We start from the raw sequence: 70,394 nt of genomic DNA, 5'->3' as shown, positions 1-70,394 counted from the left end.
TTTAATTTAAACCTAGGAAGCCCAAATAAGACTCAAAGTAGTTGAATTTGTGGAGGTTTTAATTTGGATTCCGGTTATATCATTATTACGATTTAGACTAAACAAATTTTAAATGAGTTAAATTCTAAAATCGTGTTGAGGTTGTCATTGTGTACCAAAATCGTCTCTAAGATTTTAATTGCACCAATTACGTTTTTGAAATTGACAAAAATACACCACATTAGTCCCTGACCCATTTTCTATTAACGACATGATGACATGACTTGATGATATGGGTTGTTAGTGACACATGTCACTCCATGGTTTGGCCATGTGTAATGGTATGATGATGTGTTGACCAGTACACATGGCAAGCTAATGTGGATGATTGTGTCACATGTTGCAATGCTATTTGGCCACGTGTCCGTTTGTGCCACGTGTCGCAACAGTATTCGTCCACGTATCATGTATTATGTCATCATTGTAGATGTACTAAATTAGTCCCTCACTTTGCATTAAGTGACTCATTTTAGTTCCTGAAATTGAATGTCGTGCATCAAATTAGTTCCTTTACTAATTTTTTCTCATTTTTTAAAAATTGTAAAATTTTTAATATTTTGGATACACTAATTTTAATTCTATTTTTTTATATATTGTTTAAATATAAATCCTTTTATAAAAATATTTAAGATTTTAGTTTTAATTATATATTTTTTTCTATGATAATTTAATATTGGTAAATTTTGTAATATATAAGTATGTTATTATAAAACAAGAATTATATGATTGATTAGACAGATTATTTTTTATCAAAAAACATGTGTTTTTAACAATAAATCAAGAATTAAAATACACTTTTTTTTCGGTTCTTATGAAATACACGTTTTTGTTGTGTGTAAACGGGCTAGACTGAAGGCACTTCAAGCACCTTCACTACCATCTCCGACCTCTTCAGTCCAGGCGAAAGAGGTCGGAGATGGTTGATAAACCCCAATTTTGTGGTTTATCTTGTGCTTAATTTAGTAGATTTTATCAACTTATCCCCCATTTATTCATATAATTTGCATATTTTTAAGATTCCTTCCTAATTTTGTGCTATGATTGAAAATATGCTTTCTAGGCCTTAAAAATGCTAATTTTATTCCTCTCTTGTTGCCATTCGATGTCGTGATATGTTTGTTAAGTGATTTCAGAGTTTATAAGGCAGGAATGGCTTAGAAGATGGAAAGGAAGCATGCAAAAGTAGAGGAAACACAAGGATTTGTAGATTTGAGAAGCCGATGCCGACGCGCAGACATGGATGACGTGTGCACGTGATCGCGCCATACTCCAATCCACACGTACGCGTGACTGACGCGTACGCGTGACGAGCGGCATGTACCTCACTAAAGTGAAATCGCTGGGGGAGATTTTTGAACTGATCTTTGGCCCAATTTCGAGCCCAGTATGCAGATAAGACTGGGAGTGAAGGAGGATGGGGGAGGGAGCCATTCATTCATACACACACTTTAGTTTAGATGTAGAATTCTAGAGAGAGATGCTCTCTCCTCTCTAGATTTAGGGTTCTTAGTTTTATTTTCTTTCTAGATCTAGATCTCATTCCTCTTTCATTTTAGCTTTCCTTTACTTTTATTTGTTCTAACACTTTATTTCTCTTGTCAATTCCTTTATTTTGTCAATTTAGTTTATGAATTCTTTTGTTATTTTCAATTCTCTTTTTAATGCAATTTTATATTTTCATGTCTCTTAATGTTTGATTTAGTTTCCATTGTTGATTTCTTGCTTTGGTTAGTTATAGCTTTCTTCAATTCTCGCAAATTGTGATGTTTACTTTTATTGCGCTCTAGGTGTTTGTTAAAATGTTTTCACTAGTTATAGAGTAGTTTTTCATACTCTTGGCCTAGGCTAAGGAAATTGGGTGAACTTGCGTCATTGGGTCTAATTAATTGGTGATTTGAGAACCCTTAGTGGTCAATTTGATACCTATTAACGCTAGCCTACTACTAAGTCAATTAGTAGTTAGGTTGGGACTTATAGGTTGATGTTGATCAAGCCTATTTGACTTACTTCAAGTATAGAAGTAGACTTGATAGGTTTGGTCCCTCATAATTCTCAATATATGGTTTTTAGACAAGGATGGTGATCTCAATTTCTATGCCGTAGCCAAGAGTTCTTTTCCTTTCCTTTATTAGTTAATTGTCATTTACTTTCTTATTATTTACTTTTCTTGTCAATCACCAAATCAAACCCCCTTCTTCCTTCATAGCCAATAATTGAGCACTTCATTGCAATTCCTTGTGAGACGACTCGAGGTTTAAATACTTCGGTTTATTTTTATTGGGGTTTGTACTTGTGACAATCATATTAAAAATTTGATTGAGGATTGTTTGTCGGTTGGGAGCTATACTTGCAACGAGATTATTTCTCTTATTGAGAAGAAATTTCTAAGCTAACGATTATACTCAGATCAATGGTAGTGGGGATACTTGTCTTCACGTCAACTCCAAGACGGCGGTTAGGGGTACCCGCAAGAGAAAAAATATTTTATAAAAATACTTGTATTTAAATAACATATGAAAAAATAGAATTGAAATTAATGCATTTAAAGATATTGAGAATTTTGAATTTATAGAAAAAAATTAAAAAAAAAAACTAATGAAGGGACAAGTTTAATACATGACATTCAATTTCAGGGACTAAAATGAGTCACTTAATGTAAAGTGAGGGACTAATTTGGTGCATTTACAACGATGACATAGAAGATGACACGTGGACGAATACTGTTGTGATACGTGGCACAACCATCCACATCAGCATGCCACATGTTATCCGTCAACACATCAACATACCATTACACGTGGCTAAACCATGGAGTGACACGTGTCACTAACAGTCTACGTCATCAAGCTATGTCATCACGTCTCTAATGAAAAATAGGTCAGGGACTAACGTGGTGTACTTTTGTCAATCTTAGTAACGTAATTGGTGTAATTAAAATCTCAAGGATAATTTGAGTGCACGACACTAATATCAAGAACTATTTTGAAATTTAATTCAACTTTAAATTAATGTTGTAAGTGTGAGGAGTTATGAAATTAGTTTCATAGTAAGAAAGAATAATAAATTTATAAAATGAAAAATTTATTAATTTAATATTTTTAAATTTTGACTTAGATGTAGACATGTGGCTAATTTTTTTGGATATGAAAAATATATGTGTGTTGTGCATAGTTGTGGAAACTGTGAGTAATAGACATGGATGTGGGACAATTTTTTCTGAAACAAGGAATGAAGAAATCGGACCATCCGATTTCTTTGTAAAAAATTTTTAAGTTTACTAATCGGACAGTCCGACTAGTGTGAAAAAGAAAATTTAAACTTTGGTGAAGGTAATCGGACCCTCCGACTTGTATTTAAAAAATAAAAAAAATTGGAGTACACAAATCGGACCATCCGATTTGTGTACTCCAAAATTTTTAAATTTTTTAAATAGAAATCGGACCCTCCGATTTGTGTACTCAAAAATCGGACGGTCCGATTTTTACTCCTAACACCACAGTCGCGTAAAGCACCTATACACTCCATAATTACGTACTACACCATTTCTCCTTCCACACTTAAATTAAAAAGTGGGTGTAGGACTACCGTGGAGAGAAAATATAAAATAAAAACACACTACATGTCTACACTTTTTAATTTAAGTGTGGAAGGAGAAATAGTGTAGTACGTAATTATGGAGTGTATAGGTGCTTTACGCGACTGTGGTGTTAGGAGTAAAAATCGGACCGTTCGATTTTTTCATTCCTTATTTCAAAAAAAATTGTCCCACATCCATGTCTAATACTCACAATTTCCACAACTATGCACAACACATATATTTTTCATATCCAAAAAAATTAGCCTCCTACACCTTCTCGAACCATCTATTCATTCACCTACAATTTAGTGGAAGGTTTTAACTTCAGATACCTTCCAAATTTGGAAGCAAACTATATCTTAAAATTTTATACATTCAGAATATTACAATTTTTTTTTTACACTGTTCTTTCGGCTTAGGATCTAAAATTCTAAATACATAAATTCTGCGTGAAAAAAATAATCTCATTATTTATTTATTACTTTAAAAAAAATACATTATATACGCTAACTACATGGAAATTTTGACATGAGAAAAATATTACCATTAAGATAAACTTAAACACGTGAATGCAAAAAGGAGTCTCCACTTGGCCATGAAATGATGTACCTTATGACTATTATGAACAGAAACATTATGATATGATGTAGTTATGATTTCTAACCCAATTGGATCATAGTGAGATGGCTAATTATAGTATACAGATTTTCATATATAGATATTCTCTTAGAAGGATATCATGATGACACGTGGAATAATATTGGTAGGTGGAGGAACAGTTTAGAAATATGGTTCAGAGAACTTGAGAGCTTATGGGAGGATTTAGAAGTAAGCCATGCTGTTGGCTTGACTTAGATGTAGTGAAAATAGATCTTTAAATGTTTGGCCCCATAATGGAGTATTGGATTGTGATATTGGATCTCAAAGTAGATCTTTTATTGTTTGACTTTATTATTAGTTTGTTGTTTGGTTTTTTGAGATATTATTTTAATTTGGGTAAAGTATACTTTTTGCCCCTAAAGTTTGATCAAAATTTCAAAAATACCCCTAAGTTTTATTTTGTTTCAATTTTGTCCCAAAAGTTTTCGATTTGCATCAAATATATCCTTACCGGCTAAATTTTCAAAAAAATTAAGACCAATCTAACGATAATGCATGAAAATTATGCTTGATTTGCTTATGTTGAGGGTTGTTCTTATAAAATTGTTGTTGAATTGGTCTTAAATTTTTTGAAAAATTAGCTGTTAGGGGTATATTTGATACAAATCGAAAACTTTTGGGACAAAATTGAAACAAAATAAAACTTAGGGATATTTTTAAAACTTTTGTCAAACTTCAGGGACAAAAAATATATTTTACCCTTTTAATTTTATACTCAAAAAATTATTTAAATTATAAATATTTTCTTATTCATAATTATTAATACATATGTTTTTAAATATATATAAATAAAAAATTTCAATTTTTTTATTTTTAAAATATTTTTTAAAAATATATATTTTACGTTGAGTACTTTTTATTTATTTTAAAATATTTTGACAGCAGAACTTTTTTAAGAGTGTGTTCCAAAATTCAGGGTGATTTAAAAATTTTATCCATATTTATTTGATATTATTTATAATAAGTTTGCCAACTTTGAAATTAATCAAATTAAACAAAACTACTTTTATTAAAACAATTCTATTAACCATAAAAGTTTTATTATTAAAAATAATAATGACAAATGTTAAAAAATAAATTTTTGGTATTTTTACTTAAATAAATTAAATTTCATATTTATATTTGCATGTATCTTTTTAAAATATTTATAATTTTTTTACATTAAATCCAAGAAAAAAATATTCATAACTAACTTTGGGCCATGCAAATTATAAAAATTTTGGAAAAGAATACAAAGTTAATTGAAAAACGGTGAAATAATAGATCTTTATATACTATTTAGTTTATGTTTTGGGTTTATATTTGAGTAAAGTATTTTTTTGTCTCTTCAACGTTTGGAGTAAGTTTTAAAGTTGTCCCTAACGTTTCAATCGTCCTATTTAAGTCTTTAACCTTTTAAAATTGACTCAATGTTGTCCTGCCGTTAGGGATCCGTTAACAGAATTGACGGCGGGACAAAATTGAGACGATTTTGAAACGTTAGGGACTTAAATAGGACGAAAACGTTGGGGACAAAAACGATATATAGAAATAAATTTTAATTTTATCCTTCAATAATATTAATTTTTTACTCTACATAATATTCAATTATTTTTTAATCACATCTAAGTAAATTACATTTAACGAGGAAAAATAGTTTTTGATGTACTCTTACCGTAGTGTGACTAGGCTCTTGGTATTAGGCCTTTCTTCTTGCATGGATGCGGGAACACACCTTTTGTTCTACAACCCACCGTAGCTTCTGCACTTTCCGTTTCCTTCTTTCTTCGTTGTTGAATGACGTGACCGAAGAAAAAGAGAGCCGAGAGAAAAGAGACAATGTGGCTTTTGGTGGAAGGCAAGAAAGGTTAAATGAATCGACATAGTTGTAAGAATCGGTCTGGATCGACCTGTTCGACTACAAAAGCCGGTGGACCGGACTCGCAACTGGTCTAGTGCAATCTTGAAACAGCTTAAGGAACAGAACCGGTCAAAGTTGGTTAGAATCGGTCAAAGCTAGTCAAAGCAGGTGAAAACTTCTTAGAATCGATAAAAATCGGTTCAACCGAATCGTTCGGAAGAACTCCAAAATTGATGAAAATGTCGTTTGAATCTAAGTCTTCTTTATTCTGCATGCTCTCGTTGGTACTAAGCTATGTTGTTCCTTCTTATTTTAAATACTAATTATTAATTACGTAGTAAAAACGTGCATTAATTTTTTTAGATATTATTTTAATTTTATAATCAATTATATTTTAAGTAATCTTATTTTTTGTTATTCATAATTATCAATATAAATATAAGTAAATATGTATTAATAAAAAATATCAAATATTTGTATCAATTATAGTATAATTTTTTTATAATTTTATGATATTTATTAATATTATTTGTCAATAAATATATATAATATATAACGACATTATAAATATAAACTAATTATATAGTTTTTAACATAAAAAATATTGACGTCAATATTAATGAAAAATTAAAAAAAATTTATTATGAAAAAAGATTAGAATTTTATATACTTACTTGATAAGTAGATTGTAAGTTGTTGAATTTTTGCAATGCTAAAATACTATGTCTATTATGAACAGTCAAGAAAAAAAATTCTCTTGTAAAATGAGAGGAGATTTTACACAATAATAAATAAAATATTTAATTAGAATATTTTTTGTACAACACAGTTTATATATGAATCTTATAAATTCTGTTAATTAATGAACACATTTATTAGAATTTCTAACATTTGAGAATATATATTTTGAATTCTGTTGATTAATGAACTGTCTCATCGAAGTCTTGACCCTCAATGTCAAACTCCATCGGCCAACGCTGTGCAACGTTCTACCCTAAATCCATACAAATCAAAGTGGGACTTGGCACAATGGGTCAGCACCTTCACCGCCTCGGACCACTTCGACCACGGGCTGATCCCGCACGCCACCGACAGGAGCAGCAGCAATAACACCACCGACGGCGGTCCTCCTCACTGCACCTAGGGATTCCTTCGATGTTATGACATTGTTGAAGCGAAGACCCAAGTGCATGCTTGTCATCCTTTTTCTTTTTTTTGCCCCAAACAAGGCCCATGTCGCCAACCTCCCTCCAACGGAATGCGGGATGTTCAAAACCCCATTCAACTACACCCCACCATGCCGGCTCTATCGCACCTTCCATATGCTCATGCCACCTCCTCTGCACCAGCTGCATACTGCAACAAGGGGCCAACACGTGTTGACATGTGAAACAAAGTGAAAATAAATCTGTATATCTGTATGAACTTTGATCTGTACACTAGCGCGATCATATTTTTAAAGGTTAAGTACTAAAATCGTCTCTAAGGTCTAGGGTGAAAATCAAAATCGTCCCCGACCTTTTTTTGTTATTAAAACCATCCCCAACGTTACAAAACGTTATAAAATCGTCCTTTTTTACTTTAATTTTATTTTCTTGACCAAATTACCCTTAAAATTAATAAAAATAAAATTAAAAAAAACCCAACACCCCCCCCCCAACAAAAACCCCATCCTGTGTCTCCGTGTCTCTCCCTCTCTTTCCTTTCATCTCCTTCTTCGGGAACCCTCCCTCCCAACCACAACCCCAATTCTTCCTCTCTCTCTTTCTGCCACCGTATCATCTCCGCCCCCACCTTCTTCTCCACCTTCTTCTCCCTTTCCATCACCAACCTCAACCCTTCCTCCATTAACGTTGGCCTCACCTTCCTCATCTCCTTCTCCACCTTCTTCTCCCTTTCCATCACCGACCTCAATCCTTACCCCTCGACGACAACCATGTCCTCTGACCCTTCTTCGGCGCCGACTCCTTCTCCGTCGCGCTCTTTCTCTGGCAGCGCCGGCATGCGTTCTTCCTTTCACAGCGCCACGCCTCCGTTCTGCCTCCTGCAATGTTGCGCCTCCGTTCTGCCTTCTTGTCGTATCGCTCCTCCTTCCAGATTCAGATATATTCTTCTTCCTGTTCTGCTTCTCTGATTCTCTGTTTTGCTTCCTGGAACTCACCACTTTCCATGGGGATCGATGCGGGTAGGAGGAGTGAGGTCAGTTGTGAGAGGTTGGGAAGGTGGAGAGCAGAGGGTGGTGGGATCGATAGAAGCGACTTTGAGTTTGTCGTCTTCAGCCTCGAATCCCTCTTCTTTTTGTTCTTCCTTTTTTTATTTTTTTCTGAAGAACATAAATTGATAAATATCATTTTTTTAAATTTTTTAATTTCTGTTGCTGTTGAATTTGGATCTGAAGTTGCAGTTGATGATTGCTGAATTGTTGTTAAATTTAAATTTTTTGTTGATTTATTTTGTGGATATTGTTGTTGATGTTTTGTTCATTTTGTTGTTGCTGTTGCTAAATGTGTGTTAATGTTGCTGAATTTATTGCTTAATTTGTTGTTGCTGTTGCTTAATTTAGTTTGTGGGTGGGTGATAGTGATTTAGAGAGAAGGAAAGTGTGATAGTCATGAAGGCAGTGGTGATGGCCATGAGAAAAAGAAGAGGGAGAGGAAGAGAGTTGCCTAAGGATGATGAAGATGATGCAAAACATGATGCATAGGTGTGATAGTGAGGGAGTTACGGGAGGAGAGGGGAGGGGAGGGGAGGGGAAAGGAGGGGGAGTTTGTTTTAATTTTTTAATATTATTTTTATTACTTTTTTTTTTTTTTTTGATGAGCAAAGGGGGGAAGGACCCCAACAGCAAAAGAAAACAGAAAAGAAAAAAGCAAAAATAAAAGAGCAGATCAGGACCCTCTTAAACGGAGGGCCCCGTAACAATCACAAAAAAGTGCATAAGTAATATCAGATGGTGCTCTATCAAACAGGTGTAAACCAAGAGGCATGTCTTGCCCTTTTTTGGCTAGAAGGTCTGCTACAGAGTTAGCTTCACGAAGGGAGTGTAACCAAATAATGTGCTGCAAGCGAGCTGCCATGATACGAATGTCCTGAATGAGGGGGGCACAGGGATGAGTTGGGGAGCAGCCATGATTGATGAACTTGATAGCCGCAGCTGAATCAGATTCTACGACAATGGACTGGTATCCGTTAACTACCGCAATTTGTAGGCCATGGACGATTGCCCATAATTCAGCATGCATAATAGAGCATCCACCTAAATTACATGAGAAACCTTTCAAAAATCTACCATCTGCATCTCTAAACACTCCACCACATGCCGCATTGTTTCTATAGGCATAAAGGGAGCCGTCAACATTAAGTTTAACAAAATCTGTAGGGGGTCGAGACCAAGCAATGTAACAATTCCCGGCAGCCTGGAGGTTCCTGGGTAGAATGTTGCTTTTCGTGACTTTTAGAAACTCCTCCGACCGCGCTTTAATTCGACTCACCGCTGTGACCATAGGAACAGACTGGCCATTAAAAATGAGCTTGTTCCTGAAGTGCCATATAGAGGAGGCAGCTACACCAAAGAGACATGGCCAGTCATTCTTGCTAGTGAGGTTCTGCATCAACCAGTCCTTCAGATCCGTATTGAAAAAAGAGTTCACAAAATTGGGAGGGAGAAGATATTTCCAAATGCATTGTGCGTAGGAACAGTCTCGTAGCACATGAATAACTGTTTCATCATGATGATGGCACCGTGGGCAGGAATCATCGTTCGTCAGGTGTCTTCGCCTTCTCTCTGAATTAGTAAGGATGGCATTATGAGCCACCAACCAGAGGAACGTTCTGATTCGCTCCGGACCTTGCCAATTCCAGACTTGCCTAAAAACTGTATTCGGAGTATGTTGCTCTTCAGACAAGCTCTGGTACGCTGACTTGGTGTTGAACAACCCATCAGGGGTGAGACCCCAAGCTAAATGGTCAGTACCCTTCCATGGAGAGGGAGAAGAAATCGCCACTATCTTTTTCACCACATCCTCCGGTAATAGTTCTTGTAGCTTCCCAGTATCCCAATGCCCTGAAACGTCAAGAAACTCCATCAGTGAATTTGAGTAATTAAAATTACTACTTACCTGGTTTGCAACTCTATCGAGACGACCTAATCCCGGAACCCAGTTGTGGTCCCAGAAACGAATTTGGGCCCCATCCCCTATCCTCCAAATGCAGTTACTTTGGACTTCCGGCTACAACTGACAAATTCCTTTCCAGAGATTCGAGTTGCTCCTCTTCCTTTCTACTCTAGGAATGACATTGTTACCACTGCCATATTTTGATCTAAGAATTCTGACCCAAAGTGCGTCTTTCTTCTCAACCAAACCCCATCCCGCCTTCATCATGAACGCCTTGTTCATTTGGCTTGCATGTCTAATACCCAATCCACCAGAATTTTTCGGTTCACAAACTTTCTTCCAATTTAGCAGGTGTATCTTCTTAGACTGCTCTGTATCTCCCCAAAGAAAATTCCTGCATTTACGATCAATCATATCACAAGTAGAAGAAGGCAAATAGGCAGATTGCATAGTATAAGAAGGCATAGAGGATAAGACAGATTTCACCAGGGTAACTCTTCCCGCAAGAGAAAGAGATGAGGCTTTCCAGGAATTGAGCCTGGTATTGAGTTTGTTGATGATATCTTCAAAGGTATTTCTTGAGACTTTAGAGTGAAGAATAGGAACACCTAGGTATTTCCCTAAGTCATCAGTCCTGGCAAATTGCAACGTGTTGCTTATCTCTGTTCGGACATTATGCCCCACATTCTTGGAAAAGAAAATACGAGTCTTTTCTTTACTGACTTTCTGCCCGGAGCTTTCACAAAATGCCTCAAGGCACTTGTTAATAACATTGGCTTGATCTAGACTGGCTTCAGCAAACAGGATAAGGTCATCTGCAAAGCAGAGATGAGAGATAGGTGGGCCGTCCTTTTTCAGCCTGATAGGCTTCCAGAATTTATGATCCACCGCTGCACCAATAAGCTGGGACAGCCTCTCAATACAGAGAACAAAGATGTAGGGAGATATAGGATCTCCCTGTCTGATGCCTCTTAAGGGGGAGAACTCTTCCAACTCTTCACCATTCCACAGGACTCTCATCTTAGTAGTTGAGATGCAGTTAAGAATTAACTTTATAAACATTTGGGGAAGACCAATATCCATAAGGGTGTCACTGATGAAACTCCATTTTAACCGGTCATAAGCTTTCTCCAAGTCAATCTTGATGGCCATCCATCCTTTCTTCCCTTTTTTTTGTCGCATAGAGTGGATGACTTCTTGGGTGATGATGATGTTATCGGAACTGTGTCTCCCCGGAACAAAGCTACATTGAGTAGGCATCACCAATTTATCCATAATTTTTCTCAGGCGATTTGCCAAGATTTTTGTAACCACCTTATAGGATACATTACATAGGCTGATGGGCCGCAATTGTTTAAGGTGAGTAACAGGATCTACTTTAGGGATAAGAGTAATAAGAGTTTCATTAACCTCTCCAATCTTGTCAGGTTGGTTGAAGATATTCTTTATCAGGTTGCAGACATCATCCCCAATTCTATTCCACTGACTCTGATAGAAAATGGCTTGTAGACCGTCTCTTCCTGGGGCTTTCCAGCTTCCAATACTAAAGATAGCATCTTTAATATCAGCATTAGATACCTCTTGGTTCAAGCTTTGCAAATCAGTACTATTAAGATTGGGAAACATATTATTTACAATGTAAGGAACATTTATAGAGTTGTCAGAATAGAGATCCATGAAGAAGGAAGTAGCCATAACCTCGAGAGTTGCCTTGTCTGTGACCCAATTTCCATTATCATCCTGGAGAGACACAATCTTGTTTCTACGTCTTCGGATCATAGTTGAGCCATGAAAAAATTTCGTATTGCGATCCCCAAACTCAATCCACTTGCACCTAGACTTCTGGAACCAAAGAATTTCTTCTTGGATAAGGATATCTTCATACTCTCGCCATAGGTCCTGTTGTAGCTTATCAAGAAAAGGATTTGAATTGTATATCAAACTGCTGGTTATGCCTTGTAATCTTCTAAGGATTTTCTGCTTTCGTTTGAAAATATTCCCAAACACCGACCTGTTCCAATCCCTGATATGGTCTTTAAATGTCGATAAACCCTCAGTCCAGGAGGTCTGAATATTCCAAGAATTATTAACCACATTTCCAAAATCAGGGTGAGTAAGCCAAGAAGCAAGAAAGCGGAAGGGGCGTCGACCTCTATTATGATCCATAGGAGAAAGAAGTTGAAGGCATATAGGTGAATGATCTGACTTGAGCATGGGCAGATGCTTTATTCTTGCTTCAGGAAAAGCAATTTGCCAGTCCAGATTACTCAACCCCCTATCCAACCTCTCCGCAAGGTTCCCTCTCTTCCAGGTGAAGGGCCAGCCAGAGAAACCCAAATCGACTAAACCGCAAGTGGAGACACAGTCTTGAAAGTCCTTACAGGCACTTTGACCGTTATTAATTGCCCCTCCCTGCTTCTCATGGTTGTGTAGCATCGCGTTGAAATCGCCCATCAGACACCAAGGAAGGATAACATTATTGGCATACTCTTTTAGAGAATTCCATAGAGACCTCCTATACACCTTATGAGGATTGCCATAAATAGCTGTAAGGAGCCAAGGGTTATGATTATTACCAGATATTTTGAGGTGCACAAATTGCCTATCGTGTTCCAGCACTTCAACTATCCATTTAGAAGAATCCCACAAGCACCAGATACCACCAGCGCGACCCACTGCTTCCACAACATAAGACTTATCAAAGCCCATCTTATCCCTAATCTGCTTCCCTCGATCACCGCTGATCTGAGTTTCAAGAAGGATGATGAAGTTCACCCCATATTCATGTCGAAGATCTCTGATGAGGGAGGGGAAGGCTTTACTGCCAACACCGCGGCAATTCCAACTAATGATGTTCATCATTAAAACTAAAACGTAGAGGAGGGGTCACATAGGACCAATGTCATTTACGGCCAGAGGCCCTCTGATCTGGACCAGCTTGGTCCCGGGAGGTAGACTCCTCTTTCTTGCCATCCATCATAACATCACCCATAGTGGTGTCCGCATGTTTTGCTAGGCTGCTAGTAGTTCCAGCGACCACAGTTGGCGCCTCCGTTCTCATTTGGTTGTGCCCAGAGTTGAACAGAAGATTGTCTCTTATGGTATGGTTTCCCAAATTAGCACTAGCCTTCTTCAACACTTCGGAGGCTTCCCATTGATCTTTCTCCATACGTTTCATATATTCCCTGACGACAAGCTCCATGTCTTCGATTTCAACCTTTTTGCCTTTCCCTTTCACGGAACTTGGTGAGGCTTCCAATCCTTTAGGGTTCACATTAGAGTCTTCAGGAATTTTAATTTTGTTTCTATTTCCTTTTCCATTTGGGTCGGTTCCAAGTTTTGGATGGGAGATTGATTTCCTTTGATTTTGTGGATTTTTCCCGGCGCCTGGTCTTAGGATCTTTTTTTGCACGGATTGGGTTTTACCATTCACAAGTTGGGCTTGTGGCTTTTGAGGCCCACATTGATTTGGCTCTTCTTGGGCCTTTTCCTCATGATTTACAATTTCATGCATGTTCTCTTGCCTTTCCTCATGTAATATAATAAATCGAGACCCTGATTCCATATCTTTCTTTCTTGGAGAATTATCCTCTTCGGAATTATATATAGTGGCATGATCTTGAACGGCGGAGGATCTTCCTTGCCTTAATGGGACTTTCTTTTTTTTACTATATCTTTTAACTAGCATCCAAGGTCCGAAGTCAGTGGAGATATTTTCGGTACTAGGATCACGCTGATTGGATGAAAATTCATTCTTTCCATTTTGGTTTTCAACCGTTGCAGCCTTCCCTTCCGTTGTGGAGCTTTCTTCAGCAGCTGCTACGTCCACAGGATCACCGTTAGCCACCGGATTCTCCATACATTGCTCCGCCCTATGACCATACTTGCCGCAGGAAAAGCAGATTTGGTAAAGGCCTTCATACTCCAGATGAAGTTCGCACCCAAGCACGGAGATCCGCGGTACTAATTGCTTAGCAAGGTCTATCTCGACACAAATACGTGCAAACTTTCCCCTCGAATGAATGGATGTAGTACGATCAATTTTGAGCATATGTCCGATGGCCGAGCCTACCCTCCAAAGAAACCGTTGGTTGTATAGCTCAATTGGGAGATTCGGAATGCGAATCCAAGCGGCAATTTTTCTAACTTCCGTTGAGCCTGCGAGGAAGAAGGGTCTCCATCTTTGCACAATGAGGTAGTGTCCCGCAATCATCCAAGGTCCTTCCATAAGTGCATGCGAATAATCCTCCTCATCTGAAAAGTGAACTAAAAAATAATCACGATTCATATCAATAACATGAATCTTACCTTTATTAGCCCAGTCTCTATGTAATCGTTGCTCCATGAATGCAAAAGACATCCTTTTTCCTAGAACCTTGACCATGAGTGCACTTTTCCATGGTTTACACCATTCTTCAAACTCCTCCTTTGACACTGGGATCGTGGGACAAGGGTCAAAAGGTTTATCTTCGTTCTCTCGTTCTTCATTGTCTTTGTACCACTTATCTTCAGGATTAGGACCATCATCGTCTATGTCTATTGGTTCATCTTCCTCATGATAGCCTCCCAAACCAGGGCCAGTCAAAAGAGTATCCTTATAGGAGCCTTTTGGTGTTGGTTTTATGGCACTTTCATCACTTGGCATAATATCCATACAGTCGGGAGGCTTGTGTAGTTCCACCTCTCGGCGAGTCTTCACTTTTTTCGTGCTTCTTTGCATTTGGTCATCCTCTAGTGGTGAAACTCTAGGAGAGCGAGTTTCCATTATACTAAATTCACCAAAGTTTAACTTATTTCAAATAATATGGTAAAAAAATAAAATTGAAGTGGAAAAGGACGATTTTATAACGTTTTGTAACGTTGAGAATGATTTTAATAACAAAAAAAGGTCGGAGACGATTTTGATTTTCACCCCAGACCTTAGAGACGATTTCAGTACTTAACCCTATTTTTAATGACCCAATACGGATTGATGACCGAATTTTTAATTCAATCAACTAAGTCAAATTAGATTTACCAATTCGACTAACAAGATCAAACTAGATTTAATAACTATGCTAAAAACAACTTTTACTAATTTTTTTTATCTAAGAACTTAATTTCATTAAACAAAAAATATGAGGGTCATCTTTGGTTTTTTGAAAATGTAATTTTTTTTTTCTTTTTGATAAACAGAAAAAAACGATTGCACATTAAGATAGATTTTTTTAAATAAATATTAAAAAAGTTTTTGCTTTTACTTTTAAAAAAAAGTATTATTGACTTAAAAAATTAAATTAATAATTTTTTAATAAAAATACTTTTTTTTAATATGTAAACATATTTAAAATTTTATAAAAACACTTTATTCTTGAAAAAAAAATATTTTTCACTAAAAAAAATCAATCGGAATAAATACTAGCTATCAGTTACATAATAACTTTAGCATCACAACAACACACAATGAATTCAAATTATAACGGTTTAAATTTTTCTTTTACCTTTGGTATACCGTTTACTTATTTAAAATTTTAATTACAGTGTTCCTATATAATATGATTTTCTTATCATATTTTATGTAATTTAAATTTATTTATTTCATACATTGTAACTGTTAAATAGATTCTAAAATTTTTATTTATGTTTTGAAATAAAATTTTATTCTAATCTTTTTAATTATTTTACCAAATTTATAATTATAAAAATAAAAATGTAAAACCTAATTTCTCAAGATTAAAAATAATAAAAATGTAGTTGGAAAATAGGATCCCATACTTTGGCTCTTCTTAGGTTTAATATTAAGTTTTTTTTTTCTTTTTGGTTTAATATTAATTTTCCTCTAATACTATTCTAGTAAACTAATAACCACTATAGAACGGTTTTCATATACTAATAACAATAAATATAATAAAAAACTTCAAAAACGAAAGCATTTTCCAAAAAAGAAAAAAAGCCCATTAATGCTGACCCAAAACTTACCAATGGCTCACCTGTTTGTGTGGCTCCCTTAAGCTAGGGGTGTGCATGGGTCGGGTGAAACCGGGTTTGATGTGACCCAGATCCGGCCCGAAATATATACCGGGCCTATTTGTTAGACCCGAATCCGAACTTAGACCCGATGAAATCTATACACTTTCGGGCCACGATTATACCGGGTAAAAAACCGGGTGAAAACCGGGCCGTTAACATTATATTACCTTGATACCTTCTTGTAAGTTAGCATGTAAAAATATCCAAATTTTCAAGACTCCAACCATTATTTGACATGGTAAAATTCACTTAGAAAAATATAATAAGAACTAACTCTTCTCTAAAATTAAAGTATAATCATAATCAATACTAATATTGCCTAATAACACCAAATATTTAAATCAATACAAATAATACAAGATTATGCATTAGTCTAAAATCTTATGCATTTTAAACATAAAACATTAACTTATAGTCTTATATATAATGACTAATAACACAAAATATTAAGGTTTACAATACTTAAATTTCACATAATAATAGCCATCATCCATCATTAATAACACAAAATATTAATTGTGTATGATGACCGGGCCACCGGGCCGATTTCGGGTGACCCGAGCTATGGCCCGGACTCAACCCAAAATAATGATCGGGTCTACTTTTGAGACCTATACCCGGCCCTAGACCCGATGAAATCACATAAAATTAGTTTCTAAAGTGTTCGGGACCGGACCAGGTCTTCGGACCGGACCGGGCCATGCACACCCCTACCTTAAGCTGAATATAATCTGTCAAGCTGCTCTCTCAAAAGAGACAAAAAAAAAACCACATGTCATAAAGCAATTTAATCAAAAGGAATATCTGTATATCTATATAGATTTAAGTTTGTACCGGAGAGTAATCCGAGTGAGATTTGTTTGTCTTTTTTCTTTTTCTTTTACGTATAATTAACTCATCAAGTAATCATAAAGGATAGGTATGGGTATGGCCAACACGTTCAGCAATTCTTTTTAATTCTTTTGCCGATGAAGAAAGTAACAAAAGTTACCCACTAATTCAATTTCAAAAAGTTTAGTGCAACATTTGTTTCTATTCAATATTATCAACCGTCTTTTCTTTTCTTTTATTTCTTTGTTTTTTTTTTCCCTTCAAAAGCATCCTTCCCAGTTTTTATTAAATACATAAGAAAATTATCTATGAACGGTGGTTTTCCTTTAGAGTTTTATCCTCTATATTTCTTACATATTACTAAAATGTTTCACCCCGCATATTTTACTTAATTTCAGTTTTATTATGAGAACAGGATCCCGTTCAATAATTAAATAAATAAATTTGTTTTCACTAACCTATATAAATATAAAAGATATTGCTATAACAAAAAATAAAGATTTTTTTATAATAAAAATATTTAAAAATAAAAACATCATATGCAATACACACTTTTTTAAAAATTTAATTGTAATTTTTACTCTTCGTCTAATTTTTACGCGGTACGAATTAATTCTTGGTGGATCCAATATCGAGAAAACATATTCTTTCCTTGGTGAAAATTGATCCTTGATGAGAATTGGGCTTTGAGTCATTTAAGGACTTGTTGGGCTTTCGTCAGTTGGCACGGCCCAAAATTTCTTCATAAAAAAAAATAAACAAAGGTACTTGAATTTTTTAAAATTTGAAATTTCAAAGAGTAAAATGTGATCTCTCACCATTTATTTTATAGGTGGAACTAAAAATAAATATGAGAGAGAAATAATTCAAGAATAGAAGATCACACTTTACTCTCTAAAGTACAAATTTAAAATTTAGAGGATCCAAATTCCTTAATCATATATCTATAGTCTATACCATTGCAAAGGAAAAATATGTTGATAATTTTTCTTTGTTGAAACAAAAAAAAAAAAACTGAGCTTGAATCTGACTGTATTTTGCTTTGTGCATTAGAATGCAAAATAATGTGACGAAAAAGATGAAAAATTAATAAGATCATGATAGATTGCTTTTGTGTTTTCTAGTTTGCATTGACGATTGAAGGCACATTATTAGCCACAAGAAGTTGTCCTTGTCACCATGCTCTCTAATATGTCTGGAAAAATTGCCTACTTTTTGAGATAACGATATTATCGCTGCCGCACTAATAATGTTTTTTTTTTCTTTTTTAATTTCCACTGTACAAGTCAATTCATCGTTAGGTTATTGTTTATTTTTGTGTTAAAGAAAAGAAATGTTTATTTATTTGGCAGTGCCTATCCCCACTAATTCTTATTGTTATCTTTAAAAACATGCTTCTTTCTATGAATAGTTCCCATGGTTAGGCAATATATTAACAAGCTGAGAAGGAACAAAACCATTACTTTCAGTGTCTGTAGGAAAAGAAATATATCTTATTATAACAACGTACATGGAAAAAAAAAACACAGATATTTACTAACACCAAACGAAAATAGTATTTATTATATCAATTCCGCTACGTTATCAACAGTATTTCTGCCAACTTCTGCCAACTCTTATTTATGATTGTGTTTAATAGAAGTGTCTTTTTGAATGTGTCTAATAAAAATATTTTTTTTATGACTATGTCTAATAGAAGTGTCTTTATATATGTATTTTCTAGATGTGTCTCTTTATACATATATTTAAAATATAATAATTAATTATTATTAACAATAAATTAGCAGATAGTATATTGATACCCTATACTTTTCCTTATTATATATAGTCCTTATAAGATAAGAAAGTATCATATAACAATAATGTACATATTTGTGGCAAAGTAACATTACGTTTTAGTAATTCTCACCTTGATTTTTCACATAGAATTTCCGTCTCATTATTCTTATTTGACCAGATTTATAAAGATATACACACGTGCATGTGTAATAAGTTAGCAATTTCATTCTGTCTTAATACCTCCTCAAATTTGTACTAATAAGATCAAAATGAGTTATGCAAAAATAAATAGTATGTAATTTAAGAGTGTATGCTTCTAACTCAGATTAAAACTGAAATCTTTTTTTTTTTTTTCTTCATGAGATTAAAACTGAAAGCTTAAACCTAACTTAGCTTTTTGACCTTTGGGAAAAAAAAAAGAAGACCTAACTTGACCTATTCTTCGGTTTTTGCCAACAATTGTCTCAATCTAGTTGGGCATATCAATGTGACGCATATATCATACACAAACACAAGTTGTCAACTTTTACAATGGATATAATATAATACGCCCAACTGAATATATTTAACATTTCCAGGCTCAGTTCTTTTTACATGAACTCTTGCCATTGTGAGTTTAAAATTGATGAAAAACAATTCCATCGTTTTCGACAGTCTAACCTTGAAAAAGCACCAAAAAGAAAATATAAACAACTATATATTATAAAGTTCTTGTAGCCACGTAAGTATTTATCAGTATCATGCAGCAGATAGTGGATAAAGATTATGTTCACCCGCTATAAAGATTACGAACTACCTATATATATTGAAAATTAGAAAGAAAAGAAAAAGTGTATAATTTTCTTTATATATTTTATCATATATATTATAATTTTTTTTATTTTACGATTTAAACCCAAAATTCCTATATAGTATATACTAACTCCATTACAATAATGGATACACATACATGCATGATGCATTATGTAAAATGTATTAAGTAGAATAGAAGACCAAGTACACGGACTTCATTTTCAGATTAAATAACGTATTATCTCTCTTTTACTATTATGAGATCCAGGTCATCAATTCTTTTAATATATAAATTTGTGACAATGACTCTCTCTAATTTTTATTATCCGGTAGAAAACACTTGCAAAGTTGCACTCCATTATATTATTCAATATATCTTTCTTCATGTAGAAGAAGACGATGTATTTCTTCCGGGTCTTTTCACTAAAACAAATAAAAAAAATATTATTTTTTTAAACACAATTTTTGAACTTTAATTTTTTAAATACAATTTTTTTTGCATTTGGACAAGTTTGCTGCATTCCCACCAAACTCTAAAAAACTTAGCAAGTTCGCCTTACCCGGCAAACTTCACTTCAAATATATCATATTGAGTTTGGAAAGTTAATAATGGTAACTATTATCATCGTCTCCAGAGTACTACACAGGAATAAAGTCGTATTTTATTTTTAGGAAACAGTTATTTTTTTTTTACTTTATAATTAAAAAATCCTTATTAAATATGGTTTATTCCAAAAAATCCTTATTAAATATGGTTTATTCCGATGTACCTGTATATTTTTGGAGACGATGATAATGATTACCATGTTAAATATGACTTGTTTTTCTAAATTTATAATTAAAAAAATTCTTAAAGAAGTCCTGCTTATTGTCTTTTTTATGTACTCGTATATACTGTTTGGAGATCTATATACTACTTTAGAGACGATGATATGATGATATGGATTAAAAACGTGGGTTTTGAAAATTTTGAATGGAGTTGCGAACTCTATCATTTTTAGAGTTCGCCGAACTCCGGCGAACTTGCCCTAAAAAATTGTATTTAAGAAATTAAAGTTGAGAAATGGGGTTTGAAAAAATAATAATTTTTTTTATTTTATTTCAGAAAAAAAAAAAAAAACCATTTCTTCTTATGTACGAACCTATTGTTCTTGACAATTTTTTTTACTCCCTGTTGTTTTGATTAGGTTGGATCCACCAAATCATCTTTAAAAAAAAATTATAATTACTCATGTGAATTTATAATATTTAGTAATTATACAAAAACTAAATAATTGTCCATGTTCATTAAACACGTATTAAATATGCTCCATCAAAAAAAATAAGTAAGGTATGATTGACCTAAAAATGCACTCTCGAAGTCTCGATTTTTTTCGTTTTGTTTAATTCTGATTTTTCCCACTACTATTGTCGTCCATGTAGATGTTATCCATTTTGTCTTGCATGGTAACAACTCTTTGCACTCTCAAAAGTTCATGTGTATATATGTCTCTCTATATAAAGGCATAATGCCATTCATATAGGACAGCATATACTCTCTTCACCATAATATTCACACCCCCATAATCACAATCATAGCCAAGAAAATGAAGACTCTGAGTCTTGCATACTTATTATTAGTCTTCCTCACCTTCTCTGCCTTCAAATTCAATCCTTCCAATGCAAAACAAACACACCCCATTTCAGATAATAACATGCTCAATACTATTGACCACTTGCTAGATAGAATCTATCAATGGAGAAATGAAGCACAAGAATCACAAACATTTGTTTCATGGCTTATGGTTCTTGCAGGAGTGCTATGCTTCATAGCTTCTTCCATATCTAGTGCTGGTGGAATAGGTGGTGGTGGCCTTTTCATACCAATACTAACCATTGTGGCTGGCTTGGACCTTAAGACAGCTTCAAGTCTCTCTGCTTTCATGGTCACAGGAGGGTCAATAGCAAATGTTATGTGCAATCTATGCAGAAAAAGTACTAAGCTTGGGAAAAAGTCATTGATTGACTATGACATAGCTCTTTTGTCCGAACCATGTATGTTGCTGGGAGTGAGTGTGGGAGTTATCTGCAACCTTGTTTTCCCAGAATGGTTGATCACTGCACTTTTCGCCGTCTTTCTTGCTTGGTGTACCTCAAAGACTTGCAATTGCGCGATGCGGTTTTGGAGGAATGAGTCAGAAGAGATGAGGAAAAAGTTTGGCCTTGCTGAGAAACTTGAGAAGGGGCAGCCAGGAAATGAGATAGGCACCACTGAAGAAAACAAAGAAAATGAAGGGTCAAAGAGCATTGAAGAGCCTCTTCTTGTTCCTGAAGTCAACAGCAACGAGAGACTCCCTTGGTTGAAATTGGGGGTCTTGTTTTTGGTCTGGTTCTCCTTCTTTTCTGTCTATCTTCTTCGCGGCAACAAATATGGACAGGTAAGGTTATCATTAGGCTGCTTGAATTTTATGTAACAGCACCTAATTGGATGACAGTATAAAAATATTTTAAAAAAAATCTATTATTATGTTTTTGAGATAGATTTACCAAACTTTTAGAGTAGTTGTTTTTCTTCTAACTTTGACTCCATTATGTTGTTAATCCCTGACTGCTTGCAATTGTTCAAACTGTTCAGAGCATCATTCCAATGGAGCCATGTGGATTAGAATACTGGATTCTGTCATCAGTTCAAGTACCACTTGCTGTGGTTTTCACAGCTTGGATTGTATTTGGGAAAGAGAGACTTCAAGACCAACAAGAGGTTAGTTAGTATCATAATCATCATACATAGTCTTAGAAAATTTACTTTCTTTATTGTCCTTAACCTCATTCAAACTCTGATCAGAGATAAACTTCCATTGAAATGACGTTGCAGTGTCCAGACCTGACGAAAAATAGTGCTTCGCACAAACTTGTTTTTCCATTGATGGCGTTTCTGGCCGGGCTGTTGGGCGGCGTCTTTGGCATTGGTGGTGGAATGCTGATAAGTCCGTTTCTTCTTCAAGTCGGAGTAGCTCCTGAGGTAAGCCTCGGCATCTCTTTGAATCGCTGTCTCTATAAACAATCCAAATATGTACCTAAAGTTAACAGTAAGTCAGCATCAGATAAAAAGGAATGGAAGGAGTATTTGCCAATTAATCAAATAAATATTCTTCTTGTGCAGGTAACAGCAGCAACATGTTCATTCATGGTTTTCTTCTCTTCAGTCATGTCAGCGTTGCAATATCTGCTGTTGGGGATGGAACATATAGAAATTGCCCTCATACTGGCTACAATAAGTTTTATTGCATCTCTTCTGGGGTTATTGGTGGTTCAGAAAGCAATTCAGAAGTATGGAAGGACCTCTTTGATTGTTTTCTCAGTTGGTATCGTGATGTCTTTAAGTGCTGTTCTAATGACAAGCTTTGGAGCCATTGAGGTTTGGAAAGACTACAATTCAGGGAAATACATGGGGTTCAAACTACCCTGTTGAGTATTGAGAACAATTTTGTTAGAACAATTTCGTTTTTGTGTGTGTTGTAGACTTTCATCTCACTAGATAACTTGTCATCAAATATCATATATATAAATAATATTATAGACTCCTGCTATTCAGCATAACCTTATGCAGATTATATGGCACTAGCCTAACATTTAGAAGTGGTGCTAACTATTATTAATGGCATACTTGACTACTGTGACATCAACTTTTAGTCATGTCCAGTAACTTGAAAACTTCCGGAAAATCATGAGTAAAAGTTGCCTGGATTGCAGCATTAACAAGAAAACAAGAATAGAAAAGAAAAAAATAAGATATGTGCAAATCGAAGTTGTCATCAATGAACTAGTATCCAAAATGACTAAATGCACACTACTCTTACATAACTTGCACAAGTTGGTTGAACCTAAAACCAAAAAAGATGACTTGTTACCATAGAAGCTCTTCAATCTCCACATTTCCTTCTTTTTGTCCCTAACTTTTCAGAAATGTGAAAGGAACATTACCCTCTATCCATTAAAGAAAAATACAAACAGATTTTCCGGATTATGCAACCGGGGGCCGGAGTACATGGTCCTGCGATGTGTCGACAGCAGCAGGTGGTAAAAACTGCCACATGGAAACTCCTGGGTAGCCCATGAAAGGCACCAGCTTGCTTCCAAGAACTTGCCCTGGTGCATGAGGGAAAACAGCTGGAAGTGTAGGAGGATGGTGCAGGAAACCAGGTGGTGTATTCAAGGCTTTGAGCTGCTTCTCAAGGCTATCTTTCTCTGCTTTTAGCCGTTGCTTCTCGTCACGGAGCTCATTTTTCTCGGCCTATGCAAATATAATCAAAATGGCATAAAAGATAAGAATGTGAGCAAGGTTAATGATTGTATGATATGTATAATTAAGACTTGCATAGCAAGTACTATACACACCTTCAATTCATTGATTTTCTCCTGCAGATTCTCAGTTGATTCTTTAAGCTTCTGAGCCTCCCCTCGCAGCTGCGACACCAGTTGAACCGCGTCACTCAGTATAGCAGCCTTGTCCGTTTTGGGAGGCCTTCCGGGGTCCAAAATGGAACCAAGTTCCAAAAATCTTTCAAAAAATGTTTACAATATGTCACTTTAGTGAAATTAGATAAAATTACAGTAACATTAAAAGACAAACATGAACACAAAGAGAACAAGTGAAATAGATATACCTGTCATTCAATCTATCCCTTCGCATTTTCTCTCTACACGCTTTTGAACCAGATGACCTCAAGCTGTAACAGAAGAAATGGACACAAAGTGTTAGATAACTATGTAGTGAAGACAATTCAGCTACAGAAGAGAAAGAACCTTAGCAACTTTGAAAAGCACAGTCCTCCTTTTAACTTGTTAAGCATATATAAACAATGCAGATTCCATGCACATGCATTGAAAGGAGCAATTATAACTAAACAAAGAGCAACTAATTGAATAGCTACGAACATAAGTAAGTAGCATACCGTTTTCTTGAGGCAGATTGATCGGGTCCATGAGAATTGGGAAGCGATTGATGAAGGTCGGCACTGGCATAAAAGAGTAGTGAGTATAGGAAAATGCATGAAAGGAAGAAAGAGGGAGAATAGTGTGAGATGAAACCTTAGGGAGGTTGGAGGAGGGGGCCAAGAGAAGTTGGAAGGGTCAGAAAGAGAGTGAATGTCATCGAGATATGCGTAGTCCAGAACCCAATTGGGGTTTTCCGATGAACCCATTCCCGGAAGATAGTGACTAGTGAGTGGTTCAGAATTCAGAGTAAGAAAGAAAGAAAGAAAGAAAATGGTGGCAAGGGAATGGAATATGAATATCTCATCACAGACTCCCAATGAGACACCAATGCCCACTTTTCATACGCCACTCATTTTTTATTCGTTCATTTCTTTTTTTTTTATCAATTTGTAATGTTTATTTGGGCCTCACTGTTGTCTGGTCCATTAAGGCCCATATACGCTTGCCGTACCTAGTTGTGCTATTTTATTTGCTACACTAATGCCTATTAGTACAACCAAATTAGTAATTTTTAAATTAAAAAAAAATCAAAACTAGTAATTTAATTTGTTAATGAAACAGAAATAATATTTAATAGTGTGAAATGTGAAAGAACTATATATTGTGTTTGAATGAAAATAAATTTGTTATTTTGAAAATCAAATCAAATAAAATTAAAGCAAAGGATTTGAAATGTATGTAAAGTTCAAATTGAAGAGTTTAAATTAAAGTGTCATTTAAATCCTATTATCTTTATTAATATACCTCTTATCTATTGGATGAAATATAAATTTTATATGAAATAAATTATATACTCAATTTATAATAAAAAAGTTTACGCTTTTTAATTTTAATATGAAGAACAAATTGGTGTAAGACAACGATATGGAGAACATGCGTACTTTATTAGTGTGTGGTGTCGGTAAGTGACTAATCGGACGGTGCGAGTTCACCCAAACTAATCGGACAGTTCGATTTCAAGGGACAAAACAGACGGTCCGAATTGTTCCTCCCCACCATGTGTCGCATGGACGTTGCTCCCCACAACGGTGCCCTTAACCCCAACATTCCCCTTTACTGCATGCATACCCACTTTCTGAAATCAGTTTCATCTCCATCCCAACTGGCAACCATTCTTTTTTCTTCTCTTTCATCTAATTCTTCTTCTTCTCCCCACAAGTCTTTGAAAAAAATTAAAATACCAAATAAATAAAAATCTAGAGATATTGATCGTCCTGAACTTCATATTATAAAATATCTCAGCCATTCTGATTATATAAGTTTATTTATTAAATTTTTTTAATATTTCATAATTATAATTATTATTATTAAAAGTTATTATTATAAAAAATTTATCTCAGCCACATCATCCCAAGTTACAACATGTTGTTGCAGGTTACTAAGAAAAAAGTGTCACGCATTAGAAGTCTTTTCCTCCACAATAGCAAATGCAATTGGGACGATATTGTTGTTACTATCTTGTAAAACTGCCACTAACAAACAACCCTTATACTTTCCATACAAGTGAGTCCTATCCACCTAGACAACTAGTTTACAATGTCTGAATGCTCTAATGCAGGGGTAATAACTCCAAAAGACTCGCTGCAATACTCGGATATTACTTACCAAGTCATCGCCTTGATATGCAGGCATAGTCTTGATAAACCGCTCTCAAAATGGATGATAGCTGATGGCTCCTTATAACATATGGCCTCAAACCATATCGGCAACGTTTCGTACGATGCTTCCCAACCTCCAAATATTTTTTCTACTACTTTTGCTTAACCAACCATGTTTTTCGATAACTGATGGTGTAGTTGAACTGCGATTGTACTTCTGCAATAACTGATTTTACCTTTAACGAGGGATCAGTCTCAACCAACGGCTTTATTGCTTCTGCAATTGTGTTCGAATCCAGCTTCGAATGATCCTGAGAAATGGTGGCTCTGGTACAAGTGTGACTACCATTATACCTCTTTATAACCCAACAGTACTTTCTGCTGATCATGCTAACCCTGATAAGCCAATTACACCCCTCCCCGTACTGTGTACATTTGGCATAAAATGTCAACGATTCCGACTCATACACCCGGTAGTCTACACTTCTTCGGATGGCATACTCTTTCATCGCCTTAATAACAGCTTCCCTTGAATTGAATTCCATCCCCACAGCAAATTCACCATCTGCAACGAAAGGAACTTCTACCACGACAGCAGCCATACAAAAATTTAATAACCGAAATTAAAAGTAAATCAACACTCAATACATCAATAATGATATAAATAAACTTTACATCAGGTTATTATCTCAATCTTAACAAAAAAAGAAAACATAAAAACATAAATAAATATTGATTAATAAATACTAATTAATATTTAACTACATCAATAACTAACAGAAAATATTATTATCCTAAACTTAACTACATAAACTCATAAACAAATGCTAATTGAATATATTTTCACATGTCACTTAACTATTTGGTCCATCAATCAATATAAATTATTACAGAATTCTAATCCGTCTTATAAATATAGGCAATTACGTACCGGCGCTCATATATTCCGGAAACTTCAAAGCATGCATAGCTTCCAAATCCAACACTCGTATGAAAGATGGCTCCTCAAATGGCACTTCGTTTGCCAGTGCATTTGCCACGTCTGTCACATTTAGAGCCATAGTGCTGTCAGCTTGATCTTCATCTCCATTTGGATCAGCAACTTCATAATTGCTTTCGAACTCTTCCTCACTGTCACTATTGTAATCTTGCCGTACAATATTTTGGTCGGCCTCAGATTGTTCGAATTCAATGTACAGCTCGATGAACGACATTTGGGCACGACTTTCAATATACATTGAAAACATCTCTTGCATACTCGCTTCGTCGGTTATATATTTGGTTTGAAATTGAACGAATCCACCAAATACTGGTATGGGATGTCTGTATAAAATACATGATATTTTCCTTAACATTTCAGAATCTATCTTTTCACAAATCACACTTTTGAGCTCTTCAAATGAGATTGTGAAGGGAATAACATCTAACAAATTTTCACAAATAAAATTTACTCATTCAGATGTTTGTAAACAAAATCTGACAAAAATAATAACCTTTTAAAAGAACTCTATCATCCATTTCTCTCACCAACCTCAACAAAAACAGAAACTTCACTATCAATTTTTTTTACCTCATAGCAAAGAAGAGAGAAACACGAGTGGAAGAAAGCGGAAGATCAAGACGGTATCTGCTAACTTGTTTATGAGTTACACACTTTTATATGCATATATCTGCATAAATCGGACCCAACCAGTTGTTCCAGCTCGTTCAAAAAAAAAATATAATAATCAATTCGGACCATCCGATTTGATTTTCGTATTATAAAAAAATTAATTATATATACAATACGGACGGTCCGATTTGATTCGTCCAAAATTCGAAACTTGCTCCTTGCAAATCGAACCATCCGATTTGTCCAAATTTTCCTTCAAAAAAAAAAATCGCATGGTCCGACTTGTTTACAGAACAACTCAAAAAAAACTGTCCCACATATTTGTCTAGTACCTCCATACTCCATAACGCAGCACAACACATATATGGCTTTCATAACCAAAAAAATGAGCCAGAAGTTTACTTGTTTTGATGTAAAATAAATGAGTTAAAAAAAAAAATAAATTCTTACACAAATCTTTTTTTTTTTCCAATTCAAGTTCTTCATTTTTTAGATTCATTCATCGTGATATTGGGATTAGGCATTAGCTTCTAAGTTGTCAATAATCAATCATCATAGAAAAATATCACGGTTGACCAAAAGGAACAGGATCCTAACATTGTTGGGAATTGACCACAAACTCCTAGCTCAAATATTACAGTGGCTTAGGCTTAATGCTAAAGGAATCCAAACACACACAACATAAATTAAACTCAAATAATTGCAAGTATGCATGGCATTTGTTTATGAAGAATAATTTTTTTAGCTAGCGAATGAACCAATACAAAGACAGCAATACATAGTCGTTGAGTTTTACCGATTCCAATCAAATATAACCATAAAATAAACCAGCAACAACTTAGTTAACTGTAAAAATGTACAAATTTATTAACAAAGTGGGAAATTACATGTTTGACTTTGACCTGGAATGTAGATGGCGCAGGAAGGACCAGAAATTAAAGCAGCACACAAGTTGAAAAAGTAGTATGATATTAGATGCAATAGCTTTCACTTTTCAATCAAATCTATGCTACTGAGTCACGAATGGACTGAACAAAAGTATCTATCCTTTTCTTTATCTCTTCCGGATTCGCACCAACCACCTTCTCCAATGGAGCACCGTCCTTCACCACCACGAATGTTGGCATTGCCTTCACATCCATCCTCTTTGCTACTTCCTGATCATCATGCATTCAGTTACCATCATTAAATCATTTCAATTAGGCACAGCCAAGTACACATCATAATATCTTGATCAACACATCATAACATGTCGGTTTAGATTTAAGAAAAAGATTGTTTAGGACATAATATTAGTATCCACTTAATTATATGCTTTGGAATTCGTGTGCCTTGGTGCAAGTTTTTTGTAATATCAATACCAATAAAACAAAATAAAGGAACATATCAAGTAGAGTTTGCTACCCATTTATCTTATCTAGGAATCTATAAAAAACTGCAATCTACAGCACCAATCCTTATCCACACAAGAATCAATCTCAATAGCTACATCAATTATTGGACTAACTAACTGTTACTGTCCATGTAGACTTTGTAGAATACATGTCACATATAATCACAGTATTAGGTAACAGCTGGCAAAAATAATACAAAAAATCAGGATAAGAAATATGTCTATGTCTATCTCTATCTCTCAAACTTTTCAATAGTTCTACTAGCCTTGAACTGCTTGCTTTCTTAATTTTTCTTAATTATCTTATCATGTTCTTAATACGATTGTCCGTTTCAGAGTTAAAAACATAGCAACAGGAAAGAAAAATTCCCACTAAGAAAAGGAAGGCACAAGTTTATTAATGAAAATGAGAGTATAAATGTTGTTTTAGCGTCTCTATCCATATTTTTGTGATAATAAAGATTTTATAACAGTGTGGAACTTGTGCAGAGATTACAAGCAAGTATGAATTCAACAGTTCATGCTGAATGTTACACAGATCAAAGCAAAGCACAAAATAAGATTGGAAAGATTAAAAAAAGAGTAGCAAAAGGATTATTACCATGACTTCATCAACATCAACAGTGAGAAAGAGAACATCTGGATAAGTTGAAGCCAATTCTTCAAAGAAAGGATTCATAGCCACTGATGGCATGCACCATGAAGCAGTGAAGTGCACAACAATCTACATACAATAATAACAATCCACCACAACCAAATTACTTAGAACTTAGAACTCAATTAAACTCCCTTTTAATTAACATAAATAAATAAGAAAATGGGGGAAATTAAATGAGTGACTTACAGGGGAGTTCTGGGTAGAGGCCTGATTGACATAGAATTCCCATGATTGCAAAGAATCAATCACCACAACTCTCGGCTTCTGCTCCTCTGCAGTTTCCATTCCCTGCTACTACCTTCAAATTTTTTTTTTCAGTATATTATATTATGCTTCTTCCTAGGTACAGCTCATGAGACTTTTTAACTTAAAAAATAAAAGATAGACTCGGATAAGAGCAGAGCATGAGCATCATTTAATAATTTAAGTGATATCTTCGAGTGAATTAAGAAGGCCCACCACTAGTTTTACACAGCTTGACGAACAAGCCAAGAATCTTCTTCATGTTATCATGCAAAATAAAAAGTAAAATATTATTTTCACATTTTATAATAAGTGAACTGTATTATGATTATATTATGATGATGACTATAGTAATTATGTAAATATTATTAAAATTAAAATTATATATTTTTATATTTTTTAATATTTAATAATAATGAATATTATTTTAATTATATTTTTTAAAATATTAAAATTATAATAATTATCTATTAGAATGACCTTTTATAATAAGATATGAATGTGGATCGCATAGTTATCTATCTAGCCTGAAGAGGTAAAAGAAAAAGATTTGGATAATGTAACTATCTATCTGTCTGCTAGAGATTATGAATTATTAATTATTAATTAATTAATAATTGAATGTGCCCACAGGTTGCGGATTCAATAGGCGGGCGCCTACTGGGACACATGTGCGTCTCGAACATTCTCGAATGAGGAGTTAAATCCAAAATGGTCTTTTTTTTTTTTTTGTTTCCCACGGTATCCCCCAACCCGGCAGGTCAAGGACTAATCCGTCGCGGTACTAAGCTCCATTTAAGGGTTTGCCGCTGGCCAATGGGTTGCTGCAACCCAAAATGGTCTTTGAGATTGGTATGCTGCACTAAAATTGTTCCTGAGATTTTAATTGCACTAATTACGTCCTTGAGATTGAAAAAAATGCACCATATTAGTCCTAACCTATTTTTCATTAACGACGTGATGACATGGCATGATGACGTGGACTGTAAGTGACACGTGTCACTTCATGATTTGGCCACGTATAATAGTATGATAATGTGGTGACCAGTGACACGTGGCATGCTGACGTGAATAGTTGTGCCACGTGTCGCAACAGTATTGGTCCACGTGTCATCTATTATGTCATCGTTGTATATGCACCAAATTAGTTCATCACTTTGCATTAAGTGACTCATTTTAGTCCCTAAAATTGAATGTCGTGCACCAAACTAATCTATTCACCAATTTTTTCTCATTTTTTTTAAATTCAAAATTTTAATATTTTAGATACACTAATTTCAATTCTATTTTTTTATATATCGTTTAAATATAAGTGTTTTTATAAAAAATTTTAAGATTTTAGTTTTAATTATATAATTTTTTTAATAATTTAACATTGGTAAATTTTGTAATATATAAGTATGTTATTATAAAAAAATAATTATATGATTGATTAGACATAATTTTTTTCATAAAAAAATGTGTTTTTAACAATAAATTAATAATTAAAATAAACATTTTTTCTTATGAAATACACGTTTTTGTTATGTGTAAATGAGTTATATTGAAAGCATTTCAAGTACTCTCATTACCATCTTTGACCTCTACAGTCTAGACGAAAGACCTTCACATTAACTCCAAGACAGCGGTTATTAGAGATATCCGCAAGAAAAAAATTATTTTATAAAAGTACTGAAAGAGGTCGGAAATGGTAGTGAAGGTGCTTGAAAAGCCTTCACGTCAATTCTAAGTCGGCGGTTAGAGTATTTGCAAGAGAAAAAATATTTTATAAAAACATTTTTATTTGAAGAACGTGTGAAAAATAGAATTGAAATTAATGCATTCAAAAATATTAAAAATTTTGAATTTATAAAAAAAATGAGAAAAAAATGGTGAAGAGACTAGTTTAGTGCACGACATTCAATTCCAGGGACTAAAATGAGTCACTTAATGCAAAGTGAGGGACTAATTTGGTGCATATACAACGATGACATAATAGATGACACGTGGACCAATACTGTTGCGACACGTGGTACAAACGGACACGTGGCCAAATAACATTGTGACACGTAGCACAACCATCCACGTCAGCATGCCATGTGTCATTGGTCACCGCATCATCATACCATTACACGTGGCCAAATCATGAAGTGACACGTGTCACTTACAGTCCACGTCATCATGCCATGTCATCACGTTGTTAATAGAAAATAGGTCAGGGACTAATATAGTGCATTTTTTTCAATCTCAGGGACGTAATTGGTGCAATTGGAATCTCAGAAACAATTTTAATGCATGACGCCAATCTTAAAAACCATTTTGGGGTTTAACTCCTCGAATGAACATTAGCTGCAACAAACAAGAAATCATGAATTTATTATATACAACTACTATGGTTCCTATATATACTAAAATTAATTATTAATTTCTTTTAAACAAAAAAGTTTAACATAATAAGTAGAATAAGAATAACAATAAATAAATAAAAAAAATTAAAAAATTATAAAAAAATTTATCAATCATTTTCTATGTTCCTCCTTTTTATAATATACTTCTAATTCTAACTTTGTATTCCTAATTTTATACTCGTAGAAACATCTTCAACCACTTCAATTTTACTAAAACTCTGTCAATCTAATTGTAAGATCGCTAAGCGGAAGTCCACCAGTTGTATATTTTCTTTTATCCAATTCTTCCTAAAATTCTGTTAATCCGAGAGCATCCTTTCTCCCCTCCACCTGAACAATCTCGTTGAAGTCTCCCATAAAGACTGACATAAATCTGCAATATAACTCAATTTCTCCCACACAGCAAATTTCTCTTCTCTTGTATGAATTCCATACATCACAAAAAGCATAATTGAAATTATTTTTAGTAAGACCCCTTCAACATACAACCAAAGCTCCCTTTTATAATAACGACTCATTTTAAATATTATTTCATCCCAAATTAACAGTAAACCACTTGAGGCACTCTCCGACTCAACATATTCTCATCTCGCAGCATCACTCTCCTGAATTTTTATTACATCAAACTTCGTCATTACCTGCCACTTAATCTCAAACAAGCCCAACATATTCAACTTAAATTTTTTCTTGAGGTTTTTGACCATGCTCAATTTTTCATCACCCATTAACCCTGTAACATTCCCGCTAATAAATTATTTCCAGCGTCTTACTTTATCTTTCTATTTTGCCAATCTTATTTTCTGAGCAATTTCTTCATTCTGTGCTTGGAGAATAACCATAATATCATCTTTTTCATTGTATAAAATTGCACCTGATTCCAACGCGAGGTCCCAAGTTTTTCTATTTTCAAGCATATGCTCCTCCAAAATATTATTTCTGTTTTCCTTACTTCCTTCATTCTTGTCCGAACCACCATCATCAACCACCCTCTTCCCAACTACTTCTTCATCGTGTTTCGATAGCTCCCCCTATCTCTTTGTTAATGTTGTTCCCTTTGTGCCGAAATCCATGCCACTATTATTCACAATGTCATCCCTATCACGCGTTCCTTCATCAACGTCTTCTGCACCATCATCATCAACATACACACCCAACCCACCAGTCCCTCCATTCAATGTCACCGCCGGGAGAGTAGCGGCTTCGTTCTCCGCCACCAACTCTTCCTCGATCTCACGACCCAACATAGGTGGCGTCAAGGTTGCGCATTTTCCTTGCCACGTTGAACCTCCTTTGTCGTGGTCAGTCTTTAGCTTTCCTCCTTCAACATCCATTCGGTCTCCCTCAATCTTCTCCGCGCCGATTTTCAGTGCAAGTTTTACAGATGCAGCTTCCTGCATACTTGTCGTAGACTCTTCTCTAGCGTGCTCATCCCTATCGTGAAAAACGTGCTCTATTTCCATCAAGCATGACTCAAATTCTAGACCCAACCTAACATCATCAAACCGTTTGATTGAGGAAGTCGAGTCCAAAGATCCTTCTCTATCTTTTTTGGACATCTTTGAATTGTTGTGCCTAGCACTAATCCTACGAAGAATATTCTTTTTCTTATTCCTTTTGTCCCTCATTTCTAATCCATTAAAGATACCTTCATAAATCCATGTTACTGTATCTTCAGAATCAGCTTCATAATTAATATGATCACATCCTATACAATCTGCTCTCCCTTCAATTCCTTCATAAATTGATTGATATGTTACCTTTTTACCTGATTTTGTTTCGAATGATCATTAATCCATTCATTCAAAATAATTTCAGGAATTACCAACCTGCCCTTATCTTCTCCGTCTTTCCTCAGCTCTTTCATCACCACATCGGCTGCCTGGTCATTGAAAACTGCCAATTTTGTAGCCTGTGTACTCCTTAAGCTCGTACCTGCACACTTCTTTTCCACAACTGTTCTTCATTGTTCACAAACATAGTCACTTTTTTCATTAGCTTCTTTATAACAATTTAATCCAAAAGCCTCCCGTCCCACTTCTTTCACTAGCACATCGAATCCACTGATACCTATTGTGATATGGACCCATTCATTAATCATATCCATGATACAAGTATCTATTTTCACTCGTCCAACACTAAAAGACATGCACGATTCTGTCACTTTGTCACAATCGACTACTTTCCCCGGCCTCCTAACATATTAAAGGTATCTGCTGACCACACATGTAACGGAACCCCGTAATATTCTAACCACACTCTTCGAGTTTCACATTGCTCCATCTCATCCCATCTCCATATACTATGGAAGAATTGCAAGAGACTATACATTTTGAACGTATATGCTTCTTCCGCATTCAATACAGAATCAAAAGTCAAAAGAACTTTATATGCTCTCAGTTCCAGTACTTAGACAACTTGAGGCAAGTTTTTTCCAATCATCTTTTTCAAGGAACTTAAATCAATTGCCTTCGTCGTACTGCCGACCAGACTTCTCTGTAGTCATTCCAGATTCTCTTTCACCACCGATACTTCTACTTTCTTTGTTTATCCATTTCCATGCGAGTCTGGCTCTTTTTGGTGCCTTGTTAGTTTCTCTACTTGCCTTTGGTTATTTCCTTCCTGAGGCTGAGAATTTGTCTTGTTCCGACTATCACCTCTTTCCTGAGCTGTCCTTCGAACCTTTGTCTCAGTTGTTCGTCTATACTTCGCTTCTCCCACGTACACAATCTTCCCTCTCAACCTCATACGATTCATTTCTGTTATAGTCTTCGGAACTCCACCTTTCGTTGTATAACGGATGAACGCAAAAACATACATATTACCACTCTTTTGTTTTCGTGATACATAAATGTTGTTAATGCGTCTAGTCCAATTAAACAAATGGAATAATTCATTCTTCGAAATGTTTTCAAGGAAATTATCAACAAAAATGGAAAAAGACTCATTTTCCAACCGTTGATATAAAATAATTTTTATATATACAAATACATTTTTGTTAACCACTTATATATTGTGATTGTTGTTATTTTTCAATTAAATATGTTTTAATGATGTTCAAGATACATTTTTTTCCCTATTAATTATGGTTAAAGTGATCAAAGCAATGCGGAGATAACGCATCTTGTCCCATTGAAGGTGCATAATGTCCAGATTGATGATTGGGAGGAAAATCGACTAATAATATATGTCAACGTATCTGGATTGTGGCTTCTATAAATTCATATTCGTGATTCGTGAGCAATTCCCCTAATTAACATCATCTTATGATAAAAGTAGCGAGAACAATATTCTGGACTTTCGAAGATTATTGTTGAGAGAGTAATATTTATGGGAGAAGAAAACCAACAAATATTTAAAAGAAAAAAGATAAATGTTTCTTAGCAAATTAGAAAATACAAAATACTGACTTGGGCGAAAATTCTTAACGTACAATTGGGCTAAGTTTTCAAAGATCCCTTACCCTTATAATAAGCTTTAACGTTGATTATAATAAGCCCACAATTTATTACTCAATACTTGGGTATGGGCCAGCCTCGTATACCTTATATGTAGATTAAAAGAAATAAGAAAGTCACTCACCAAAAAAAGAAAGTCTTCCTATTTATCTGTGTATAAGTTTTTGGATTTCTAGCCCAATTCAACACTTCAAAAAAAAAAAACATCTTGTAAACAAAATTACCCATGACCAAAAAAAAAAACGAAATCAATTTAAAAAAGAAAAACAAAATTACGAAATAAGCTGGTCAAACTCCCAACCAAGTTCACTTCAAATTATACCATGACAATTTTGGTTCAAAGATTTTCCTTGTAGATTTTGGCTAGGAATTTGGTCAAAGTAATCAAACATTTCGGTAGATTCAAAGACTAGTCAGATCAGAAACCATCAATTTTCTTACTCTGCTATAAAGAGTATACTTTTCTAAAGGTAATGCACATAGCAGTATAGTAAGTTCACATACATCACAACTTCTGAAATATTAGTTCACCGAAGAAGCTAAATATTTCTACTTTAAAAAAATCAAATCACAATATCATCCTTTAAAGCTTACAAACATACCAACAAGCGTGTTGGTGTAATAGCAGAGCCAGAGACACACTAGAAGTGAAAAATATTTTAATGATAAAATGGGGGCGAAAGATTAATCACCATTGAATTTGTAACGTTGAATCTTTCATCGAATTTAAACGGACAACTCGAATTTGGATACGATGATACCGTCGCTATCAGCATACAACCACTCTCCATCACGGATGAATGCACCTCCAACATAGATAGGGACATGTTTATCCCCAGTTCCTTTCTTGTTAGACTTGAGTGGATGAGAGGACAAAGCTCTCACACCAATGTCACATGCATTGATCTCATCCACATCCCTTATGCAACCATTGACCACAATCCCAGCCCAACCGTTGCTCTGAGCAAGTTGACCAAGGTTCCCTCCAACAAGGGCACACCTCATGCTCCCTCCACCATCAATCACAAGAACCCTCCCTTCTCCCTTTGTCTCAAGCATTGCCCTCACAATCACATTGTCTTCAAACACCTTTAGGGTCACAATTGGCCCTGAGAATCCCCTCGCTTGACCGTACACCTGGAACACTGGATGCAGCACCCTCAAGTCACCACTTGTTATGTGTGTTGCATTTGTGTCACAGATTTCAGCCGTTGCCAAAGCAGCCATCTTAACACTAACAATTCAACACACCTTAATTTGTTAGGTCAACCCATTTTGACTGCTCTAAGTGGATCAATTAACATGCATAAAATGCAAAATTTCTAGTTGGAAACAGGAACAACTTGGAAGATGAGTTCAAACAGAATATTAAACTACTCATTCACCTAAGCTCATGACAACAATAAAAAAGTCTGGTAGTCCACAAATTATAAAAAAAATAAGATAAAATAATAAAGACTAAAATTATAATTAAATTTATGTATTTTATTAGACTGAATTTGTGAGTCACGAAATTTCTTTATTATTGTTATGGGCTAAAGTGGAAGAAGAGTTTAATATAGAAATAGAAATAGAGAATTATTATGAGCTATTGATGAAATTGTGAAAGCATATGTAGAAAGTAGTAAATGAAATTAAAGCAGAAGATGCTTACCTTGTTGCTTCTTCAAGGTTTGAACAGAAGAGGTGGAAGAGGAAGAAGAGGAAGGTTGAATATAAATGAAAAGAACATGGTCACTTTTTGGGTCAGTGTGCATAAACTTCCAAAGATGACGTCAGCCATCCTTGATTGCTGTGCCATGCCACATCCATTTCATCTCAACCGCTATACATTACTTGTTAGTTGGGATATGATTACTTTCCTGGAAAATTCGTATCACTGTTGCGACATTATTTGCGCAATTGTTTTATGTGTATTTATTAATTATTATTCTATAAAAGGAGCGTGCGTATTGAAAGTTAGAGACTGAATTTAATATATAATAAAGAAAAAAGAATTTAAAATTTGAGTGTTAGAGCAATAAGATTATGGTGCAGTTGTAATTTGTAAACATAACACCACCTTACAAAATTTTGTGGCGTTCAGCAAAAATTTGGTTTATTTGCTGCCAGGAATTCATGCGGCTGTAAGAAATCACCTTGTCACATAGAAATGGGACCACCACCTAAACATTTGTGAAGGGTGAGAATAGCAACAAATGAACTAATATGGGATGTCAATAGTCAAACACACCCCTTTAAATTACATGATTCTCGCTTAGTCACTTTCTTAAACCTATTTTGAGATTTAAGTTTCACTTTGCTATCTAAGATTTTTAAATTGTACTGATTTAATTTTTGAGATTCTAATTGTTATAATTTAGTCGTTTAAATTTTAAAAAGTGTACCACGATATTTTTTTATAAAATTTTTATTATTAGAACTCAACATGATATGATTTAGACCTAGTTTAAATAAACAGTTTAATTAAGTTACTTTTAAAAAAATAATTTAAACAATAAATGACTATATTAAACATAGCTTATAAATAAGTTATTTTGTATTTGAATTTTTAATTTTAAAAGTATTTATTTTATAAAAATGTGATAAAAAATAGCAGTATTATGAGAGAAGTTTTTTTTTTAACTTCTCTATAAGCTACTAAATAGCTTCTTAGAAAGCCGCACTTTGATTTTAAAAATTATGTAAAATATTAATACTATTACTTTTCATAAGTTAAAAACTAAAAAAAATTACTTTTAAAACTTTTCAAAGCAACCCTTAATCCTTGTCAGGTTGGATATGTTAATGGCTAGTAGACCTAAATGACTTAAATAAGAGAATGTTGTTTCCAATCTTTTTTTCTTCTAATAGTCTCTCTCTCATCTTTTTAAATTTTTTTTTTCATCATGAAACATTATTTCCATCAATACCTTTATCTGCATCATTCGAAGTTTGTATATACCATTAGTACAATATGTTAATTAATTTAGTGACATTCGTACACACAATTTCTAGCAGTCAAAGAATTATTAAATCCGTTTTTAACTTCCACGCACATGTATAATGTATACGGGAGTGGATCCTCTTCCATAAAAAAAATTGAATTGTGTCAATTGTTTAATCTCATCTTTTATTATTCTCTCTCATATTTATTTTTAGTTTTACTTATAAAATTAATGGTAAGATCACATTTTATTCCCTTAAATGTAAAAAAAAATTGAAAAAATCTATTTCCAACGTATACACAGTTTATAATAAACAAAATGTGGCCACAAGAACTCAATATCCGTCAATTTGTACTTCATTTGATCCATGGAAGAGAGAATTTTTTTTTGGTCTGAAGTTCAGTAAAAATGAAGACGAAGTGATCAAAAATCAAAAGAGTGCAATGTTTTAGTGCGGTGAAATTCTAATACGAATGTTAGCGCTAAAACATGGATGACTTAATATGACAAGAATTAAGCCACGTCACTAATAAGGTTGGGATAAGCAATAGCAACTAGCGAACCTCAAGGACTAAAGTAGGGCTTAACTCTGTTTTGAATAAGCAGAAGTGCAATGGCGCCGAAGCCCAAACGCCCCCCTCCCTTGGACCACCCGGCTTCCGCTTCTTCCACTTCAAGTTCCGACGACGATCATCAACAACACTCTTCATCTGAACAACAACTTCATCTCCAACACTGGTTCTGATCCATTGAAGAATGCCGCAGCTGAAGCAAAAGATGAGATGGAGGTACCAAGAGTGGATTCGGATGACATTCAGTGCTATGTTAGAGGAGAGCCGGAAAGAATTGAAAATGGCTGAATTTGAGTTACACGTGAAGCGTGCACAATAATTCCATTCATGAAATAGTACATGCTGAGATGTATGCTTCTTTTTTCTATTGAAGCATCACAATTACCAAATACAACTTTCTTTCTAATGATTTTTGCATCAAAGCCTAGAAACCCGTAAGGGTCATGTTAACTTGACAATTTCACTCTGCTACATGTATAGAGAAAACGAATAAAAAAAAGTTGGAGTAATAATCGTACATTTTTTATGTATCAATTTGAATGTTACGTTGTATATATGATTAATTTACGTGTGTCCTGGGATGGGCCGGGGTTGTTCTAGCCTCTTGGATTCTTCCCTTCTTGTGGCAGTGGCAGAAACGTAATAAGGAACAACGAATAATCCATGGATGAAGCATAGAACGCCTCCAATGGATAGCAGCCGATGGTTCAATATATTGCAAGATTGCTTTGATCTTGAGTTGGCTAATGTGCCTATTATCAGCATCGAGAATGCAACTGCTAATATCATCCTGCAACCAACACAACACAGAAAATTAGAAAATTGGAACACAACAAATCCATGTACTAAACTAAACTCCACTTTTGGAACATACCATGAGAAAATTAGAAAAGCCACGGCTAATTGTCTGTTGGCAGTGGCTTTTGTGTATTGATCTCTGCTCCACACACAAATGCAGCCACCAAGCAAGTTAGCAATTACATGAGCCAGGGCCAACAGAACTGTGGCTGCTAATCCTAACTTGAAGGCTTGATAGCTTGGAACTCTACATTCAAATACCCCCACCTTCATGTGCTCTTCCTGTTTTCATTTCAAAAGGGTTTAAACAAAGCCTGTTCATCTCATGTATGTTCTTTCAAACACGTACTAGTATACTGTACTGTACCTTATTCTGCGCTATTTCTGCTTGAATTCCAAGTATGCCAGCTATAATATCCATGACCATCACAAGTATGCAGATGAGGAAGCCATAGTTCTTTGTCATGGTTCCCGGATACAAAGGTTATTGTCAGTTCAAGAGAAGAGAATGTGACAGCTCCTGGTTTAATAGTGAACCTCTATTCTATATATCATCTTTATATGAATGGAATATCATATCATATATGACAGCAAAAACCAGTTATGATGTTCAGGTGAAAGCTGATTTGTCCCTTACATATTATTACTTTATTCTTCTTTTGTCTTCCCTTTCCAATATTCCTTCCATGAGGGGCACGGTAAGCACAGTATCAGAAGCAAAAGAAGGGACATTTATATGTGCTTTGGAAGTAAGGCTACCAACAAGTATTCCTAAAGAACCTCTACTTTTACTTGGAACCAAAGTCTCTCTCTCTCTCTCTCTCTCTCTCAGAGACAGGAAAGGAACACATTTGTAAATTTATATATTTAATTCAAGAGAAACATGATATAGATCCGTTGTATATGTTAAATGGCAGCTCCTCTTTTTCTTTCTTGATTACTTATAAGTGGTACAATACCTTATACATGTCACTTGTATCAGGAATGTAAGTACCTGGGGTCATTATCAAGAAGAGGATACAATTACATAAGGCATACAGAATAAGAGATCCTATTCTTTACTCAAAAGATGAATAAAAAAATTAGCACTTGTAACATTGGATTTTCGTAAAAAGAGCATTTTTGGATTTTCCTTACCTTAATAGTGATTCATGATGAAATGGAATTTCTATGATGTTCATATAGGGAGGATGATTATCCTTTCATAATGAATATGAGACATAGACATAAGTACATAACACACTTTTAAGTAGTTACATGTTTAAAATGAGGCATATTAAAAAGAAGATTTTGAGATTATTGCTTCCCTTCTAACTAAAAGAGCCAATCAATCTTTTTCATGGTGTTCCCCCCCAGCATGGTGCATGTATTAAATGGTGTTTTCTCCTTTTGTTTGGATGAATTACAGCTCCTAATAATTCAAGAGTGCGGATATCACCAAGGAATGTGGTTAATACATAATTTTTTTACTTTTCATGACTCAAAAGAGTTGAGTGAGTTACTAATGCTAATCAGTATTATTCAATTAATTAATTAAAGAAGGAAAAGGTCTCTGTACCAAAAACAAAAGAAAATGTCTGAAGTATGCAAACTTTTTTTCTTTTATAGACCTCTGGCTTTTATGATAAGTTTGTTATCTTCTGAGAATTGTGAAAGTGAAACATAAAGTTGTTTATTCATTATTTTATTATTTGATGTCCTAGTTTTCTTTTTCTACTAACAATTCAATCTCAATCTCAAAGAATATTTTATTTGATTGTTCAAAGATCAGAAGCCAATATATAGTCTTAATTGCTATAAAATTTCTTGCAGGTTGTTGAATAAGGCATTGTAGACTGATATTCTTAATTCATTATTAGGCTTTAAATTTAGGAATGTGTGTCATGTGACATGTTAAATTTTAGAAAAGAACTTGCATATGAAGGAACTATGTAATTGGATTCCTTGATTGTTTACTTTCCTGTCAAATAATTTTGAAGGTTGAATCTTTATGAGAGAATAAGGAAAATAGAAACACAGAATGCATGAGGTTTTCTGGTCTTTCAGGAAGAGACTTCAGTGCAAACCACACCAAAAGTAAGTTCATGATCCAAGGGGAAGTAGTTCTCAACAGAGAACAAAACAAGGTTTGATCCAAGGAAGCAAAAAACAGCAAGAAAAACAACTAAGTTTCAATCCAAAACCAAAAGGGTTCATTGATTCCTAAGTTTCTGATTTTCATGCCCTGATTAACCATTCAAACCTACTTGCATATTCGGTGAGAGACTAAAAACAAGATAGCAGTTGCCACTGCTGTTCAACTAATTGCTGCTGATGATTTATTTTAACCAACTCTAAATGATTTTCATCTATTCATTGCAAGAAAGAAAAAGAAGCAAAGTTTTTACTGGTATTACTTAATGTGGTGAAAATGTTATTATGGCTTCAGAATATAGTTCATCCACAATCCAAATGTATACTATTATGCAGTTATTGAACTTGAAGAAGATTCATGAAGGCAGATTATAGAAACAATATGTGGAACAACCTCAGCTAACTCCGAAAACACGTCACGACAGATAGATTGTATCTTAAAAGTGCAGAACGTGCCAAGAACACTTGCTTCCTTTGAAGAGTACAGAAAAATGGTGAAAGATTAAATCTGAAAAACTACAGAAGAAGCATCCGCATTGCGGTTGAAGATCTACAAACAACAAACAATCAAAGTTGGAAGACTTCACTCTGGCTTTAAATCTGGTCAATCAAAGTAATTTTATTTTATATTATTAATTATCTCTAAAATAAATATATAAATTAAATATAATAAATATATAATTTTATATATTATATATAATATTATAGATATTAAATTAAATAAGATAATTTTAAATTATTATATTTTTAGCATTTTTATTTTTTTTCTCTCCCTAAATTATCTATTTTATATAGAAAGTTTGTTTCTTCTAAAAGTTTAAGACAGAGATTGTTTTATACCCGAAAATTTAAGAATTTCATGTATATAATTTGTAAAACTTTTAAATTATTTCATTGCATTTTTTTTAATTTGAGTTCTTTTAGATTATTATATACATAAAATAAAAAACAAGATTTAAATTTTTTAATATTTATTTAGAGTGTGTAAATAATTTGACCGATCCAAGTTGGTATCTTCAATATTCATTGCATATTATTATTATTATTATTATTATTATTATTATTATTATTATTATTATTATTATTATTATTATAGCTTTTAATATTAAGATATTACAAGTTGGGGCCTTGTTTACGCGTATAAGGTGAACGGCTCTAGAAAGGTGCGAAAGGGCATGTATCTGTGTCTCTCTAAATTGTGTATTAATGGAATACTAATGAGGCAATTAAGGTGAGAATCTAGAATTAATAGTGGTAATCTTCTTAACTAAATAAATCTTCTGAGCTAGACTCGCGGCAAGACGCACGCAAATATAATCCTAATCCCTAAATCCCTTTCTTTAACTTTTCTTTTCATTTTTTTTTCCCTTCTCTTCTCCGTCTTTCCCTTCCAACGTTACGGCTCGGTATGTATCTTCTTCTCTTTTTTGCCTTTCTTACAAATAATTCATTCTTCAGATTCAATTTTTTTTCCCTATTACGATGCACTCTTCCTTACACTGCATTGTTTCATTGTATTGGATCCACAATGTGACTCTTCAATTATTACTTCTCTTGCAATTATTCTTAGCTGCTCAAGAATGCTTAGCCAATTCTTCAATTAACAATTTATTTTGATGTTACTGTTTGAAGTATCCTTTAGAAATGGGAGAGCTTGTGATCCATACGAATCACAAGCTGAACTTTTTGTCATTTCTTCTATCACCTTAGATCCTCATTTCTCATTACTTATTGCAGATGATGCTGATGTTTCATTTTAAAAGGAACGTTCTTGATTTTTTTTTTAGGGAGTTTTGCCCTTTTGATCAAAGATTTGGTAGCTACTGATTAGAAAATGCAGTGATTTTTCCAATGGATAGTCATTTCCTTTTTCTTTAATTGTGTTGTTTGGAAATTACTTGATCTTTTCTTCCCACTGTATTTTCTGATGCATTGTGTTCATCCAAAGGTGCTATAAATTATAGAAATTAGTTTCAGCATTATCATTATGCATTTGAGTCATTTATGCTGATATTTGTGTAACTTTTAGGTTTTGCAATTAGCAACTCTCTCTGCTTTCAGTTTCAGCATCCGCTTCCTCTACGCCGATTACAAAATGAGTGAGTACTTTATGGCTTGATGTTCTGTTATCATGTTGATGTTGATGATGCAAATGGCATTTAGTCTTTTTGTTGTTGAAAGATTAGATTCTGACTTCTGAGAAACACATTTTGTGGAATTCAATGTTTCTGCATAGGTTCTGATTGGGATATCTGACTATCTTTTTAGTTACTCTCTTGTGTGTTTTCCCACTGTTTTTCCTCGAGAGGTTTTAATTTACATGGTAGGGATCTAGTGCGTTGAGCATTGTCGAGTCTAAGTGGTTGGTGTTATACTTTGTATTGCTTGCCCTTCCTAGCTTAAGCCGTTTTGTTTGTCGGGGAAGAAAATGATATTTATGCACCCATAAAAATTGAACTGTTAGCGGAAAACTTAGCCCCTCTACCTTTTATGGGAAGTAAAAAATATTTGCATGATAGTGTAGATAGAGGGAGAGGGTGGATGGATTGCATGATTGAATTCTCAAAAACTCATAATACTTCTTTACACAATAATTTTAATTGAATCACAACCTGACTGGCATTTGTCTATCCTGTACAGACTCAGGCAGGCCAAAGAAGATTCCTCTAGAAGGCTTGGTACTTGAATCTATTATGTCTCCTCGTAGATCTGCATCTTTCCGGAGGCCAAAGGATGAACTAGGCAGTTGGTCGACGCTTGTCAAGAGGCATCGCTTCCTCTTGGTTGCCCTCGGTCTACTTGTTATCCTCTGCACCGTTTATCTTTACTTTGCTATTACTTTAGGGGCAGGAGATTCCTGTTCTGGATTGAGTGGAGATGCGAAAGTTACTTGCCAAATGGAACATGTTAAGGATTTCATGGCCAGGCGTAAACTCAAGCTTCTGTGATATTGCGGACACAGTTATAAGGCATTCTTTTTTGATATTGCAACACAATTACAAGGCATTCTTTTTCCTGTGACAGCAGGTATAGATGAACCGAAGATTTGTATACATATTGTTATTTGTTAACCTCTGTTTGTGAAGCAAGATGTACAATACGTGTAGAAAGCAATTTTTTTGGATGCAATTATGTTAATGTTGGTTGCTTATTATTAGTACATAAAATATACATTTTTAAGCAGTGTACTGTAGTAGCCAAATGAAGTTGAGCCTACCCAATGTTCATGACTGGCTGATTCTAAACCTGATTTCTCATTCTATCTGATAAGGTCGGTTCATATTTCAGTAAGAGCCTTTATCATGTATCTAGTATTGTTGAGGTGGAAAACTTTGTATGATTCTTTCAATGCTGATACTAATCGATTGCTACTTTTACTTTTTTACTTGTGCTGATATCTATTTCCTGTGCCCAAACCGTGGTAATACTCTGATGCTAAACAATAGAACCTGCCAAGATTATTTGCAGGAATATTATTGCACAACCAAAATAAGATTTTGATCCTGCAGGGAGGTTGAAACTTGAAAGCCCTACACTTCCCTTAATACAACCTTAGGCAAGCGATTCAGGGGGGTAAAAGGGCCTATTGTAGTATTGTTATGATAGTTATCAAGGGTAGGGTAAGAACTAAGAATAGATGGGTGTTTTGACTATTGCAAATTTGCTTCAGCATTACCAAGGATTGTGTTCAACTTATTAAACATGCTGATAAATAATCTCCGCCTTTATGTGAATTAAAACAGATATAATACTGGGTAATCCCTTTTTCCCCCCTTTAAAATCATGACTATAATCTCATGAAAGACGAGTATGTACTGGATAAGACCATTAGGGTGGCTAAAAGTTGGCCACAATTAGGGAGGATAAGACAACTGGCCTGGAATTAATGTATAAGCAAATGAAAAGAAATCATTTGATGTGAATATTTTACATAGTCATTTGTATTATTGATTAAATATTATCATAATGTGTTCTACACTTGTTGTCACTTTTAAAAAAAAAAAAAATCAAATATGAATAATAAAGCTGATCACATCATCACATCATAAAATCATGTAAACTCTGAAATTTATACAAGAGTTCATTCCAAAATTAAACATAGCAATGAATGATAGCTACAAAGAAGAGTCTTAGATTGGTAAAGGAGGAATCCCTGTTATATGGTGCCACGGAGGTTCTTGTGTTCCATTAAACTACAAAGAGGAACCAATTCCATCCAATCCAAAGCCAAACACATGTACCTATCACCCCGCAGCAGCCGTTGATATTCCTGTCCAATTTATTTTCCTATTGCATTTGCATCTGCTCAAAGTTACAGCTCAATACAATACTTATTAAAAAAATAATAAAATATAGTCCTGTGTGTTCATTATCGATCTCCCACCAACCCTAATTAGTCACAGACAAATCCAAATTATTTGACCCGGTACAATTCACTCTAGTTCAATTGACTTTATATAAAAATTGGCTATTTAGTTTTTGATAACGTTTATGTTATCTATGTTCAATAGAATGATAAGCTACTATTATAAATTATGTACAATTTTTTTTTAAATTTATTGTAAATGTTTCTTTAGTTTTGTTTATACTCTTTTTTTTATATATTAATATATATTGATTTACATATATTGACAAGTCTAATATATCATTGAAAACATAAAAAAAAACCTTAAACCTTTTATTTACTTTTACATTGGTCCCATTTGTAATCTCTTTTTAAAAATAACCCTTGCATTATGAAATAAATTTGTAAATAAAACACATTATATGAAAATGATTTTGGAAGAATGATTCAAGTGAGCCCAAGGCAGTATCGGGCCGGAAAAAAGTGTAGTAGAAACTAGAAAGGCAGCGAACCCAACAAAGTGAGAATTGAAATTGAGAGCGAGAGCGACAGAGAGTGTCCTCTGCTGAGTCCTGACCTGAGTTGCGGTGTTCCTTCTTTCTTTCTTTCTTTCTTTCTTTCGTTCTTTCTTTCTTTCATTTCCATCTGAGAGAGAGAGAGACACACACACACCCAACTGCGAAGGAACGAGAGACAAACCCAATAATGTCGAAGAAGAAAGTTAGCGGCAACACCATGACTCTCAAGGACTTCCATGGCGGTTCTATTCCCTCTGATCTTCCTCTCCCTTCCGCCCCCTCCCTGTAACTACTCCTTACCCTCGCTTTTCTTTTTTCAAATTTATATTCTTTTCTCAAATGGGTGTTCTTTTCTGCTTCCCTACCAATCATTCGTCTCACGATTCGAGATCTATGCTTTCTCCTACTTTTTATCTTTCAAAAATTTAGTTTTTGCTTTTTTTTTAATATATTTATTTATGGCAGAAACATGAGACCTTCAGATCGTTCAGGGTATGAGCGAACTTCATCTTGGGGAAACCGTTCTCGACCGCACACGCTACCACCCACGAAGCCTTTCGATGAAAAGACCCCATTTTTCACTCATTCTGCTCATAGTATTGGTAGGAATTTCGATGAGGATGAGCGCAAGCCCTTGGATGCTGTCTCAGCTCCACGAAGAACCGTCACTGCACACAACAGTTCAACAACGACCACAACAAGTGCTTGGTCTTCTCCTAATGCTGTTTCCAAGTTGGTTCATGCCAGTGCCCTTGACAAGGTCATGAGTTCTGCTGCCACGTGGCAATCCAATGGCCCTCGTGTTCATGTGAATGGTGATGATGGTGAGAAGGAGCATTATAGTGATGCAGTGCTGGCAAGGCATGCTGATAGGGTTTTATCCATTGATGATGATCAGGTGAGTGGTGGTGGAAGGAATGAGTTTGTGGGTTCCAAATACTCTGATGTAAGGCCAAGAAGTGTGGCTTCAGTTCATCATGATGCCGATGGGGTTCAGGTGCCGCGAAGCTTTACCAAACTCGGTGCCTCTGAGTTGCAGCACCCTATGCCTTCTGAAGTATCTGAGCGACCTAAGTTGAAGTTGTTGCCGAGAGCAAAGGCATCTGAGAGCTCGGAACCTTCTTATCCGGATCATGGGCAGGTGTTTATTCATGTTCAACTTACTTGGTTTTTATTGGCTTCTTGATAGGGATATTGGTTTGTTAATGATTCTACCTTTTGTTGAAATTGGTAATCAGGTGCATGGCCAAGGCAATTCCACGAAACCTGTCTTTGATGGAACTGGGAATGGTAAGGAGGCAGGACAACGCCCGAAGCTGAATCTGAAGCCTCGCTCACAGCTCCTTGAGCATCACCTGGAAGGAAACACTGAAAGAGAGAGGTTAGTTGCATAAGTTAGTGTGAATGAGTTAGGAAATTAACTGTTTGGATTATCTATGTGCACATTGTGTTGTCTCCGAAACATAGCAAAAACTTGCTTATAAACAATTATTTTTAGTCTTTACAGGCTTTTGATTGAATGAGCATTGCTGTCATTTGATTTTAAAATTTGAAAATGATTTGGGTTTTAATATTTGGCAAAGTTTTCATGATCTCTCCTGAATTAAATAATTCAGGATCTATTTGCTTAAACATATAAGTCTTCAGTTTATTTTGGTTGGTATACCTAAGGCTCATATCTGGGTGCATTTGGAACCCTAAGATGCCTCTTGTGCTTTATAAATCAACATAGAATACATGTTGAATGCAATCATGGAGCACTTGTTTGAGTATGAAAGATTTGATGGGATTCATTAACTGAAAATAAATAATGAGGTGATGAAATAACTCAATAGTGTAGCCATTATATTGATTAGTTTCATTTGGTAGGCACAGATCTTGTTAGTGCAATGAATCACAGTCATGTACTCATGTTATATGCCCAATTTTGATAATATAAAAGCTTTGGTTTTGTTCATTCCCTATATAAAAGCCTTTGCTCAATGATAAGGCCGCTTTGGCCTATGCTGATCTATTAATGGAAGTAACCTCTCTGCTAATGGGATTACGGGTGTGCACACTAATGGTTTTATCCTGAAAACTTATTTACTTAAAGGGAAAAGAGAATGGTTATATGACTTATATCCAAAAGAAAAGATGTGGTGGGTACTATACTGACCTTCACATGTGAGAATACAAACCGTGATATATTGGGACAATCAATCTTAAAGTTTAGTGAAGTCAAACAAGTATAAGCAGAAATCTTCATATTGACTTTACCCGTTTAACATACATGATTTGTTTTGGCTGTGTGAAAGCAGCAAAAGAAGACATCTGTAGAAAGATTTGGCACTACTCACTAAATTCTTTGTTTACCCTTAGAAATTACAATCTTAGTGAACTCTTGGGAAATCAATCTAGTTCTCGTTCTAGTGCTTCTGCTGTAAGCCAATAAGCTATTGTGTGGCTTAATATATGTTTAATATTGTGGGAAGAGAAAGCACTGATGTTTTATACTTCTTCTTATGCTTACGTACACATAGCTCAACTCTTACAAATACAAAATACCGACCACTGTTACAAAACTACCTATGATAAGAGACTTTAGGTAGTTAATTTTTTTTTTGTGTGTAATTAATTTTGGGTTGTTCATCCAATGTTATGTGGTATACGTGATAGTTTGGGAGTACAATGTGAATTTTACTTGAAGGGGTCTTACTTCCATTCTTGTTTAACTTAAAAGCTCATACAAAGGAATTACCATGTTGAACTTTGTGAAATAGTACTATTTCACCTTTTCAATACTTTTAATGCTCAATTGAAACAATATGGAATACTTTCAGTTAGTTTATTTGCTTATTTATTGGGCTTCTTCTCTAATAATGGAACATCTTATGGAAATTTTTAGGAATGCTTTATTTGGTGGTGCCCGTCCAAGAGAACTGGTAAGTTGTTTCATTTATTTATTTCCTGCATTCCAGTTAGAATTAAAATGTATCATGTGCTGCCAATCATTACAAAAGATTTTTCTCCACTTCATCCATGCTTTTAGCTTGATAATGTATCTGATTGTTTCCTCAGGTTCTGAAGGAGCGAGGGGTTGATGACGTTGTGATCAACAATTTGGATGTGGGGGTTGAGCATTCAAATAGGTATTGACTTTGGCTCCTTTCTCTATGTACAATTCAGCTATCTTCATGGTAGTTAAACTTGATTACTTGAATTCAACTATTGCTAATATATTGTGTTGTCCAAAGGACTGAACATCCTACTCCAAGGACCAAGAAACTTCCTGATCGCTATGCGGAAAAAAATGAGGGTGCTCCAGCTCCTTATGATCGATGGACTGGCAAAAAACCTGAGAGGAAAGAACAAAGGGTAGAGGCTGAGAGAGTTAATTCACAGGCGCAGAGGAGGAATTGGCGCAGTGATAACCGGCGAAATGTGCAAGAGGTAGACAAGCAGCAGGTTGCGGAGAGACCACCTTCACCAAAGACATGGCGTAAGCCAGCAGAGGAGCCAAAATCATCTGCGGAAACTGGCAGTATGAGCCACGGTAAAGCAGCTTCGGCGGTTGATCTTGCACAAGCATTCTCAAGATCAGTATCAGATCCAAGAGTAAATGATAGGTTCTCTGGCCAAAGGGGTTCAAACAATGGCCGGACACAAGTTCCCTTTTCACGGCTTGTTGGTCCTACTCCTACCCCGAGACCTCAGATCAATGGTTATTAAGTGCCTTGGTTGTTTGGTGGAAATTTGGAAGACACAAGCATTGTTTTCTCCTCATTCACAAACATGAGGGAAAGAATGGAACCGCTTGCTTCAAACTTGCAATGGCACTAGTTAGTAGTTACAGTAACCTTTGTTTTACTTTCATTTTCTATCATTTGCTTCCCAAGAAACTATCGTCTCTCCTTTGCCTATAAGAAATTGAGGAGGAGGAAGAGTAAGTAAGCAATGAAACCATGATTATATCAGGAAAATTGTTGGTTTGAGTTTCACCAGCTTGCTCTTTTCTTGGGATTTGGGTGATGATATGGATGTCATGATTAGGGACTTAAAATTTCAAACAAAATTTCTCATTGCTAGTTTTTCTGCAGTTGAGTACTAATTAAGTAATATATATTCCTATGATCAACCTTATTTTATGGCAGCTGATGGAGTAGGTGGGTCTGCACTTTTTGAAATATGCTTGTCATGAAATAAAAAAGAATGAGGATAAGTACGAACCATCTTTTATTGTCATAAGAAAATATGGCATATCATTCATTAATATACCGAGAATATTAATTAGAGTACATGTATGGTGTTACTCAAAAGTTGAGTGGAGTGGTGAGGGTGTTAACATCATCATCATAATATTGATGGTGACAATAATGATATTAGAGACAGGTGTGATTTCAATAGCCATGACCCACGTGAGGTTATTATTGTCATTTATGACGTTAAAAAAGGTCATTAAGCTATAAATATTCGTCCACTATGGAAAGAATTATCTCTATTTGATGGAGGGTGTAATTCACATTTTAATTCACATTCTCTTATAAGTATTTCTATAATAAAATATTCATAGTAAATTAAGATTTTAGACATACTTTAATCTAATGCCAAACAATGCCAAACAAATAAACACAGTATTCAAATGATTACACATAATTGACCATTATTAGTGTTCTACCAAAATTGCCTTACAAGTCAATACCAATTCGTCAATGTGATTTGATATTGAACCTGGTTTCACGAAAAAAAAAAAAATCAAAATTTTTAACATTCTTTTGGTAGTGGGATCCATTGTCAACTGAAATAATCCAGCAAGCCAAACTGCTAAAAGTAAAAAAAAAAAAAAAAAATCGGTGGCATGAGTAACGGCAAAAAGTGAGGTGCAATGCTATTTCAGTCAAAGTAAATACATTGGTCAGATTCAATTATGATTTTCTATGATAATTAATTATTATTAATAACCACGAGTAATGAGCATAGTCACACTCAACCAATATGTCTCTTTCTTTATTTAATTTGTGGCTAGAAAATCAATGAAAGGATAAACTAATTACTGTTAGATATTTATATATGGTACTTAGACATAATGAATATGACTCGTTCAATTCATACAAGAAAAGGTCTAATTCTGACTCTAGCTAGTTTGAAATTAAAATTGAAATTCAAGTCTTTTAATATGAAGATTTGTTGTGTTAAGGAATTTGGCAAATGTAGAGAGAAAGTGTATACATGTTTTTTCTAGTATCCACCAACATCATTCTTCTCTTTCTACAGTAACTGATGATCCTTTTTACATACATGTTCCCACCAAGTTTCCTTTCTGATTATATTATATTATATTATAGCCTTTCAAGCCCCCACAAATTTATTTCAATTCTCATCACCACTTGCATGCTTAGCTTCTTTGAAATTACTAATCACTTTAGCCTGTGGAACAAACATGGAGTTGGAAGCTTGCTGTGATGTTGAAGTTGATATCAATGGAGAGGAAACTTTCATGATAAACAAGGTGATTTGAAGCTCTTCTTTTTCTCTCTATTATTACTACTATTTTAGTATTTTTGCATGCCTAGTAGACACTCTTATAGCATTACATTGCATCATGTCATCTAATTATGGATTCCACAAAGTGCAGAATACCAATAATTTCCCTTTTATCAAGCATGAAACTCCATGATCATCAGCACACTCATTCACTTGTACCATTTCTTCTAGTGAACTATTTAACTAATTAATTCCATGATGGGTTAGTTAGAAGATAGTGTCCTCTAATCATGTTGATGTATGTAAGAAGTATCTTATTCTCTTCTTTAATGTAATGTGTTACTTTAATTAATAGTTATTTGCTGCTTTCACACTCAGGATATCTTTACTTTCTTCATAAATTACTGCAGAATATTCTTACAACTTTTTGCCGTAAATTTAGCAACTTATTTGGCAATCTGGTGGGAGAAAAAGTGAGACTCAAACTTATATTCAATGACTTCCCGGGAGGTTCACATGGTTTTGAGCTCGTGGCGCGGCTCTGCTATTGTTATAGCACTAGCAGTAGCATGAGCATGGAGCTATTATCTCCAACAAATGTAGCACTTCTATGTTCTGCTGCTGATTTCTTGGAGATTGAATCTATGGAAGCACCAAGCTTGAAGCCTCATGTTGAGAAATTTCTTCAAGGGATTCGGTTCTGGACTTGGTGTGAGCTTCTTGAAGCATTGAAACAATGCCAAGGCCTATTCTGTTCCAAGAGTTATTCATATTCAGCAATTGTTGAAAGGATGATTGTGGATCAATTGATAGAGAGGGTTGCTTTTCCAAGAATTATTGCAAGTCCATTTGCATGTTCTTCTGATAGATCCAGCTTCCAATTTTCCTGTGATAGTAGCAGCATCAATAATAGTAACTGCTCTTCTGTTGATTCATCATCATGGTGGTTTGAAGATCTTGTGTTCTTGAAGATTGGTTTGGTGGACAAGGTCATAAGGGCAATGATATCTCATGATTTTGATCATGCCATTGTTTCAAAGTTTCTATTCTACTATCACAAATCAAATTCTCTTGGTGATGCTGCAGAAGCAGAGAAGATTGAGACAACAAAGGTTGTGATCAATCTTCTTTCCATGCTCCAAGTTCGGTCGATTCCATGCAAGGATTTATTCGATCTTAATCGAATTGCAACTAGCTTGAAGATAAGCAGATGCTGCAGAAATGAGATAGAAAAACTCATAGGTGCTCTGCTGGATCAAGCAACAATTGATTATCTGATTCTTCCATCTCCAAATGGAATGAATCATGCATATGATGTTGATTTTGTCCTAAGGGTGATGCATACATTCTTCTTTGGAGGTAGTGCCGAGTTAACTTCCAATAATCGGCTTAAGAGAGTTGTGAAAATGTTGCATTTGTTCCTACTAGAAGTTGCTCCTGATCTCCATCTCAAACCTTGTGAATTTGAAGCATTGATTAGAGTGGTTCCAGATGCTGCAAGGGAATCTCATGATCAATTATACATTGCCATGGATATTTATCTAAAGGTACTTTAGTTTTTGCTTGAATTGTGTTCATTAAGATGTTGTTCCTGGTTGAATTCACTTTGATGATTAATTAAAGGCTTTTGCTGATACAATCCATAGGTTCATGCAGGAATAAGTGATCATGAAAAGATGAGAATATGTTCCACATTGAAGCATGAAAAGTTGTCAGCTGAAGCTGTGAGACATCTTAGTAGAAATCTGGCATTTCCTTTAGAAACAAAACCAAGATTAAATGTAAATAGACAAAGCCGAATGAAAAGCCTGCTGCAGGAAAATGATCACTTGAAAAGCTTCTTTGACTCCATGTTTCTCAAAAGCTTCAAGAACATTATCATTGATGTGAAAGAGGATGCTGAAAAGAGAACAATATTGTATGATGGTGATGAAGGAATACATAATAGTGGGACCCAATTGGCAAGTCTAAAGAAGACAGAAAATCATACTTTGAGTTTGAGCAATGCTGCTGTTTATTACTTGCCAAAATTCTGTTCATAAGATTAGCTTAATTTCTTATATGACACTCAAGTATATATTTTCAATTCATTATTCATGTATAATAGATTTGATATACGATATTATTTATTAAGAGTTGTTAGCTTGCTTGTTGTGTTTAAATGAGTATGCATAGTTCCAAATTAAAGGTGACAGCATCAAGTGATTGTTTGCTACTTTTTCTTCTTGTATACAATAAATGACACAAAGGCAAAGAAGCTTTTTACTTGGATGCAAAGCAATGCATTCATCATAAGTCTTGTGAAGTAGCCTTAGCTTGTTATGACTTATGCACAATGCATGCAGCGTGGAGTAATGAAATAATGAAGGATTAAAAAGAAATGTTGATGGACATTTTGTAAAAAAATATTCACATGATGGGCTATTTTTTTTATTGAAACGGGGTAAAGCCCATGGACATTTGTTCATTTCATAGGACTAACCTTACAATTGGGTGGGCCGCCAAACTTTTGGGCAGCTTGTTGTTTTTCATGTTACTTGAAGGATAATATCATTTGTGACACGAAATAGAAACAAAAACATCGAGACAAGAAATAGAAGAATCCAGAACTGCGCCAATCAGCCATAACTCACACGGCATTTCGCTTCCTCCCCATCTCAAAGGTCTCGAGTTCGAGTCCTATCAACTGCAACTGAGGAGAAAAAATTAGTAAATATGTGAGAAATGTGTGGGTGTGTATTGTGTACTTAGGATTAGGAGTTGTTCAATTCATTAGGGTACCTAGGATTGGGGTTATCCAATCCACCAACCAAAAAAAAATCCAGACCCCCAAAAAAAAATTAGAAGAATCGGTGATGTTAGCTGTAAGTCAGTTGTTGAATTTGTTCATGAAATACGACCTTGAATGGATTTGGCAGGCAGCGATGGTAGTTGATGATGATGAAGATTGCAAACGCTCAAGAGGAGTTATTGTGATTAGCTGGATGAATTGAATTTGTATCTAACTCTTCTTTCTTTCTTTCTGCTTATCTCTAAAAGATGCCAATGAAGAAAATGAATATCCGATGGTTGCTATAGTTCAAAATATTGGCTGCCATTGTTGAAACAACATGTTTCTCAACAATTATCATTAGAATTATGGTATCGTGAAGAGTGTTACATTTTTTAATATAGAGCGAAGATTTTTTTTTAACAATAAAATAATTAAAGATATCATATATAATGTGCATTCTTTTTAAAAGTTTACTTTTATTTTTCATTTAATTTTATTTTTACTAAATAAATTTCATCATTATTATTATTATTATTATTATTATTATTATTATTTTGGAGCATTGTATCGGTGTCTGTATGTAGCGACTGTAATGTCATCTATCGCAGTAAAATTTTATGCACTCTCCTCCTTCAATGTTTTGTAAATTATATATATATATATATAACACTAAAGTTCAGATATATTTATGCAATATAATATAATATAGAAAAATTATCCCATATACTGTGTACGACAATGGAATATGATGTTACTTAGTACGGGTAAGTTGTGAGTTGCAATTTGTCTTAAAGTAAGGCTTAAAATTACTAAAATTACCTCTAAAATAGCATTGAAAAGTCAAATTTGGGTAGTTGAATTAGAATTTGGAAGCCAGCCATTACAATAATAATATAATGTGACTAAGAAACGTTGTCGTTTTTAAGTATGTTGGGCAGTTTCTCCCTAATTATAAGATGAAATTTTGAAATATATTATTGTCATCATGAATTTTTTTTTTTTTTTACTTGATGAATATTTATCATCTATTTACAAATCAATTTTTTTTATATTTATTTATTTAGACATAAATATATCTTTTTTAATTTAACTGCATGTCTTTCACCCAAAAATATTAATTAACAATATTTTAATAAATATTAATGTCTTTCTTAATTTAATATTTTATTAATTTTTAATAAATATTTTTTATTAATAATATTAACAATGTAAAATTTATTATTAATAATATGACCATAATTTAACCTATTATGTGTTAAACAATTCATTGTTATTATTATATGTATCATTCAACGAATGAATTAATATAATAATATTTTTGAAAAATAAATATTTTATAATGTAATATAAATTATTCTTAAGTGTAAAATTATTAAAAAAGGATATTAATAATGCAAATCTCTACGTATATATAAATAATTTTGTTGAACAAAAATTAATATATCTTATTTATTAAATTATATATATAAAAAGATATGAACATTAACTTGATTCATAACAGTAACTATTTATAGTTATAATTATCATATATTATCAATAGAATATTTTTACGAGAAATCCAATATTAGAATTTCCTTTGATGTGTAAGTATATATTATGGTAATTAATTAACAAAATATTTACTATTGATTTTTGAGCACCTAAGTTCTTAGAGTTTAGTAAAATAGATATTGAGTATAATTTAAATTTTTCTTAGTCAATAAAAAATTCATTAACTATCAACAATAAATTTTAGTCTTAGAATTATAATAATTAATTTAAATTGATTGAGTGATTAACTCATATCATCTACTTAAATAAGTATTGATGATTCGAATTTTGTAAAATTCGTTTAACTAAAAAATTCATCGATCAAGGCATTAATGGCAAATTTAGGCCTCGCTATGATAGTATTTTTGTATAATCGGGGGACAACATGTTTTTAGTTCTAATAATTATAGTCTCTCAAGTATTATGACCCAAAAAAAAGTCTTTCAAGTATTATATCTAATCTATTTTGTTTGAATAAATTAAATATATAAAAGAAATCATTATAAATTATTTTATTACTTTTGATACATGTTATCAATATGTGGTAATTGTTTTGTGATTTTTTTTTCTGATAATCTTAAATGAATTAAATAAAAAGAAGAATTAAAATCTCCTACTTATACTTTTTTTTTATTTTATTTATAGGTATAAATTGAAATTTTGTATCTTAAATAATTTGATTTTATTTTTAAGAACACTTGAAGCATTCAAATTCTTTCACTTTTATATATATATATATATATATAGAGAGAGAGAGAGATTTTTCTATAAAACAATTTTAAGTTTTTTCTAATTTTACTTTTCTCGTATCAATTAAGCAAACACAATAATAAAATCTCATCTTACTTTATTAAATATTTTTTCTCTATCTAAAATCTTTGAATAAATTACAAATATGTGATGTTAGAAACTAAAATTTATTAGATATAGATATTATATCTTTAATTTTTATTTTTTTTTCAAAATTACATATTTTAATACTTAAGGGACCAAAATAAATTTAAAATAGTATACACAAGGATTATTAATTTTATACAAGTTATACGAATTTACTGAACTTACTCGAATTGACTTGAATTTATTTCAAATTTAAGTTATTAGGTTTACTTATTTTATTTATTTAAATTCATAAATTTGTAACTAAGTATTTAAGAATTAACTTGAGAGTTTAACAACTTTATTTTCTATAATCTTTATTTACACACACGCGTGTATACACATATATATAAATTATAATACATAAAAGAAAATTAACAAATCAACAAATTCTAGAAAGAATATTCCTTAATTATTAATCTTAAATACACACTTTAATTAAGATAGATCCGTTATTCGAAAAAAGAAAAAAAATATGCTAAAAATGAAAATAAAAAACATGTATTAAACACTTGATATATATTGGAAATAGTTTTAATAAGCTTATGAAAAGGTTTTAATAATAAATAAAAGTTATAAGAAAGGAGTGAGATTTGTAAGATAAAATGGATGACTCAATTAATTTAATTCTAAAAGGTAAAATAATCAATTTAAGCTATTTGATGTAATGTTTGAAAAATGACTCAGTTGAAAATAAAAAATAAAAAAAATACATTTAACATAGGAATGCAATTTTTTTGTAATGAGAACCGAAATGATTTTTTCTTTCTTTCGATTTTATTTAATTTGATTCAGTTTGTGATATTTCAGGTATATAGAAATGAAATATTTAAGTAAATTATTTACCTTTTTCATACATAAAGTTACAAAATAATGAAAATATGACTAAAGTTTTAAATATATATATATTTCGTTATTTTGTCAATGAAATATGAAAATTATATATAAAATAATAAATTTTAAAATTTTACACAAATTAGATAAATTTAGATAAAATTAAAAATAAACCAAAATTAAGAATTTTAACATTATTTTGTATATTTTTTAATAAGCTTTCAATCTCATAAAATTCATTATAACACATGCATCTAAAAGGTTAATTAAAAAAAATTAAAAATTAAAAAAAGTACAGGGGACCAAGGTAGTGAACTCGTAGTTTTTACCTCGACTCGTTAAGTTAACTCAAAATCGTAATTCGTTGAACCCTAAGACGGAACGTAAATATGACTCGTAAATTATAAAAATTAAAAAAATTTAATAGCAAAAACTAATTTTACAGAAAATAAAATAAATCTCAAATAAATTAAATTACCCATAGAATTATAACTAATATATATATACCATAACAAGTCAAAAGTCACAATTCAACACAAATTCACAAATCAAAACACAAATTCACAACTCACAAGTTCATACGACACTAAAATAAATTCAAGTAGCAAATAAACTAACCAAACTACTAGAATAAACAACTAATTAACTAAAATCTAAACAAGTTATTTAATAATCATTTTATTCTTCATCAGTCATAAAATCTTCACTAGTTTCACAAACTTCTGCATTACCATCTTCATCATTATCAGGAGCAGGAGGAAGAGGTCCTTGGAGAAGTTCTTCAAACTCATCATCATCAAGATAAGGAATTGTCAAAGGATCCTTACAGGCACCAACAACTCTATTACCACTTGCTTCATCATTTAAATTAGGATATGGAATTAGAGCATCTAAATCTTCTTCTTCTCCATCTTCGTCAGCAACAATCCACTCTTGATCAGAGTCCAACTCATCAAGACTATAGTCATAATCAAGACTTCTTCTAGTTTGTTTTTTCTTTGCTAATCTTGAGTTTGTAATCACAAACACAACATCATTCATGGTTTTAGCTTTTAAACGGTTTCTCCTTTTTGTGTGAACCTTTCAAAAGTAGATAAAAAATATTAGTCAAACAACAAGATAGAATTGAAGAATTAACAACCAAATTTATAAAAGTAAAATGCAACTTATATTTAATTACTAACCATCTCAAAAACGCTCCAATTACGTTCACATCCAGATGAACTACATGTCAAATTCAAGACACGAATTGCAAATTGTTGGAGCTCTGGATGCTGATCTCCATAAGAATCCCACCATTGAACTGGAGTTTTAGTATAAATTGCATTTTGAGCTATTTTACTACCAAAAAACTCCTTTTGAGTCTTAAAATCTTCAAGTTGAACATCCATCTTAGTGATTAAATCTGGATTTCCTGTCATCCTTTCCATACAAGCATAAAACTGCTTCTTAAGCTCATAAGCAATTTTAAAACCAGAGCTATAATGAATTTGAGGATTCAAATAATAGCTTGCAGCATGCAATGGCCTATGAAGTTGGTTGCCCCATCTTGCATCAATAATATCCCAAATAGGTATATAACTAAAACATAAAAAAAATTAATAAATTATTTACAAAATAAACAATATTTTTAGAATTGCATTAATTAAAAAAATAAAATAATTAAAAAATAAAATAATTAGACACTTTACTTTGTCTCAATTCCTTGAAATGCATCTCGTATTTTCTCCTTTGCACTTGTCATTTCTTCATAAATAAATCCCATTGCCGGCTTTTCTTCTGAATCCACCATACGAAACACATGAAGAAGAGGGTAGGCAGCCTTCAAGTAAATTACCACTTCTTTCCAAAACACCTTATCTAACACCACACTTGCAATTATCTTTCTATCTTTTGTCTTTGCAAATTTACTAGAAATCCATTGATTAGAAAGAAACATTCTTATTAAGGAACTTTTGTTGTCATTGAGACATCCCAAAGTAAGCTAAGAAGTTACAAAATGGGTCATACCCGGCCTCACCAAATCTTTCCCCTTAGTGTGGATGTGTAGTAGTGCAATAAGAGCAGTTCTAGCATATATGTAAGTAGTAATCTTTCTACCTTTGTAAATTGTGTCCTTGTGAAGTGTTACTTTTTTTTTTCAAGTCTTCTAACATTAAATCAATGCAATGTGCTGCACAAGGCGTCCAAAACAACTTTTTCCTCTTTTTCATTAGCATTTCTCCTGCAGCTTTGTAGTTAGCCGCATTGTCGGTGACAACTTGGATGACATTTTCTTCACCAACCTCTTCAACCACATCATCAATCATTTTAAAGATTTTATCAGCTGTCTTAGTAATATGAGAGGCATCAATAGATTTTAGAAAAATAGTCCCTTTAGGACTATTAACCAAAAAATTTAGGATGGTCCGTCTTCTCTTATCTGTCCAACCATTAGTCATTATTGTGCAACCAACCTGCTTCCAATATGCTCTATGTCCCTCTAGTGATTGTTGAACAAGCTCCACGTGTTTCTTCAAAAGAGGCACCCTTAATTCATGGTAGGATGGTGGCTTGAATCCTTGTCCATATCTTATAGCTTTCTCAAACATTCTACTATATTCTTCGCTCCTTGAAACATTAAAGGGGATGCCATTCTTGTAGAAAAAAGTACTAATCTCTAAACATACTTCCTCTCTCAAATTCTTCTTAAATATATTGTTGATTGTTGTTTGAGTACTAATGCGTGTTTTCTTGAATATGTTGCCATCTAGTTCTTTTCCCTTTCTTTTTTCACCGATAGTGTCAACTTCTTTAGTAGTTTCCCCTGGGCTTGCCCTACCCATGCTTGTTTTCTTCATCAAATTCACTTGCAACCCACTCACAACATCCCACATTTGCTTCTTAACTTCATCACTAACAGCTGTACAACCCCAACATCTTTTTGAGTTTCTGCTAAATGGTGTTTCAATCTATAAACTCCTCCTGAAAAAATTTTATGACAGTATTTACATTGTATCTTCTTTCCATCTTCTCCAACAGATATCCCGTGCTCCCATCCTACATCAGTTCTACTTCCAAGAGCATTCTTAGAAACTTTTTTTTTACTAGTAATTCCAGCTGTACTTCCTGATTGAGAAGCTGGAATGTTAGTCGGATTTTCACTTGCATTAGCTTGAGTCGATGCCATTCCTGTTCAGAAAAAAATAAAAACAGTAAATATTCAATGAATCAATTCAATATCATAGCAAAAATTTAACAATTTAACAAAAATTCAAGAATTATATTCAATGCCACAAGTTCACAACAACAATTCAGAGATATAGATAGTTATAAAATTATTGGGATAATATAGGTGACAAATAATGAATTGATTAAGATATAGATAGTTATAACATGCATGAAATAAATATTATTGCAACAAAACCATAAAGCTCAAATAATGAATGTACACATACAATTTAATTTTATGCGTTATATAGATACATAGATAGATAGCCTTTTTCAATAAATATTATTGCATACAAATCCTACACCAATATAGTGTAGTAGTGCTTATTGCTACACAACTATTAGTACTGTCATAGTTGCTTATGGTGAAGAATTGAAGATCGAACACGTTACAATTCAGCAACTTGGTATAAGCAAATCATTGAAATGCATCAGTTGGAATGGAAGTACAATAATAACACAAGCAAGGCTTCTGAGTTGTGAAAAGTAATAAAGCCAGCCATCTTATTCTTCTCAGAGTTTATTCAAGTGAGAACACCACCACATACATGCCTTAGATCTTGAGGTAAATCAACATAAGTCCAAAGGTTTAATTAATCGTGATAGAATTTTATAACTCAGCACTTATTTAATTATTGTTATAGTTTATTTTATCTGATAGAGAACAAAGATTATATAAGCATCACTTGGATATCTAATTCAACCAATCATAAAATATGTATGTGCTAATGGGTGATGAATTAAAATCCTGAATCAAATCAAATTTAAATATTTATCTATGTGGTTAATTATTATACAACAGGCACATGATCTAATGTCCCTTATTTATACAAACATATATACACCAAAATAAGAGAGATAAGAAATTCAAAAGTACAGGACAGTAAACAAGATTAATTAATGGTTAACAAATCTTATCAAAAATAGGTTAATAGATTGAGTTGGTTGAGAGTTGAGATATGCAAAGTTCTCTGTCTTGTCCTCCATAATACACTGAACTAATGCTATGAAAGTTATGGTCTCTAACTGAATTTGTGACTTCTGACATTTCACTTACCTGGTATTACTTTAAAGAGTAATGTCTTTAATTATGCAGAATTCTGTGGTGTGAAATTGGTAGCTATAAATTCCTTGAATTGAAAATGGACATTCTTATTATTGGTTGGTTGGTAGGTGCTGTTTCCTATAATATAATATATGTCCATATAATTTTACAATCATGTAGCATGTAGGTCAGATTTCTAGTGGCAGTTACTTTCTTTTTAATTTTTTTAGAAAACACAAAAATTGGCCTAATTAGTCTAATTAGTTAGGTACATTGCTTGTACTTTTAACACAAATTAGGATGAAATTTTGTCATATATTAACATAGAACCACAGAAGTAGCGTTCAATTATCTTACTAGAGTGAGGAAGTGATATGCTTTTTCTATATATCATATTTGTTATATCTACCTTTTAGGAATGTTTATAAGGTTTGCTAAAGAAGATTAATGGCTGGTTTCAGATAAAGGATAATATATTGATGCACATGCCACCAATTGCAGCTTCTTTTTCTGTGAATAGAGAAGTCTATGTTGTTTACAGATTCTACTACAGCTTTTTCTGAATTTCTAATAAATTCACTCAAGTCTCAAGGTAATTAAACTCATATATATAGCAGAGGAACACTTAGCTAGTTAGCTTAATTAAAGTGTCAAGAATCAAGATAATTATTATTCATAATTTGAGAACTACTATCTCAATACATTTTGTGTTAAACATTATTGGGCATAATAAATTAAGACACAATGCTCAGAGATTAAACTCAATCTTTAAGTTCATGACGGTTATCATGAATTGGTTAAAGCTCTTGAACAAATGTTTGACACTACCATACCCTGTAATCAACTCCATCCCTATGCCTCTATATCATTTATCTTTTTTTCCTAATTAAAATAAGATTGAAGAGGATGAAGATTAAAGATGTCTTAACTCTTAACTTACCTGATGAACTAGCAGCAAGAGCCAGAGACAGAGAGGCAGAGCCAGAAAGTCTCGCAAGTTGCAATCACAAAGTGATGCTCACGGCCTCATGCAGTCCAACCACCACCAGTCTGAGTCAATAACACAAGCGGCAAACCTTACGGCGAGTCGGCGATGCTCCAAATTGGGGTTTCCAGTTGCACGAAATTCAAATTTCAGAAGGAAAGAGAGATAGAGTCAGAGATTGAGACTTCAGAGTTCAGAGAGGTGAAAATTTGAAATTTTGGCCATGGAGAATTGGAGATAAACTGTAAAAGTGAGGGAGATTAAGAGATTAGAGACTGTTACGTTACTCTGCTAGGGCTCCTCTTCCATGGTCTTCAATTTAGATTGGGTCATTGAGTTAGGTTGGGTTGGGCTGCAATCAGGGGCTCAGGGCCAAGAAAAAGAACTTCTTCAACCTGAAACGCAACCACGCAGCAGAAGCGACGATTTCGGCGACTCTGCGATCTTCAACAGCGATTTCACAGGGAGCAGCCTGGTTCTAGACGAGAAGCAGAAGCGCAACGGGAAGATGAAGTAGAAGCGTATAATCGTGCGTTTCCACGAGTTTACACGCGATTCTGACTACCTTGACAGGGACAATTAGATTCTCAAAAATGTTAACTTTGAATTAATTAATTTTTATAGAAAAAGAAAGTACTAATTAGGTCCTTCAATATAACAAATGGTGGATATATATGTCATTTTGTCAATGAATAGTACAAAATAAAATATATAATTGTTCATGTATTTCGTTATTTACCGTATATGTTTCGCTACTGTCACATGAGTATGAAAACGATATAATTTTGGACAGTGAAATATTTATTATCTTTTGAGTTTTTATATATTTTTTTATCAACTCATGTTTATTTATTACAAATTTTATTAAAATAAGTGAAATTTTACTCCAAAATTATTATCTATATAACTATATCTTTCATAGATAGATACATTAAAATAATTAACAGTATATATAAATATCACTATTAAATTTTAATTGATAAATTAATAAAAAAATATAATATGTCTATTATTTATTATTCTATAAAACTAAATTAATATTTAAAAAAATTAATTAATCTAAAATCAAAATATTTAAAAATTAATTGTCCCTTCACTCAATTAAAAACAAAATCCCACTATGAACTGAGTTCAGCTGAATACCGGAAAAAAAATAGCTTTTATTTGTTGTGAGAAAAAAACATGGCTTGACAGTTGACAAATATCATTGTATACAATGCAACAATTTAAAGTGGGTAGATTAGATATTTTCATCCATTCCAAACTGAAAAAGAGAAGGAACCGTTGCAGATTTTTCGTAGAGTTTCTATGATTAACGTACACAGTATTTTTATTCAATGAATCTTAACCACATATATTATTTAATATTTAAATCTAAATGATTATAAAAGTTGAAATATCATATTCCAAGCAAGTATAATAACATAGGTCAACATCTTCCTATAATATATTATAGGAAGACTTTCACATGTTCCATTTACTTTATTGGAACATTGATATACCATGTATTAAACGGTAATAGATAAAGTATTTATCGTGCACACGTGATACAATGTCTAAAATATCCCTGAAATAATGCATAAAAAGACTAATATAGCACTGACAAAGTGTCGGCTTTGTTGTTATATGATGATTGATGAGGGATGTTTCAAGGCAAGCCAAGCTTTCTATGAATTGCAGCTCATGGGCTAATTTTTCTAAGGAACCGTAAGTTAGTTCGTTGGAGGTTTTTGGGATTATTTGTTGTAACATAATTAGGATTTATAGCTGTATTTTATTATTTTGGGATTTTTTTAGACATTGAAATTTATATTTTCTAATATAATTAAACAATTTATGTTATAAACGGTTATTTTATTTTTTCTTTTAAGATTTTAAGAGATTTTAATTTTTACTCTCTAATACAATAAAACAATTTTAATTAATTTTATAAAAGATAATTTAATCTTTCTAAAAATTCATGATTATAGTCTATATTTTATACCTTAAATTTGATATTTAAAAATATTTTTGTCTTTTTAAATTAATGTTAAAAAAGTATTTTAATCTTTTAAAATAAATTCTGCAAAAATTTTAGTAATTTTCAAGTCATATTCAGATTTTATTTTCTAATACAAATAATCATACTTAAACCTCAAGTGTTATAGTCTTTTAAAATTAATCATAAAAAATTATTTTTGTTAGAATTTTAAAGAGGCTACTTTAATCATTACACTACAAGAAAAATGTTGATTACCGTTAGATTTATCGTCGGACATTACCGTTAGATTTACTAGCATTTGCAACACTAAATTTGTTATCTATAAAATATTACTGTCGGATTTATATTTTCCAACCGCAACAAATGGCGCAAAAAAAAACTTTGGTGGGCACGCATTTTACCATCGAATTTAGGGGAGAAAAAATCCGACTGTAAGGTAATTAAATGAAATGCGCTATTTTGGTCACAGACTATGCGTTCGATGATAAATTCACCAGTAGAATTGACCCTAAATTTATGAGCTTGTTTCTACTATGAAGGAGCTTGTTTCCTCTCTGCGAATTGCTACCTCCATTGTTTGCCACCGTTGGTGTTTGTTTTCATCAACTACGATGCTAGTCTTTCTCTTTTATCCAGGTATGTCTTCTTTTCTTCCTTCTTTTATTTTTTTTATATTGTTGGCATTTACTAAACTCTAACCCTACACTCCTCTAACCCCAATATCCATGGTCGCTGTCACCGTTGGTTATTTACTTAAATATTCAAAAAAATAAACTTGAATAAAGTTTAACTAGATTAATACAATTTGATTATGTATCATTAACTGAATGGTTGGAGGTAGAAAGTGTGTATGTGGTGTTTAAATTTGGGGTGAAAGGTGAGAATATGGTATTTTGAGAAGATTGGATATGAGAGTTGAGTGAAACTGAAACTTTAATAAACTTTAATCATAATTTTTTATGTTGGAAGTTGTTTGCTTTGAATTAAAAGTTTTCAATAAATTATTATGGTAAATTGTAAAATTTAAATATTGTTAGTTTAATCATCATTGAATTTAAATCTTTAAAATTATATATTAAAATTTAATTTTTTTAAAAAAAATAAAATTTAAGTTTATCGTCAATTAAATCTGCTAGCAGTTATTAATTTAATTATTAATAAATAATATATTACCATCAAATTTCACCGATTACAAGTTTATACTTTATATCCACTACAAAATTCGTTAGTAATTAGCGACAGATAAAAAAATCTGCTACTAAATAATTACCGACGATATTTATACGGTCAGATTTATTCATTGTTAAATTCGACAGTTTCGACGACTTTCTTATAGTGTTAAAATAAACTAATTTTTTTTCGTTTTTAAAATTAACCTGAAATTTTTAGTTTATAATTTCTTATATAATAAAATAATATGAATTAATTCTAAAATGATAGTATTTTGAAAATTAACCTTAAAATATTGTTTTTTTTATTTAAAATCTTTTAATAAGTTTATTTTGCTCAACCTTAGTTTTTTTATAAAAAAATATCAAAATTACCATGTGTAATATAATTATACAACGTTTTATTCTAAAAGGGTAGTTACTCTTTTTTAAGTAGTATTTTAGTAATTTTAAAAATGTTGCTTAAAGAATATTTTAATCTTTTTTAAATAAATGCTAAAAATTATTTTAATTATTTAAAATGAACTTTGCAAATATTTAATATTTTTAAAGTAGAATACAAGTCTTTCGAAATACAATTAAACAATACTAAGACAAAAGGTTTTTAGTCTTTTTAATATTAATAAGAGTAAAGTAGGGTGCACGTGGGCCGGGTGAAGCTGGGTTTGATGTGACCCAGACTCGACTCGAAATATACACCGGGTCTATTTATTAGACCCGAACCCGACTTTAGACCCGATGAAACCAATACACTTTCGGGCCACAATTATACCGGGTGAAAACTGGGTAAAAACCGGGCTGTTAACATTACATTACGTTGATACCTTCTTGTAAGCTAGCATGAAAAAATATCCAAATTTTCAAGACTCCAACCATTATTTAACATGGTAAAATTCACTTAGAAAAATATAACAAGAACCAACCCTTCTTTAAAATTAAAGCATAACCACAATCAATACTAAAGCAAAACCACAATCAATACTAATATTGTCTAATAATACCAAATATTTAAATCAATACAAATAACACAATATTATGCATTAGTCTAAAGTCTTATGCATTCTAAACATAAAACATTAACTTATAGTCTTATAATGACTAATAACAAAAAATATTCAAGTTTACAATACTTAAATTCCACATAAGAATAGTCATGATCCATCACTAATAACACAAAATATTAATTGTGTATGATGACCGGGCCACCGGGCTGACTTCGGGTGACCCGAGCTATGGCCCGGACCCGACCCGAAATAATGACCGGGTCTATTTTTGAGACCCTTACCCGGTCCTAAACCCGATGAAATCACACCAAATTAGCCCCTAAAGTGTTCGGGATTGGGCCGGGCCTTCGGACCGGGCCGGGTCTGTGCACCCCTAGAGTAAAGTATTGATTTTGTTCCTAATGTTTAAGATAAGTCTCAAAGTTATTCTTAATGTTTCAATTGTCCTATTTAAGTTCCTAATGTTTCAAAATTGACTCAATGTTGTCCTGCCGTTAGGAATCCGTTAACAGAATTGACGGTAGGACAAAATGGAGACGATTTTGAAATGTTAGGGACTTAAATAGGACGAAAACGTTAGAGACAAAAACGATATATAAAAATAAATTTTAATTTAATTTTATCTTTTAATAATATTAATTTTTTACTGTACATAGTATTCAATTATTTTTTAATTACATCTAAATAAATTACACTTAATCACATTACTTTTATTTTAAATAAATTTATTTTTTTATAATTTTAAAGAATTTTGATACATTAGAGACAAAAGGTATAATTTATATTTTATTATATATATATTATTTTTTTTTCTGCAAGTTTATATACTAGTCATTCTATAAATATTTTATGATAACTAAAAATCTTTAAGAGTAAAATTATAAAAAAATTAATTTATTTAAAATGAAAGTAATATGATTAAGTGTAATTTATTTAGATGTGATTAAAAAATAATTGAATACTATGTATAGTAAAAAATTGATATTATTGAAAGATAAAATTAAAATTTATTTCTATGTATCATTTTTGTCTCCAACATTTTCGTCCTATTTAAGTCCCTAACATTTCAAAATCGTCTCAATTTTTTCCCTCTGTCAATTCTGTTAATGGATCCCTGACGGCAGGACAACATTGAGTCAGTTTTGAAACGTTAGGGACTTAAATAGGACGATTGAAACGTTAGGGACAACTTTGGGACTTATCCCAAACGTTGGGGACAAAAACGATACTTTACTTTATTAATAATAAAATACTGTTTTTTTAGAATATTATAAAAAAATTTAATGTTTTTAATAAATTTATTTAAGAGAATATTTGAGTATTTTTATAATTAATTTAAAGGATATATTAATATTAAAGAATATATAATATATGTTTACCACAATAAATTATTTTTGCAGATGATATTGTCCACATGTTAATTTATCATTAAACAATATACGTATTAATACGTATTTATTTGTTAACATATCATAGTAATCGGTATTTATTTTTTAACGTATCGTGACAATCATTTTAAAAAATTTTGTTGTAAAAAATTCACATTCAAATGAACCCAGAACCACACGTACCTCCGACCTGGCTTGTCCATTGATCGGCTCCCATAATAAATATAAGCTAGCTAGCATCCACGCTAACCATCAAACCACAGGAGGACAAGGCTGGTATTATAAATCTGGATTGTTGGGTGAAGGGAGCAACACGTCTAGTCTCTATAGTGTTCTACATAGAAAGACTCTCCATATGAGAAACTACCCTGTCAATCTGAACCTTATGTTTATTTTATTATTAAATCAAACGCTTAATAGACAAGGTATAGCAGTGTTTCAATAAAGTGCAATGGAACATGTGAAAACTTTCCTATATTATATCCTCTTATTAATTCTGCGGTAGAAATTGAATCGTGCGTGCCTAATAATAATATCTGTCCGTCTTCCTGACATTATTATTTGTTTCGATATGAGAACGGGGTCATGACCAATGGACCATAGTTAATACGCACATTTTTCCACTGCTAAAAAAATTCAGATATCTGCTACATTGAATCGTACTGGATCTGACGTCATACATATTCAACGCAAATACGCAATGTTTTTGTTTTGTTATTTTCCCTCTCCAATAAAATGCAAATCCGTTTCTGTCCAGAAAAGAAAAATTGTTAACAAATATCTATCAATTGTTTTGATATTCTCTAAAAATTAGACGTTAACTATTCTATCCGTTTTAAATTAACTATAATCATTAAGATAATTACTAAATTTTATTA

General features: G+C 33.2%; 9 protein-coding genes across 10 annotated transcripts; 3 read left to right on the top strand and 6 right to left on the bottom strand.

Moving 5' to 3' along the window:
* The first annotated feature begins 20,861 nt into the window (after positions 1-20,861).
* LOC112784076 (sulfite exporter TauE/SafE family protein 5) lies at positions 20,862-23,221 on the top strand. The gene is made up of 4 exons (XM_025827188.3): positions 20,862-22,059; positions 22,257-22,382; positions 22,497-22,643; positions 22,785-23,221. Exons 1-4 carry the CDS (start codon positions 21,229-21,231, stop codon positions 23,091-23,093), a joined length of 1,413 nt encoding a protein of 470 aa, XP_025682973.1. The 5' UTR covers positions 20,862-21,228; the 3' UTR covers positions 23,094-23,221.
* Positions 23,222-23,349: 128 nt separating this feature from the next.
* LOC112784077 (transcription factor ILR3) lies at positions 23,350-24,985 on the bottom strand. The gene is made up of 5 exons (XM_025827189.3): positions 24,713-24,985; positions 24,577-24,639; positions 24,289-24,351; positions 24,020-24,182; positions 23,350-23,915 (listed from the first exon to the last, which is right to left on the bottom strand). The coding sequence occupies exons 1-5, from the start codon at positions 24,823-24,825 to the stop codon at positions 23,646-23,648; spliced, it is 672 nt and encodes a 223-aa protein (XP_025682974.1). The 5' UTR covers positions 24,826-24,985; the 3' UTR covers positions 23,350-23,645.
* A 949-nt stretch (positions 24,986-25,934) lies between these two features.
* Positions 25,935-28,518, bottom strand: LOC112783761 (uncharacterized). The gene is made up of 2 exons (XM_025826821.3): positions 27,149-28,518; positions 25,935-26,800 (listed from the first exon to the last, which is right to left on the bottom strand). Exons 1-2 carry the CDS (start codon positions 27,570-27,572, stop codon positions 26,370-26,372), a joined length of 855 nt encoding a protein of 284 aa, XP_025682606.1. The 5' UTR covers positions 27,573-28,518; the 3' UTR covers positions 25,935-26,369.
* A 153-nt stretch (positions 28,519-28,671) lies between these two features.
* On the bottom strand, positions 28,672-30,798 carry LOC112783762 (thioredoxin-like protein CXXS1). The gene is made up of 3 exons (XM_025826822.3): positions 30,067-30,798; positions 29,824-29,946; positions 28,672-28,986 (listed from the first exon to the last, which is right to left on the bottom strand). Exons 1-3 carry the CDS (start codon positions 30,163-30,165, stop codon positions 28,834-28,836), a joined length of 375 nt encoding a protein of 124 aa, XP_025682607.1. The 5' UTR covers positions 30,166-30,798; the 3' UTR covers positions 28,672-28,833.
* A 5,583-nt stretch (positions 30,799-36,381) lies between these two features.
* On the bottom strand, positions 36,382-38,030 carry LOC112784284 (putative 4-hydroxy-4-methyl-2-oxoglutarate aldolase 3). Its single transcript, XM_025827434.2, has 2 exons — positions 37,620-38,030; positions 36,382-37,199 (listed from the first exon to the last, which is right to left on the bottom strand). The coding sequence occupies exon 2, from the start codon at positions 37,190-37,192 to the stop codon at positions 36,692-36,694; it is 501 nt and encodes a 166-aa protein (XP_025683219.1). The 5' UTR covers positions 37,193-37,199; positions 37,620-38,030; the 3' UTR covers positions 36,382-36,691.
* Positions 38,031-39,753: 1,723 nt separating this feature from the next.
* Positions 39,754-41,836, bottom strand: LOC112782243 (protein DESIGUAL 2). Its single transcript, XM_025824590.3, has 3 exons — positions 40,630-41,836; positions 40,339-40,544; positions 39,754-40,254 (listed from the first exon to the last, which is right to left on the bottom strand). Exons 1-3 carry the CDS (start codon positions 40,726-40,728, stop codon positions 40,029-40,031), a joined length of 531 nt encoding a protein of 176 aa, XP_025680375.1. The 5' UTR covers positions 40,729-41,836; the 3' UTR covers positions 39,754-40,028.
* A 5,008-nt stretch (positions 41,837-46,844) lies between these two features.
* LOC112785118 (uncharacterized) lies at positions 46,845-51,375 on the top strand. Its single transcript, XM_025828555.3, has 6 exons — positions 46,845-47,543; positions 47,724-48,399; positions 48,497-48,639; positions 50,146-50,182; positions 50,319-50,389; positions 50,495-51,375. Exons 1-6 carry the CDS (start codon positions 47,446-47,448, stop codon positions 50,967-50,969), a joined length of 1,500 nt encoding a protein of 499 aa, XP_025684340.1. The 5' UTR covers positions 46,845-47,445; the 3' UTR covers positions 50,970-51,375.
* Positions 51,376-52,329: 954 nt separating this feature from the next.
* Positions 52,330-54,908, top strand: LOC112785117 (BTB/POZ domain-containing protein At3g22104). 2 transcript variants are annotated; one of them, XM_025828554.3, is made up of 3 exons: positions 52,330-52,746; positions 53,132-54,268; positions 54,378-54,908. In XM_025828554.3, exons 1-3 carry the CDS (start codon positions 52,678-52,680, stop codon positions 54,381-54,383), a joined length of 1,212 nt encoding a protein of 403 aa, XP_025684339.1. In that variant the 5' UTR covers positions 52,330-52,677; the 3' UTR covers positions 54,384-54,908. The 2 variants fall into 2 exon arrangements, with proteins under 2 accessions (XP_025684339.1, XP_025684338.1); XM_025828553.3 differs by having other exon boundaries at positions 52,337-52,746; positions 54,368-54,908.
* A 4,304-nt stretch (positions 54,909-59,212) lies between these two features.
* Positions 59,213-64,598, bottom strand: LOC112783310 (uncharacterized). The gene is made up of 4 exons (XM_029296357.2): positions 63,930-64,598; positions 60,426-61,905; positions 59,919-60,315; positions 59,213-59,814 (listed from the first exon to the last, which is right to left on the bottom strand). Exons 2-4 carry the CDS (start codon positions 60,671-60,673, stop codon positions 59,413-59,415), a joined length of 1,047 nt encoding a protein of 348 aa, XP_029152190.1. The 5' UTR covers positions 60,674-61,905; positions 63,930-64,598; the 3' UTR covers positions 59,213-59,412.
* Between the last annotated feature and the right edge of the window lie 5,796 nt (positions 64,599-70,394).

Source organism: Arachis hypogaea, chromosome 20, assembly GCF_003086295.3.
Source record: "Arachis hypogaea cultivar Tifrunner chromosome 20, arahy.Tifrunner.gnm2.J5K5, whole genome shotgun sequence".
Taxonomy (NCBI): domain Eukaryota; kingdom Viridiplantae; phylum Streptophyta; class Magnoliopsida; order Fabales; family Fabaceae; genus Arachis; species Arachis hypogaea.
The sequence above is the reverse complement of the archived record's forward strand: the minus strand, read 5'-3'. Positions and strand labels throughout refer to the sequence as shown.

Excerpts from the sequence above, each read along its gene's own strand:
- LOC112784077 (XM_025827189.3), bottom strand. The coding sequence starts at position 24,825 with ATGGGTTCATCGGAAAACCCCAATTGGGTTCTGGACTACGCATATCTC. Across the intron at positions 24,640-24,712 it reads CCTCCTCCAACCTCCCTAAG|TGCCGACCTTCATCAATCGC; the intron begins GTTTCATCTCAC and ends CTTTTATGCCAG. Across the intron at positions 23,916-24,019 it reads AGAAAATCAATGAATTGAAG|GCCGAGAAAAATGAGCTCCG; the intron begins GTGTGTATAGTA and ends ATATTTGCATAG.
- LOC112783761 (XM_025826821.3), bottom strand. The coding sequence starts at position 27,572 with ATGTTAAGGAAAATATCATGTATTTTATACAGACATCCCATACCAGTA. Across the intron at positions 26,801-27,148 it reads TCCGGAATATATGAGCGCCG|AAGTTCCTTTCGTTGCAGAT; the intron begins GTACGTAATTGC and ends CTGTCGTGGTAG.
- LOC112783762 (XM_025826822.3), bottom strand. The coding sequence starts at position 30,165 with ATGGAAACTGCAGAGGAGCAGAAGCCGAGAGTTGTGGTGATTGATTCT. Across the intron at positions 29,947-30,066 it reads CCTCTACCCAGAACTCCCCT|ATTGTTGTGCACTTCACTGC; the intron begins GTAAGTCACTCA and ends TATTGTATGTAG. Across the intron at positions 28,987-29,823 it reads TTGATGTTGATGAAGTCATG|GAAGTAGCAAAGAGGATGGA; the intron begins GTAATAATCCTT and ends CATGATGATCAG.
- LOC112785117 (XM_025828553.3), top strand. The coding sequence starts at position 52,678 with ATGGAGTTGGAAGCTTGCTGTGATGTTGAAGTTGATATCAATGGAGAG. Across the intron at positions 52,747-53,131 it reads AAACTTTCATGATAAACAAG|AATATTCTTACAACTTTTTG; the intron begins GTGATTTGAAGC and ends AAATTACTGCAG. Across the intron at positions 54,269-54,367 it reads CCATGGATATTTATCTAAAG|GTTCATGCAGGAATAAGTGA; the intron begins GTACTTTAGTTT and ends TACAATCCATAG.
- LOC112784284 (XM_025827434.2), bottom strand. The coding sequence starts at position 37,192 with ATGGCTGCTTTGGCAACGGCTGAAATCTGTGACACAAATGCAACACAC.
- LOC112782243 (XM_025824590.3), bottom strand. The coding sequence starts at position 40,728 with ATGACAAAGAACTATGGCTTCCTCATCTGCATACTTGTGATGGTCATG. Across the intron at positions 40,545-40,629 it reads CAGAAATAGCGCAGAATAAG|GAAGAGCACATGAAGGTGGG; the intron begins GTACAGTACAGT and ends AAATGAAAACAG. Across the intron at positions 40,255-40,338 it reads GCTTTTCTAATTTTCTCATG|GATGATATTAGCAGTTGCAT; the intron begins GTATGTTCCAAA and ends TGTTGGTTGCAG.
- LOC112783310 (XM_029296357.2), bottom strand. The coding sequence starts at position 60,673 with ATGTTTCTTTCTAATCAATGGATTTCTAGTAAATTTGCAAAGACAAAA. Across the intron at positions 60,316-60,425 it reads TTTCAAGGAATTGAGACAAA|TTATATACCTATTTGGGATA; the intron begins GTAAAGTGTCTA and ends TTTATGTTTTAG. Across the intron at positions 59,815-59,918 it reads ATTGGAGCGTTTTTGAGATG|GTTCACACAAAAAGGAGAAA; the intron begins GTTAGTAATTAA and ends TACTTTTGAAAG.
- LOC112784076 (XM_025827188.3), top strand. The coding sequence starts at position 21,229 with ATGAAGACTCTGAGTCTTGCATACTTATTATTAGTCTTCCTCACCTTC. Across the intron at positions 22,060-22,256 it reads GCGGCAACAAATATGGACAG|AGCATCATTCCAATGGAGCC; the intron begins GTAAGGTTATCA and ends CAAACTGTTCAG. Across the intron at positions 22,644-22,784 it reads AAGTCGGAGTAGCTCCTGAG|GTAACAGCAGCAACATGTTC; the intron begins GTAAGCCTCGGC and ends CTTCTTGTGCAG.
- LOC112785118 (XM_025828555.3), top strand. The coding sequence starts at position 47,446 with ATGTCGAAGAAGAAAGTTAGCGGCAACACCATGACTCTCAAGGACTTC. Across the intron at positions 47,544-47,723 it reads CTCCCTTCCGCCCCCTCCCT|AAACATGAGACCTTCAGATC; the intron begins GTAACTACTCCT and ends TATTTATGGCAG. Across the intron at positions 50,390-50,494 it reads GGGGTTGAGCATTCAAATAG|GACTGAACATCCTACTCCAA; the intron begins GTATTGACTTTG and ends TGTTGTCCAAAG.